This window comes from Coregonus clupeaformis, unplaced genomic scaffold (genome assembly GCF_020615455.1).
Source record: "Coregonus clupeaformis isolate EN_2021a unplaced genomic scaffold, ASM2061545v1 scaf0238, whole genome shotgun sequence".
Taxonomy (NCBI): Eukaryota; Metazoa; Chordata; class Actinopteri; order Salmoniformes; family Salmonidae; genus Coregonus; species Coregonus clupeaformis.
The window spans coordinates 1-57316 of NW_025533693.1; the positions used below are offsets into that span (position 1 = coordinate 1).

The 57316-nt window shown below is 41.0% G+C and overlaps 2 protein-coding genes and 1 pseudogene across 2 annotated transcripts; 2 read left to right on the plus strand and 1 right to left on the minus strand.

The window, feature by feature from the left end:
- Positions 1-20494: 20494 nt before the first annotated feature.
- Positions 20495-24237, plus strand: LOC123484225 (annotated as a pseudogene).
- A 4609-nt stretch (positions 24238-28846) lies between these two features.
- On the plus strand, positions 28847-52022 carry LOC121557685 (low choriolytic enzyme-like). The gene is made up of 10 exons (XM_041871188.2): positions 28847-28882; positions 28991-29081; positions 45662-45668; positions 45783-45857; positions 45942-46088; positions 46193-46310; positions 47027-47205; positions 51265-51346; positions 51527-51651; positions 51863-52022. Coding segments are annotated over exons 2-10 (813 nt in total). The 5' UTR covers positions 28847-28882; positions 28991-29003; the 3' UTR covers positions 51865-52022.
- A 264-nt stretch (positions 52023-52286) lies between these two features.
- On the minus strand, positions 52287-53951 carry LOC121557680 (FAS-associated death domain protein-like). The gene is made up of 2 exons (XM_041871184.2): positions 53618-53951; positions 52287-53148 (listed from the first exon to the last, which is right to left on the minus strand). Exons 1-2 carry the CDS (start codon positions 53910-53912, stop codon positions 52859-52861), a joined length of 585 nt encoding a protein of 194 aa, XP_041727118.1. The 5' UTR covers positions 53913-53951; the 3' UTR covers positions 52287-52858.
- Between the last annotated feature and the right edge of the window lie 3365 nt (positions 53952-57316).

Below are 57316 nucleotides of genomic sequence, written 5' to 3' on the forward strand. Positions count from 1 at the left end.
GCCACAGAGCTGGAGGGAGGACCAGGCCGGCCGGGAGGATAGAGGGGACACAGAAGTCAAAGGATGCAGGAAGGGAGAGGAGGGTTGAGGAGGCAGAATCAGGAGAGTGGAGGGAGAAGAAGTTAGGCAGAAGGAAGAGATGATAGGATGGAAGAGGAGAGAGTAGTGGGAGAGAGAGAAAGAGCGAAGGTTGCGGCGGCGCGTTACCATCTGTGTTGGGGCAGGTGAGTAGTGTTGGAGGCGAGAGAGAAAAGGATACAAAGTAATTAATTAGGAGACATGGAGGGGTGCAGTGAGATTAGTAGAAGAGCAACATCTAGTAAAGATGAAGTCAAAGCGTGTACCTGCCTTGTGAGTGGGGGGATGGTGGGAGGTGAGGTCAGAGGAGAGGTGGAAAGGAGGCAGAGAGAAATGGAGTCAAATGCTGGGCGTAGGAGGTTGGAAATCCCCAAGACTGTGAAGGGTGAGCCATCCTCAGGAAAGGAACTTATCAAGGCGTCAAGCTCATTATGAACTCTCCAGGGAACCTGGAGGCGATAGATGACAAGGATATTAAGCAAATGGGCTAAGTGACTGTGACAGCGTGGAATTCAAATGAGGAGATAGACAGATCGAGTTAGGGAAAAATTTAGAATGACCACTTGGGAGAGATGAGGGTTCCTGTGCCAACCAACCCTCTGACCAGATGCTCTCGGGAGTGTGCAAGAACACATGGTCAGACGAGGAGAGGCAGTAGGGGAGCAGTGTTTTCAGTGGTAATCCATGTTTCCGTCCAGTGCCAGGAAGTCAAGGGACTGGAGGGTGGCATAGAGCTGGGATGAAGTCAGCCCTTGTTGGCGTAGAGCAGGCAGTTCAGAGGCTGCCTGAGACCTGGAGACTCCAGGTGTGTGGTGCGTGCCCAGGGACCACCAGGTTAGAGGCAGCAGCCCGCACGCGGTGTGAGGCGTTTGTGTAGCCTGTGCGGAGGAGAGAACAGGGATGAAACAGAAGCATAGATTGACAGGCTGCAGCAGATGGCTACAATAGCTGGGGAGATCGGGATAGAATAAGCTAAACATCAAGGAAAGGAGAGGCAGGCCTCCTCACCAAAAAATATATATATATAACTCTCCCAACCTCAGAAACTATAATTTATTTCACTGAACCACCCGAGTAAAACTCTCCCAACTTCCCACTTTAGAAATTAAAATTATTGTAAACTACAGCAGACTATTATCAGTAGCTGTAATTAAGTACAACAGCTACCAACCACCTAACAATTAATGCCTCGGATGGAGTTAGAAAAACAGCTAGATGGTAGCAGCTAGGCTGGCTCAATCAGAGTACTCATGACATGAAATAACATTAGGAAACAATTAACCATAGTTGCAAAAGTTACAGTAGCTTTTCGCTGGCTAGCTAGCTTTGTTGAAGGTCAAGTAGTGATAGGCTAGCCTCATTAACTCTTCGCCGGAGTCCGCGAATACAGTCCTTACCTACAATAGTACCTACAATAACCTTCAATAACTACCTGAGTAAGCTACCTATAATACCAAACCACAATACAACCTACAATCTAAATACATGGTTTAAGCTTGTCTTTATACTAAAGAAGCCAAGCTTACCTTTATACTTGTATTAGCGATTAAACGTTCAGGTAGCTAGCACAAAGATATTGTATTTAGCTACAGCCTGTTAGTAGTGTTGGCTGGCTAGTATTAGCTACTATGTTGGCTTTGTTTGAAAAAGCGGCGTCGCTGCGAACGAATGTAGCTGGCTAAAAGGATATTGTTTTTAGTTGCAGCCGTTGCTAATAGCAACTAGCCAGCTAATCCAGGAGGTGAGTTGGCTAGCTGGCTTCGTGCTACATCCGGCACCGCCGAATACAAAAGTAACCTACAATAACTACTGGCAGCTACCCACAACAGCCCATTTACTACCTATACTACTTAATAATACACAGCCCAGTACTACCTATAGTACCTAACTACAATCTAAATACACATAGTTTTAAGCCTTACTGAAACAAAGCCCAAGCTATGTATAAAGCCAAACAGCAGCAGACTGCAATCAGTAGCGAAATTAAGTACAGCAGCTACCAGCCACCCCTAGTTAATGATAATGAGGTTAGGAAAACAGCTGAAGGTGGCAGCTTGCTTCTGGCTCAATTAAAGGTATACCAAGCGTGAAATAACATTGCAGGAAACAGCTAACCACAGTTGCTAAAGTTCCCGGTAGCTACCGTAGCTAGCTAGCTTTGTTAGTCCAAGTAATTACATTAGGCTAGCCTGGAAATTTATGGCAGTCCGCGAATACAGTCCTTACCTACAATAATTACCTACAATAACCAGCCCCAATAACTACCTGAGTAAACTACCTATAATACCTAACTACAATACCTACCTACAATCTAAATACATGGTTTTAGCTTCTCAACACCATATAAAAACCCAAGCTTACCTCCTGCTAGAGAGAAAACACAACCTCTCCCGTCAGCATCCGTGAAATAACTCCACACAAACAGAAAATCCTTTGTCTCACGGGATAAAGGAAATTTTATTTTGCATTTTGGAAGTCTGAAACAACGACGCAGGGAGTGACAGTACATTCAAGGATATTTAGCCTATTTTTATTTTCCGTAACACTTTTTGACAAAGATCCATTTGTAAAGGAGTTTATAATGACGTTATTAAGGATTGTTTAATCATTTTTATAGGCAGTATAGACCATTCATAAACGGTTATATCGCATTACGGTCAAAATAGTGCAATAACTAGTGAGTTTTTGCCAAATAGTGAGCCAATGTTACCTCAATTATTAACCATTTATAAAATGTACTTACAAATGCTTATAAGATTAAACCTTATGTATCATCATGCGGCACTTATTTTCAATAGATTTGCACAGTTGAATAATAGCTATTTTCTCACTTTTTGGAATTGTGATGTATTGGTGCTCTGTCCCAGGAAGAGAAGAGGTTGGTTTTAATGATGTGTCTTGACCCACCTTTGAAACCACTGTGAAAGTAGTATCCAGGATATTATTCAATCATCATTCCTAGTATATTACCCCTTACCCAGATTATATCAACACACATAATACCTTTGGTTGGTTAGGCTTAGTGGAGGAGCTATCATCTCACAACGTTAGATGTTTTGGTCTTCATACCCCACCATTCATTGACTGAATATATTTTAACAAAGTGTTGAATCATCTCTCATGTATGTAGTGATGATTACCCAACACTGCCTATAAATACAGTATGTCTAAGCTCTGAGGAGAACTCTCAAATCATTTATAAATGATTTACCCACATGTATACAGTAACTGCTAAAGTATACCTTATTTAAGTGACAGACCAACAAACATTTATAACTGAGTGATCAACATTTTATAACTGCTAAAAATATAACATATTTTAAAGTGACAGACCTATGAACATTTATAACTGGAGTTATCAACATTTTATAGCTGCTAAAGTATACCTTATTTTAGTGGCAATTCATTGAAGCCATTAATGTTACACAGCGGGGTCGCAGTTCCGGAGGCGACCCACTAGAGTGTCATCATCCAGCAACCTTAGGCACCTCCTCACTCACAGTCAGGGACAATGTCCCATCCTATTGAAATTGTCACCTGTGTCTATCTATTCACCTGCGTTGTTATGCCCTCCTTCCCTGTGTTCCCTTGCTCAGTTTTCTCTGCTAGTTTCTTGATATACAAGCTGAATGCAGATCAGTGTCTGATCACGAGGCCCCAGTACAGGTACATGAGAAGTATTCTCCTGTTTCATTATTGTTTTCAGTCATAGTTAGTAGTTCGTATTTTTTGCTGTCAGACTGTTTTGGGGGACCAATTTTCTCCACCTTTATTTTTCATGATAAGTCCGTAATTTTGTATCCTGGCTTTTGGGACCACAAGGAAAGATCCTTGTTTCACCATCTTTGCCTACTGCCTATCTGTCTATCCTGCACCGCACTAAGGTCACACCTCACACCAACCCTTACCACATTCAACAAAATGGGTTACCAACATTTATAACTGCTGAAAATATATCTTTGAAATTGGAAACCTACTAGCCATTTTATTAATGAGTTAGGCCTACCAATGTATTATAACTTCAAAATATACCTTAAAAGAGAAGTAGAAGGAAACTTCTGGCAATTTATGAAACAGAGTTGCAAATGTATTTATAGCAGCTTATAATCTCCTCAAACATGCAATCACACAGAAATAACAAAATGTAATTTAATAGAAGGATACATTGGGATTTTTTGTTGATTGCAGTGTCTCAAAATCTTTAGCCTATCATTGGTATAGTGAGTAGCCTAGCTACATCAGATAAACAGGGGTTGTATTTTCTCCCCCTTTTTAACATTACAAGTCAGAATAGAAATTGACAACAGATGAACTATTTAAAGAGGAGGAAAACTGTTAAATGCTGTGCATTCTTTAGTCTCGATATTTTTACATCATCATTCAGCATTTGTCTGAATCTAAGGCCTGTAGAATCTCCGAAAATACATGGTTACTCATAGACACTCTAGCTTACATAACTCTACTATCCTCATTATCATGATTTATACAATTTAGGCTTAGCTTATTATGTTATCTACTGCTAGCTAATAATAATAATAGCTAGCTAGTGTTTAACATTACTTGCTAACACTAATAATAGCTACCACAGATTAAAAGGGTTAGCTAGTTATCTAATTTTTGCTAATGCACTAGCTAGTAAGTTAGTGTTAAAGTTGGAACACTAGTATACTGTGAGTGCTGGTAGTTAACCAACATGTTGGTTATTTTTCGTTTTATAAACAACTAATTGGCTGACATAGGTTACATTTTTCTTTCTATGAAGCTTCATCTGGTTTAGAATAAATCAGATGGCCTTCCCTGAACTATGCGATGTAGTAGGGAGTTGTAGTTTCCAGTAGTAATGCCAGAGAGACAGTGTTTGGAGGATATACAGTGGGGAGAGCAAGTGTTTGAAATTTGCTGCCCGATTTTGCAGAGTTTCCTACTTACAAAGCATGTAGAGGTCTGTAAATTTTATCATAGGTACACTTCAACAGGAGACCCAGATCTAAAGCAAATCCAGAAAATCACATTGTATGAATTTTAAGTAATTCATTTGCATGTTATTGCATGACATAGTAGTGATACATCAGAAGAAAACAGAACTTAATATTTGGTACAGAAACCTTTGTTTGCAATTTCCAGAGATCATATGTTTCCTGTAGGTCTTGACCAGGTTTTCACCTGCAGCAGGGATTTTGGCCTCCTCCATACAGACCTTCTCCAGATCCAACCCCAGGTTTTCAGGGCTGTTGCTGGGCAATACCGGACTTTCAGCTCCTCCAAGATTTTCTATTGGGTTCAGGTCTGGAGACTGGCTAAGCCCTCCAGGACCTTGAGATGCTTCTTACGGAGCCATTCCTTAGTTACCCTGGCCTTGTGTTTAGACGTTGTCATGCTGGAAGACCAGCCACGACCCTGCACAATGCTCTTACTGAGGAAGGGAGGTTGTTGGCCAAGATCCTCGCGATACGCTGGCAACCCCATCCACCCTCCCTCAATGCGGTGCAATCCCACTGCTCCCTTTGCATGACATCCCCAAAGAATGATGTTTCCACCTCCATGCTTCACGGTTGGGATGGTGTTCTTGAGATTGTACTCATCATGCTCCTCCAAACATGGCCAGTGGAGTTTAGACCAAAAGCTCTATTTTTGTCTCATCAGACCACATTACCTTCTCCCATTCCTCCCTGGATCATCCAGATGGTCACTGGCAAACCTGAGCTGATGATGCTAGACCATAATTCATTGAATCGCCCACTAAACTTGTCACAGTGGTCTTACGTGAGCAGACACGAGACTGAGAGAAGAAAGAACATGTGATCGAGAGGGATAGAAAGGAGTTTCTTCCTGAGCCTGAAAATGCCTGATCTAAGTGATTGATAGTTGGTATTCAGCAGTCATATAAGTATGCCTTATTGACTTTGAAAAACTACTAAAATTGTGATTTTGTCAGACAGCATAGGCAGCAGCTCTATAGAGATGCGATGACTTGGAATGAAATAATAAAGTAATCAAATAAAACAAGTAAAGTAATAAATGTCAATAAATGATTGTTAATAAGTGATAAGCAGTAATGGGCAGTCACTACCATCACGGGACTTGTATTAATTGTTTTATTCAGTGTTGTTACAGCATTCAACCCACATAATGCATAGTGCAATTAATGTCTAAAAAAAGAATAAAAACCAGAATCGAAAACCCTGACTCAAAAAGCACTCATTGTTCAGCACTAGTGTGCTGACAAATGATGCAAGCTAGCTAATTTACAGTGCCTTGCAAAAGTATTCATCCCCCTTGGCGTTTTTCCTATTTTGTTGCATTACAACCTGTAATTGAAATTGATTTTTATTTGGATTTCATGTAATGGACATACACAATATAGTCCAAATTGGTGAAGTGAAATGAAAAAAAATATTTTTTTCAAAAATTTCAAAAAAATAAATAACGGAAAAGTGGTGCGTGCATATGTATTCAAACTCTTTGCTATGAAGCCCCTAAATAAGATCTGGTGCAACTAATTACCTTCAGAATTCACATAATTAGTTAAATAAAGTCCACCTGTGTGCAATCTAAGTGTCACATGATCTCAGTATATATACACCTGTTCTGAAAGGCCCCAGAGTCTGCAACACCACTAAGCAAGGGGCACCACCAAGCAAGCGACACCATGAAGACCAAGGAGCTCTCCAAACAGGTCAGGGACAAAGTTGTGAGAAGTACAGATCAGGTTTAGGTTATAAAAAAATATCCAAACTTTTGAACATCCCACGGAGCACCATTAAATCCATTATCAAAAAATGGAAAGAATATGGCACCACAACAAACCTGCCAAGAGAGGGCCGCCCACCAAAACTCACGGACCAGGCAAGGAGGGCATTAATCAGAGAGGCAACAAAGAGACCAAAGATAACCCTGAAGGAGCTGCAAAGCTCCACAGCGGAGATTGGAGTATCTGTCCATAGGACCACTTTAAGCCGTATTGTCAAAGTTGCGTCAATTCAAATCTGGTATTAGGAACAAAAGAGGTCAATACACGTCTTCTAATTAGACTAGTATTTTAATTAATGCAAAACCTTCAATGGTAAATATGATGTTCGTATATACGGGCTCTCTGAAATACCACGCAGGGCAGACAGAGAACTAATCCATTGTTTCAGATTGTTCTTCAAATACTCGGACAGTTTTCAGTTCCCGCTCTCTGCTGGGCCTATCAGGGTAGAGACTGAGCGTGGTTTAAACTTACTCAGCCAATCCGTTGGCGCACCGGCTAGTCCCAGGCTCTTGGCGCATCCCTGTTGCCAGGCATAAGTTCTTATCATAACAACCTGTCATGGTGAGAAGAGCCAGCTCCCCTAGACACCATTCCTACATCCAAGGATGGTTCACAGACAACAAAGAGGCAGTGTTCGTATCTGTAAGAAATACAAGTCTTATCTGTCCTTCCCCCTAACGTTCCTTACATGAATCACAGCCTGTTATGTGAAACAATTCTGGCGGTCAGTGCGTACAAACCTATGCTTATCATTAATGCATTCCTTCTAAGCTATTCATCACATACAGATCCAATTATTAGAAAATAGAACCCCACAATCCCCCTTTTCACACCCACTGGGTGTGAACCCAAAATAAGAAAACACAGGGTGTCAGTCCATCTACACCCAACTTGCAAATTGTTGGTTACCAGTCACCAAGGAACTTCAAACCATCACATAAGGAAAGACAAACATTCACAATGGTTAACTTGATTAATAAAGCATAAAACACAGGATTAATAGAACACAAAACATAAGATTATTAAAACATAAAACACAAACAGGAAGTACATTTGGCCCCCTTTAGACACCCTCTAGAGTGTCACTCACCAAGCCTGGTAGGTCATATCCTTCATTCCCTAGGGTCGGAGTCCGGGATTGGGCCGTATCTCACCATCTGTTGGGAAACCACCTTCTCACCTCCTTTTCTCACCAACCCTCAGACACAGGAAATAAGACAACATCCACAAAGAACAAGTATACCCATAGAAGCTATAACTTCACCCAGAATAGTTACAACAATAGTTTTCCATTTACCAAATATGTTATCTAACCAACCGTTTATGGAGCTATCAATACCAGAGTTCTCAGCCAGTTCGTTCATCGGCGTGGTGAGTCCCTGAAGCTCTTTGGTCACGGACCCGTCCGGTGCTATGTTGTTTGAGGATGAAAGTACAGCACATATATCAAACAGAACACACAAACTCCGCCCCGCTCAGCCAAAGCATATCTAAAGCTATTCTATTCTGCCATGTCATTAGGCTAGTTGCCGCTAAGTCTGCTCAGCTAATCCCTTTATTGCATCACGAGTGTGGTTTATAAATCTTTGCTGGTTATAATAAATATAATTTATCAATCTACGATTTTATTAATTGTTGACCACCAAAAAGACTTGATTCAAACCCAGCTGCCATCTGATTCCTAGCTTTGAATTTGTTCTGGAACCCCTTGAGGCACTCCTATCCCATCAAATATAATCCTTTCATCAAAGGATCCCGGGAGGAGGTCCCACTTTCTACGTGAACCAACTCACCAGTCTCTGACACGTTTGATTGTTTGCATATGTAGGTGAGTTCACAATCAGTTATCACCACACAACCATCAGATGTCAGCACGGGCCTGGTTTTGGTTCCTAAAATCCTCTGGCTGCAACAAAGAGGGAGATTAGTCATTGTCCACGATCGTCATACACAGAGGACCAAGGCGCAGCGTGGAATGCGGAACATACTTTTAATTTGAATGATCACACGAACAAAAAAACAAACGAACACGAAACGTGAAGTCATTGGTTACAATACAAACCATATGGAACAAGATCCCACAAACACTGTGGCAAAAACACAGGCTACCTAAGTATGGTTCCCAATCAGGACAACAAGCAACAGCTGATTCACGTTGCCCCTCTGATTGAGAACAACCCACACCGCCAACATAGAACCAAATAAACTAGATAAACACCCTAGCACACAAAACACATAGAAACCACACACCCTGGCTCAACATAACAGAGTCCCAGAGCCAGGGCGTGACAGTCATGGTCTCTTTAGTTGTGATATTCTCTGTGTGGGAGCAGGAGCTAAGATGCCCTACCCTGTATCCTATCTTACTAGTCCTAGAAAAACAATTAGAATCCCCTGAGACTTCAAACGGAGGCAACCCAGGTCGGATGACTTTGTTATCGGGGGATACAGATAGTGCAAGTTACTACAATACTCTTTCACCACATTCCCAGGTGGCTTGCATGGAGGATAAACCCGACAGAGAGTCAAAGCCTGTCAAGGGGAACGGAGTAGATGTTAACCTTGGTTTGGCTGTCCCACAGGCATAACAGTCCTCTTTAGACATAGTTCTTGCCAGATACTAAATCCATTCCAACCACAGGTCAAGATTTCTACACCCTGTCTCCACTGTCCTACTTTCTTCAGGTCTATAGTTTGCTACTATCTTTACACAGCCGATCTCACACTCCCTTAGAGAGGTTTACTCTATAGGGTGCCCCAGTTGAAGAGGATATCTCACTTGTTCAGGTCTGTAACCTGTTTTAGCGTACTTCAGACCTCCAGACAGTACCTACCCAGGGTCTCACTGCCATTTCTGGTAATTCCCTACTTTCGCTGCCAATACTACAGCCCTAAACTGTGTATGGAGATTGACATACCCCCCCCGCTCGGTATGAGCAACTACATAGTCCCAGGATGTGCACATGGTGACATACATATGGTGAGCCTTTCCTAAAGTCCCTAGTACTTCCCCTTTCCCTATGTCTAGCTGTCTCCTATGCCTTCGTAGACTGTGCTCAGGTATTATTTTATCAACTTGTGTTAGGTTAACTACTACTTCTGGCCGATCAGGAGGGTTTGAGTGTGCTAGAATATGGCCCCCATAATCAGACAGCCACCTACCGTCACGGAGACCTGTGAATCCCCACCTCGCCCTGAGAACAGTCAGACGCCAGAGGCTAACCCATTGCTTTACCTTCTATCGAACTCCACAGGGATGATCAGACAGGGTAAAGGGGAATTCTTTGTTAAGGAGCCAACCCCCGAGCCCTAGTGGTGATCGGTTCTTTCTCCTAACTCTGTGTTTGTTCATCAGGTGTAACTGGGGTTTACCTTTGCATGTTGTGTGACATGCACCCAGGTGGATCTAATAGGACTTGATAGGGCCTTCCCAACAGGCCTGCTTCCAGTTTTTCTTCTTTTAGGGACTGGATGCTCACCCAGTCTCCTGGTGAGATAGAGTGGTCACCTTCTCCTTTAACGTTCACCTGTGGGGCACAAAACCTCTGACATACGGGTGTGGTTAATTAAACTATCTTCACACATACATGTTCAGCTCAATTTCTATTGTTGTTGTTGTTTTTTTAAAGTATTTTGTCCTCTCCCTTCATATATATTTATTATTTAATCCTATAACTCCTTTTGACACATGATTTGCCCATATGCCAATATTACCACCTACCCCTAAACAATCACTTAGGTAATTCATTATCCAATTGCCATCCCCCACTCTCTCTTCTGTTATTTTATGGTTTAAATCATATATATTATTACCAAATTATAATCTTCTTCACACTTTTCACAGTACTATAACTTACCCTCAACTTAGTAAAATAAACTATCTTAAAGTCCCTCCTCTCATGCCTTTAGAATTTACTAGTGTGGAGTGATTAATTAACACCAGAAGGTTAAAACAGAGTTCAGAGGCAATTGAAATTATTCAACGAACTGTTCCATCTCATAGTATACCAAACATTACCATTATTCTAAATATTAATTCGAAATATTTCATAAATGTTAGTTATCCCAAGTGTTCATTAAGTCCTCATGACATTCATTCTCATAAGAAATCATATATACCCCAAACTCAGCCAAAACCTACAAAAAAAAAACTCCATAAAATTCACTGTGTGTGCTCCTCTAAGACCTATCACCCTTGACCTGCTGAAAACCCCCCCAAAATTGAAACAACAAGGCTTTATAAACATCATACTAGGTGTGTTGTTTTTTGTTTGAAAAACCCAATTTGAAAAACAACAACCACAAATAGCCAGGCCTCACTTAATTTGGTAGCTCACTTTTATGACCTAAATACTGCCTAACTGAGATGAGCTAATCTCTTTCTCCTGGTTATAATCTAAAGATGGTAGTACACACAAAACATGATACAGATATCCCCAGTCTTAACCCATCAATAATTGTTTGTATCAATCTAATAACTAGTTCATTAAACCACTCAAAATTCCTCGAGTATACAATGATTATTTAATTGATTACCCTAACTCTGCTACATGTGATCTCATCTCAAATGATCCATTATCAATTATTTGTTCAACCCCCTAGGAAAATCTCTCTCCCTTCTATCTGGGAGTTCTACCTCTACCAGCTATTTCTCCTAGTGGCCATTAAATACTCTGCTCCCGTATGTTCTTTTTTTCTTACTCTATCCTGTCTACTATTCCGCTCATGATGGATTGCATATCTCTTGACCTCGCTACACCGAAGTAGTTCCCCATCCCACTAAAGTCCTCTTAATATTCCTGCTTATTTCTGGTCTCATTCCACTAAGAAGATGCTATTTTTTTTAGCTGCTGATGGTACGGAGTATCATTTCCCTGCCCCTGGGGGAGGCTCAGGTATTTCACTATTTGCGTTAAATACATTTCTCAGTCTCTCTAAGTATTGGCTGATGGTCTCACTGTCTTCCTGTTTACATTCATGTACTTTGGAGAAGTCAGCATGTCGATGGTAATGTTCCCTTAAATTATTACACAACTCAGTTATTTTCTCAACATATTGCCCATCATTTGCCCATGGTAGGACTGCTCCATTGGCATCCCCTAAACTGTGTATCTCCTCTCTACTCTCCCTGAGTTCTGTAATTTCCTTCTGTAAAACTGCTTGTTGTCTCATCTTCTCCTGCCTCTCTCTGCTTTTCAGCTCTTTCTGTTTCTCCTGCTCTTGCTGTGTCTCTAAAAAAAAATGTTCCTCCTTCTTTTTTTTTTCCTCCTCAAACTGTGTACTTATAACCAATGTTTTTTCAATCCATCATCCTAATAGTAAAAACGATATCCCATTGTTCACATAACGAAACTAAATTATTTTTTAGAATCCACCATTTATTTTCATCCACCACTGGTGTTACTCAACCTATACAATAAAGTAATAACCATTTGAATTCATCAAAGTACTTCCTCTCAGTAAAGTCTCCCGACCTCCACTTTTTCCCGCCAACCAGAGCCACAAATCATTCTCCTTTGTCCTCAACTCAACCCTCACAGCTCTATCGCTACTTTAGTTCGCCATCCAATTTCTTCAACCGTTCTCTCTGATTCGGCCCTAATCAATAAAACAAACACTTGATATCATTGATAAGCATACATTTAAGGATGATATTCCATAATGTCATTCGTACTTGTAACATATTTTCATAGACCTATCTAGAATACTACTAAAGCTATCTTATGCAACTTTTAATACACGTAAAAACTCTCTCTCTCTCCACCCATTCCCTATTGAATAAGTGAGTTTTTAACCCCCAACCACGCTCCAAATCTTCCATTTAGCATTAACCAAATACTAAGTAGTATCCGGTTACCATTCAGCCCAGCCGTTGAATTCCCTCATACACACATATTTCACCTTATGCCATTCAAATGCCCAACAAAACATAAGTTCAATGGAACCCTCTATTGGCTCTACTACTATTTATACATTACTTCTATAACCACTTTAGTTATGGTCCGATTACCCATTAAACCTTATCACATGATCAAACAACGCCACAACCTTAAACTCATATGGGGCAGCAGGCAGCTTAGTGACCAATAGCGCCACGCCAACAACCAAGAGGTCGCCGGTTCCAATCCCCGAGCCGACCATGCGAAAAATCTGCCGATGTGCCCTCGAGCAAGTCACTCAACCCCAATCGCTCCTGCAAGTCGCTCTGGACAAGAGCGTCCGCCAAATTACCGCAAATGTAAATATTTTCTACTTTCTCACCCATGATGTACGTCTACGTTCGGGTGAGCAAGCCCATACGTATATATCGTTATACATTTATAGGTACCTCTCAAACAATCACCCCGTGGTGTTCCCAGATAACTCCCAGTCTATCATGGCTCCAAAAGCCACACTTTCGCTGTCTCCAGCCCCTCCCCTCGCAACTCTCTCTTTCCGTGTCCAGTGGGAAGAGGCTCTTTTGAGGAGCTAGTGTTTCCAATATTCTGCCGTTATTTAAGGTACTTTAGTCTATTTATTTAAATCAAATCATTCCCACCTAATTAGTTAAAGTTGGTGCACGTTTATATTTAAACGATAAACAAATTATTTCAGTCTAATTGTTTAACCAGTATTTTGCAGGGTCAAACATCAAACGTTACATCAAATAATCAACCAAAAAGCCTCAACCCAAGCACCTAAAACCAGTATTATGCTATGTCTAACACCAAAGCACAGTTCAATCATATCAGCTCAAACGTTTCAGTTCAGTCACACAATTCATCACTTTAGCTTTATGTTCCTAATTGTTATTAACCGGTTATGTGGTTTAAACCACAAACCCAACAGTTATCCCCAAATTATACAGTTTGGACAGCCACAGACGTATTTGATTCCCAATTAGTTTTCTATCAAGGTATATAGGTTTATCATTCACACTCTCATGCATACGACAACACTCGCACTGTCTAACTTTTTTAAGTAGTACCTCCTATGGGTGTCTTTTTGTTAACGTTTGCACAATTTAAACTTTATTTCCTAATTGTAATTCTCATTATTTACTGTTTTAAAATATTCTTTGTATTCACAGCCAAAAATGGTACACAGTTAAACGTAGTATACAGTTATCACACAGCAAAAATAGTACACAGTTATCGCACTCACTCACAATATACAGTCATAATCCTATCACACAGTCAAATATGTCACACAGTCATAAATGACACACTTACACTCCACACACAATCTATTTGGGCACACAGCCTCTTCTATTTGGGCACACAGCCTCCTCTACTATCTTCAAAATACTCTGCTGAACCTAGCCGTACCCTCGAAGTTACGGACCTAGCCAGTCGCTAGTATTTATCTAAAATTTCCCGAACCCAGCCATATCCTTGAAGTTATGGACCTTGCTGGTGTAATTCTTCGAACCTAGTCGTACTGACGTAGTTACGAACCTTGCCGATAGCAATTACTTAAATCAATTATTCCCTGTATCTCCGAACCTTAGCCGTATTGTCGCAATTACGGACCTTGCCGATAGATGTCAGTATTGTCTCCTGAACCTAGCCGTACCTCACAGTTACGGACCTTGCCGGTAGCACAAATACTCTCTGGTACCATGGTTTAACATCACATTCACCAAAGGTTTGCATGTCACAATATTGTGCTTATCTACTCATAATAGTTTCATAATTTAGTTCACTTACATCAAACAGGTGTTTCACAAAATTCATTTGGATAAAGCCAATGTGCAGAACTTTAGTTATATAACAATAGGTGTCTGCTTACCTTTTTTTTTAGTAGTCCGGACTCTTTGTGAAACACACCGTCCAATGACAGAGATGACCAAATGGGCCGGACAATACCTAGCAAAGTCCCTTTACCAGATCACGTCGGAAGTCACCAATTGTCAAAGTTGCGTCAATTCAAATCTGGTATTAGGAACAAAAAGAGGTCAATACACGTCTTCTAATTAGACTAGTATTTTAATTAATGCAAAACCTTCAATGGTAAATATGATGTTCGTATACGGGCTCCCTGAAATACGCAGGGCAGACAGAGAACTAATCCATTGTTTCAGATTGTTCTTCAAATACTCGGACAGTTTTCAGTTCCCGCTCTCTGCTGGGCCTATCAGGGTAAGAGAATGAGCGTGGTTTAAACTTACTCAGCCAATCCGTTGGCGCACCTTTCGGCTAGTCCCAGGCCCTTGGCGCATCCCTGTTGCCAGGCATAAGTTCTTATCATAACAACCTGTCATGGTGAGAAGAGCCAGCTCCCTAGACACCATTCCTACGTCCCAAGGATGAGTTCACAGGACAACAAAGAGGCAGTGTTCGTATCTGTAAGAAATACAAGTCTTATCTGTCCTTCCCCCTAACGTTCCTTACATGAATCACAGCCTGTTATGTGAAACAATTCATATCAGTACAGTACAAACCTATGCTTATCATTAATGCATTCCTTCTAAGCTATTCATCACATACAGATCCAATTATTAGAAAATAGAACCCCACAGTATACTCCACAGAGCTGGGCTTTACGGAAGAGTGGCCAGAAAAAAGCCATTGCTTAAAGAAAAAAATAAGCAACCATGTTTGGTGTTCGCCAAAAGGCATGTGGGAGACTCCCCAAACATATGGAAGAAGGTACTCTGGTCAGATAAGACTAAAATTGAGCTTTCTGGCCATCAAGGAAAACGCAATGTCTGGCGCAAACCCAATACCTCTCATCACCCCGAGAACACCATCCCCACAGTGAAGCACGGTGTGGCAGCATCATGCTGTGGGGATGTTTTTCATCGGCAGGGACTGGGAAACTGGTCAGAATTGAAGGAATGACGGATGGTGCTAAATACAGGGAAATTCTTAAAAGGAAACCTGTTTAAGTCTTCCAGAGATTTGAAACTGGGATGGAGGTTCACCTTCTAGCAGGACAATGACCCTAAGTATACTGCTAAAGCAACAGTCGAGTGGTTTAAGGGGAAACATTTAAATGTCTTGGAATGGCCTAGTCAAAGCCCAGACCTCAATCCAATTGAGAATCTGTGGTATGACTTAAAGATTGCTGTACACCAGCGGAACCCATCCAACTTGAAGGAGCTGGAGCAGTTTTGCCTGGAAGAATGGGCAAAAATCCCAGTGGCTAGATGTGCCAAGCTTATAGAGACATACCCCAAGAGACTTGCAGCTATAATTGCTGCAAAAGGAGGCTCTACAAAGGGGGGTGAATAGTTATGCACACAAGTTTTCTGTTTTTTTGTCTTATTTCTTGTTTGTTTCACAATAAAAACATATTTTGCATCTTCAAAGTGGTAGGCATGTTGTGTAAATCAAATGATACAAACCCCCCAAAAATCCATTTTAATTCCAGGTTGTAAGGCAACCAAATTGGAAAAATGCCAAGGGCGGTGAATACTTTCGCAAGCCACTGTACCAGCTACCTATCTAGACAGTACCTGAGTTCAAAGGTTAGATAACTAGCTAGCTAGTGTGCTAATCCAAAAAGCTAGCTAAAGAAATTGCATGGATATTCTGTCATGTTGATGTTAGCTAGTGAAGCTACATAGCCAGCAAACATGATCTACTTAGCTAGCTAACTATATCATGCCAAAGATGATCTCATGCTAAATCGTCTAGCAGAATTTCTATATTCAAAAATACATTTTAGGTTTTACATACAGTTGAAGTCGGAAGTTTACATACACCTTAGCCAAATACATTTAAACTCAGTTTTTCACAATTCCTGACATTTAATCCTAGTAAAAATTCCCTGTCTTAGGTCAGTTAGGATCACCACTTTATTTTAAGAATGTGAAATGTCAGAATAATAGTAGAGATAATTATTTATTTAAGCTTTTATTTCTTTAATCACATTCCCAGTGGGATTAGTATTTGGTAGCATTGCCTTTAAATTGTTTAACTTGGGTCAAAGTTTCGGGTAGCCTTCCACAAGCTTCCCACGATAAGTTGGGTGAATTTTGGTCCATTCCTCCTGATAGAGCTGATGTAACTGAGTCAGCTTTGTAGGCCTCCTTGCTCGCACACGCTTTTTCAGTTCTGCCCACACATTTTGAGGTCAGCGCTTTGTGATGGCCACTCCAATACCTTGACTTTGTTGTCCTTAAGCCATTTTGTCACAACTTTGGAAGTATGCTTGGGGTCATTGTCCATTTGGAAGACCCATTTGCGACCAAGCTGTAACTTCCTGACTGATGTCTTGAGATGTTGCTTCAATATATCCACATAATTTTCCTTCCTCATGATGCCATCTATTTTGTGAAGTGCACCAGTCCCTCCTGCAGCAAAGCACCCCCACAGCATGATGCTGCCACCCCCGTGCTTCACAGTTGGGATGGTGTTCTTCGGCTTGCAACAACCCCCTTTTTCCACCAAACATAACGATGGTCATTATGGCCAAACAGTTATATTTTTGTTTCATCAGACTAGAAGACATTTCTCCAAAATGTATGATCTTTGTCCCCATGTGCAGTTGCAAACCGTAGTCTGGCTTTTTTATGGTGGTTTTGGAGCAGTAGCTTCTTCCTTGCTGAGCGGCCTTTCAGCTTACGTCGATACAGGACTCGTCTTATTGTGGATATAGATACTTTTGTACCTGTTTCCTCCGGCATCTTCACAAGGTCCTTTGCTGTTGTTCTGGGATTGATTCGCACTTTTCGCACCAAAGTACGCTCATCTCTAGGAGACAGAACGTGTCTCCTTCCTGAGCGGTATGACGGCTCCCTGGTCCCATGGTGTTTATACTTTTGTACTATTGTTTGTACAGATGAACGTGGTACCTTCAGGCATTTGGAAATTGCTCACAAGGATGAACAAGACTTGTGGAGGTCAAAATTTTTTTTTCTGAGGTCTTGGCTGATTTCTTTTATTTCCCATGATGTCAAGCAAAGAGGCACTGCGTTTGAAGGTAGGCCTTAAAATACATCCACAGGTACACCTCCAATTGACTCAAATTATGTCAATTAGCCTATCAGAAGCTTCTAAAGCCATGACATAATTTTCTGGAATTTTCCAAGCTGTTTAAAGGCACAGTCAACTTAGTGTATGTAAACTTCTGACCCACTGAAATTGTGATACAGTGAATTATAAGTGAAATAATCTGTCTGTAAACAATTGTTGGAAAAATTACTTGTGTCATGCACAAAGTAGATGTCCTAACCGACTTGCCAAAACTATAGTTTGTTAAGAAGAAATGTGTGGAGTGGTTGAAAAACAAGTTTAAATGACTCCAACCTAAGTGTATGTAAACTTCAGACTTCAACTGTAATGCTAGCTAGCTTACGTTTCCCAGCTAGCTAGGTAGTTTCTTTCGCACAATCTAATCTCAGACTGTATGCAGTGTTGCCAACTCCTCAGTAAGGGAAGTAGCTATTGGCTGTCCTAAAAGTCGCTAGATGTCGCTAAATGACGTCATCACCTAATTTGCATAATTGGCCATGTGCATGTAATTGTGATGGACGCTGTAGGAGAGAGGAATAACTTTGTGGGAGAGACAAAAAGTGAGTAAAAAACACCCTAAATATGTTTAGAACTACAAATGAACTTTCTTCTGTCGATTCTTTAAAAAAAATTTTTTTACATTTACATCCCTCCCTGAATGTAAGCCAGGGCGGGATCAGCCATTATCTATTGTTGAACTGTGCAACCATTAAAAAATAAGGTTGCATGATGATACATAAGGGTTCAATATTATACGCATTTGTAGATGCATTTATAAATGGTTAATAACTGGAGGTAAATAGTGGCTCACTATCTGGCAGGCACTGACTGCCTATCGCACTATTTTGACCATTAATTAATGGTTTATAATGCATTTACAAATGATTTTAGATAACCCGTTAATAACGGAATTACAAACCCTTATAAACCCTGTACAAATGGAACCTTATTGTAAAGTGTTACCATTTTCTATCACTACTTAAGTCTATTTCTGAAAAACCTCTGATAATTGTGTTGGTTCATAATCTTATCCAGTCTGTTCTTGTTGCACACATTCAAATGACTAAACCAGGCCACCATAGAGAAATAATGAGTATATAAACACAACAGTAAGGAGAAACAGCTACTTTCACAGCAGCAGATATAACATCAGAAGATTTCACAATGTGTTATTGTGGTCCCGTGTGGCTCAGTTGGTTTTACTAGCACTTGCAACACCATGGTTGTGGGTTGGATTCCCACAGGGGACCAGTGCAAATGAAAATGTATGCACTCACTACTGTAACTCACTTTAGCGTCTGCTAAATTACTCAAATGTAAAAATGTTATTTGAGGGGCCTTTTGAAAATGTGTATTTCATTTTTAAATCCATCAATACATTTTAACACTTGTAACACACCTGTCACACCTCAATGTATAGCTACTATTTCTGAATATGAAAAAAATGCAATGAATGAAAGCAGAAAGAAAATCTAACTTTAAATAAGAGGCTTCATTAATTGAATTACTTATATGCATCCTGAAAAGGTAGAATGACACACAGAGAAGGGCACACCTGTTTGGAAATCCTCAAGGTCAAACATATTTAGCCATGATATGATGTCATGGTACAAAATGTTTACATGCACACCTCACACATGTCATGTTTCACACACGTTTCAAGGATTTCCTGCAGAATTCCCACCTGATGTGCAGCAACCTCGACTGTATGGGAGATCATATGGAATGATAGTGACAATGTAGCCTATTTATTTCTCATAGTGGTTGTGAAAGGGTTCCATAATAGCGAATCCCACAACCACAGACAGAAAATCCTTTATTATACAGGATAAAGGAAATGTAACATTGTTCTGTTACTTTTGCATTTTGGAAGTCTGAAACAATGACATGAGGGGAGGAGGTTACAATCATTGTAGAGGGAGAGACCAGTACAGTCAAGGATGGTAGCCTATTTGTTTTCCTACTACTTAAGTCTATTTCTGAAAAAACCTCTGATAATTGGGTTGGTTGCCCCACTATGACCCCAACATTTAACGTTTTAGTCATTTAGCAGACGCTCTTATCCAGAGCAAAACCTTTATAATCTTATCCAGTGTGTTCTTGCACACATTCAAACGACTAAATCAGTTCACCGTAGAGAAAAATAAAGTTAACAACAATAAGGATATAGCAAGCTACTTCTAGCCCCATCCATAGGCCTACAGTATAAGACCTATTATGAATTAGACAACATTTGATTACTCTATGTGCACAAGAGTAATGTGATATCTACAGTATATTGAATGAGAGAACACACTGACACATAATGGAGTGTATGGGCTGCCAACAAAGATTTCACTGCAGCAGATATTACATCAGAAGATTTCATAGTGTGTAATTTGAGGGGTCTTTTGGAGATTGCCAACATGTTGTGTATTTAAAAATAAGTTGATTTCTGTTCAATGAGAAAATGACGAAAAAGATCCATCAACAATGTTTTACGTTTTTATACACCTCAAAGTATAACTACTATTTCTGAATATGAGAAAAGCAATGAATGAAATTAGAAAAGGAGAATGGCACACAGAGAAGCAAACACCTGCTTTGAAATCCTCAAGGTCGAACATAAGAACACAAAAAGTTTACATGCACACCTCACACATGTCATGTTTCACACCCGTTTCAAGGATTTCCTGCAGAATTCCCACCTAATGTCCTGCACTGTCAGCATATTTTTGTGCTCACATTTCCTTATTTGGGGATCCGTTATATCTACGTGTATATGCCTGAGGAAAGAATATAAAAAACGACCCTAACTACTGCCATTTCACCCATTCCTTCTCGGAGCTCTGAGGTAAGGACTGTGCTCAATATTTTTTTATTTATTATTATTTTTAGTCATTTTAGCAGACGCTCTTATCCAGAGCGACTTACAGTTAGTGAGTGCATACATTATTATTTTTATTTTCATACTGGCCCCTCGTGGGAATCGAACCCATAACCCTGGCGTTGCAAACGCCATGCTCTACCAACTGAGCTACATCCCTGCCGGCCATTCCCTCCCCTACCCTGGACGACGCTATTCATACTGTATATGTGTGAGCTTCAATGACTAACACTATGGCTGGTTTTAATGCTGGTTTTCCCTATGTGGTTGTATTATCCTACAGTCCTTTTGCTGCCATGTTTGTGTTCAAGTTCACTGTGGGTCTCCTGGCCCTGATGCTGGTGTCCTCTGCCTGGGCTGAGGAACTGACTGAGGTGAGTGACACAGGATACGGAGCTACCATGCCATAAGATCGCTGCTTTGCTAAACTCAATCAAACAGTTAATGCATATTCAAAGTAACACTGGGACCTACCGGGACCCCAGTAACAGTGGGACCTTAAAAATACTTCACACAATAAATACAGTGAGCTCCAAAAGTATTGGGACAGTGACATGTTTTGTTGTTTTAGCTCTGTACTCCAGCACTTTGGATTTGAAATGATACAGTGACTGAGGTTAACGTGCAGACTGTCAGCTTTAATTTTAGGGTATTTTCATCCATATTGGGTGAACCGTTTAGAAATTACAGCAATTTTTGTACATAGTCCCCCCATTTTAGGGGAACAAATGTGTATTATGTGTATTAAAGTAGTAAAAAGTTAAGTATTTGGTCCCATATTCCTTGTATGCAATGACTACATCAAGTTTGTGACTCTAAAAATGTGTTGGATGCATTTGCTGTTTGTTTTGGTTGTGTTTCAGATTATTTTGTGCCCAATAGAAATTAATGGTAAATAATTTATTGTGTCATTTTGGAGACACTTTTATTGTAAATAAGAATAGAATATGTTTCTAAACACTTATACATTAATATGGATGCTACCATGATTACTGATAATCCTGAATGAATCGTGAATAATTATGAGTGAGAAAGTTACAGACGCACAAATATCATACCCCCCAAAAAAATGCTAGACTCCCGTTATTGTAATGGTGAGAAGTTAGTATGTCTAATTAGCATGTCATGGGGGTATAATATTTGTGATATGGATGAAAATACCCTCAAATATAAGATGACAGTCTGCACTTTAACCTCATAGTGATTGTATAATTTCAAATCCAAAATGCTGGAGTACAGAGCCAAAATAACAACAAATGTCCCAATACTTTTGGAGCTCAATGTATATTCATGTATTTTGTTCTTCATGAGTTCATATACTCTATATTAATTTTATATGCATTCTCTTTGTCATTGTTTGTATTTCACGTTGTCATCCAAAGTTTGAAGGTGAGAAAAAACTGTTTTGGCACTATCTCACATTACCAAGCATATAAATAATAAAAACAATGTTGTGTCATGATTTAGCAGACTTAATGGATCTAATGTTCTGTCTTACAGAGAATGTTGTGGAAGAAGACACCTCTGCTGAGCTCTCTGTTGGTGAGCTGCTGACCAGAGCCAACAGGGACCTCAGTAAGTTGGTTCATTGCTCAAGGAATAAAGAGCGTGCAGATTAATTATTTGGGACTAGCCCCCAGAGTAACCTGTTCTCCATGTTCTTTACTCAAGCCCCCGAGGCCGATGAGCCTACTCTGATGGGTGACATTGCCATGCCCTCTGAGAAGAACGCTGACCCCTGCACCGGCCGCGGGTGTATGTGGCAAAAGTACAGTGATGGAAGAATCTGGGTGCCCTATGTCATTGCCAACCACTTCTGTAAGTCTTCACTTTTTGTGTACATTTAATTTCATATGTTGAGATATTGTACAAGCGATACAATAATTTCATGACAATAATTTCACTATCTCTTGTTGTTAATTTGATCTCTACAACAGCATCTCGTGAGATAGCCATCATCCAGCGTGGTCTTGACTCATTCGCCGAAACTACCTGCATCCGCTTCTTCCAGCGCCAGAATGAGAGGGACTATCTCAGCATTGAGTCTCGTAGCGGGTGAGCCTGCATTTAAATAACATCATTAAACAATTAGAATATCAAATCAATACATATGTAATTTAATTTCCCTTTGAGGATCATAATCCAAACCTGCACTGTCAGGTGATCCCCACCACCTTTATCTCTTATGAACCCATTATCCTGAGGTTTCCTAAAACACTTACAATGAATTAGATGATTAGGGTAGGCCCTATTTCTGGCCTTGGATTGGTGCACACCTTCACCCTCCTCTGCTCTTCTTCCCAGGTGCTACTCTTATGTTGGCCGGTCAGGGTAATGCCCAGACTGTGTCTCTGGCCCGTCAGGGCTGCCTGTACCACAGCACCGTCCAGCATGAGCTCCTCCACGCCCTGGGCTTTAACCATGAGCAGACCCGCAGCGACCGTGACAACCACATCCATGTCTACTGGGAGAACATCATTGATGGTTTGATACCATGCATTTATTCTGTTTCCCTTTAACTAACTTCACTTTACATGATAAGAGAGTGCCTCTATCTCTAACTGCTAATTCTAACAAAAGACAATGGATTTGTTCAGTTGTATTTTTTGGGGGCTGCATAATACTTGTCAGCAAACCTGCTTTTTGTTTTTCAAGCTGTAGTGTAATCTATAGATCTATAGTTGTTCATTTCTGTTATCTATTGTTGTTCATTTCTATTTAGTATTGTTACTGATCATTGATCTTGCTCATAAAGTAGGGTGCGACACAGCCTATCAGCTCTATGAACATTTTGTCTTTAATCTGTTTATCCCAGACATGAAGTACAACTTCGACAAGATCGCCACCCTGAACCAAGGAACTCCCTATGACTACAACTCTGTCATGCAGTATGAGAGGTCAGCTATGTGATGTCTTTCTGATAATTACAAATATTTCTGGAATGGACCCCTACTATACATACATTTCCATCCATTCCTCAGTGCACTTTCATTCAGGCCAAGATATACTGTGGCTTCAGCAGTGACATTGTTGAGTAGGCCTAAATTGTGTTGGATTGTGATTTGTGTGGTTACAGGTATGCCTTCTCCAAGAACAACCGCCCCACCATGGAGCCCATCCCCAACAACAACGTGTCTTTCGGCGAGGCCACCCAGATGAGCAAGAATGACATCGACAGGCTGAACAGGCTGTATGGCTGCTGTGAGTACTGCCACACTGAACAATTTACAGTACTTGGGTTTGGATGGTTAAAATCTAGGCCAAGGCTGCGCGACCGGAGCAAACCTCCTCGTTCCGCCCCCCTGGATGCCTCTTCCCCAGAGCTAATATAGCTGTAATATATCTAAAGCTTAATAACTGTGAGAACTGTGACATTGAGGGTGGGAGAATATATCACAATGGACATAGCTTTATGTGTAGGATTAAATAATCACACATTTTCTCTCCCCAATAGAAACAGTTGGATACCTGTGGTCTCACTTCCGATGGACTCAAGATCATTCCGCTGAAGGAGTAGAGTGACCTCTAGTGGTAGAACTATTAGAATGTAATTTGCCTCAAAACATCAAGACTGCAACCTCCAATAATCACAATAAATATATGATCAACTGAAATCAAAAAGCTTAATCTGTGTTGATCCTTCCATTTCAAAACAGTTCTCCAAATATGTCTCCATACAACATGCTTTACTCAACATAAGTATTCTAATGCTTTGAACAAGTATTACAGCAACTATGGAACATCTTCACAGTAACCAGAAACAGCAACATTTGTGGCTGTGTTGAATTGTTTTATAACCAATACAATCAAGTATTTTGTGTTTACTTCAAACACGAAATAATTAGAAAAGTATTATAACCAGTTAGAGGAAAACAAAAAAAATTGACTTCTCCCTCACAAAATTTAACTCATCTCAACAGAGAATACATCAATATAAAATTTGAATGCACATTATCATCTATAAAAGTGTACAATATCCATAGTTTATCCAAGTTTTCTGTCATTCCCTTATAGTACATAGTATGAATTTAGACAGTGAAGTTATTACGTTTAATTTGGCTCTATACTCCAGCATTTTGTTTTATATAAGGCGACAGTACAGAATGTCAACTTTTATTTGAGGGTATTTTTATTCATATCTGTTTTACTGTTTAGAAATGAAAGCACTTTATGTATATAATCCCCCCATTTTAAGGTGTCATAAGTATTTGGACAAAATCCCTTATAGCGTATTCAATTTAGTCAAAAGTTGAGTATTTGGGCCAATATTCCTAGCATGCAATGACTACATCAAGCTTGTGACTCTACAAACTTGTTGTATCGTTTGCAGTTTGTTTGGGTTGTGTTTCTTAAATGTTGTCTGGTTAATCTTCGGACTTGTCACTCAACATACAGTCTAGGGGTTCAATTCAATACGTATTGCAGAAGTTGCAGGTTATAACGGGATTGAAATGTAAAAGTAATGCAGTCTCCGCGAACTCGGGAACATTGACTTTAGATTTATACTGCGCTGCAGCGCAGATCTTCAGTGCTACGGACTGAATCGAGCTCTGGGTGATCTAGGAATAGGAACTCCAAGGCCGTCCTCCATACACTGTTAGGCTCTGTTAGCCGTGCACCACCCGGCCTTCCCACAGTTCATGTAGGAGGGTTGCTTTTTCCTCCCTTACATTGCCAACACACATCTTCTTGTGACAAACCCATCCTATTGTAACCTAATGAGAGTAAAATCAAATTTATGAAAAACTTTCAACTGAATACCTTTTCCATTGGCTTCTCTGACATTTTATCCAATATTTGAAATAATATACAACCATATCTTCGTATCTATCTCACATTGTAAATCCCTTTGCCATACAATTCTCAAATTTTCATGTGTCATTATTAACCTTTAAAAGCATTTTGTAACATAAGCGGCCAGGGGTAAATCTGCTTTGTTCACAGCACTGTTTTTGCAGAAGTAAGGGGCGTATGCGTTTGAGGAGTGTGATGCCTCTGTAATTGCTGCACACTCCCAGGAGCCAGTCTTTGGGGATTGTCATGGTCTGCCAGATGGAGTTGATAAGGCTGTGCAGCCATTGGACTACGGCGGGCCCCACTTTCACTAGGAGCTCAGCGGGGATGTTGTCTGCACCTGCTGCTCAGCCTAGCTTCAGTTTCCCTAGGGCCTCCTCAACCTCTTTTTTAGGAAGGTGGCTCTGACTTGGTGGTGGAGTCTTCCACTGTGGGGCAAGCTCATCTAGTAGTGGAGGGGAGGTGGAGCAGGGCGGTTGAGGAGTGTGGAGAAGTGTTTACTCCAGTGCTCGAGTTGCTGTTCCGGGGGCCCCAGCTCAGACCCATCGAGTGCCTTCACTGATGCCATGGGGGTGTAGTCTTCCCAGTGAGAACCCGGAGGGTTTTGTAAAGAGCTCAATGGTTGCTTGCCTTAGAGGCAGAAATAACTGAAAATATCTCTACAGTTTTGAGCAGCAGTTGGATTGATGACATGGGTTTTTTAATCGGCAATAGAATGTCATCAGCATATAAGGAAAGCACCAAACTCATTGTGAGAGCAATGAATGAATAGCGGAGACCAGGGTTGGTTATCACACTTTTTACTCTTGTTTCTCAGCACCAGTATATCTTACAAGAATCTTTTCAATATTAGGAGAAAGACCAAGGTCTTGGGTTGAAATGGGGACCCTTTTTATCCTCATATCTTATTCCAACATGGAGTTATAAGCCATCAAACACACTCCGTCCACCTGTGACAACCAGCCCCATTGCCTTTTGTAACATGAAATGAAGCAACATAGCATACAGTCTTAGAAATAGCCTTTCTTTGACAGAACGATATACCTAACAAAATTCTGCATTTTATGCCTTGATAATAACATATGACATTTATAGTACATTTGTGTGTGTATGCGTGTGTTTGCACATGTATGTGTGCATGTGTGGGTGTGTGACAGAAAAAATATATGTGTGTGAGAGGGAGGCAACGAAAGGGAGCTTGGGATTTATTGTTTACTGGCAGTGGCAATGTCCCCGAACAATATGGTTACAATGGGTTGTATTGTGACAAGGGTATATTCATGTAAAAGGCCCCATGAGCAGTAACATAGGAGCACAGCAAATTTGGTGTCAAATGAAACTAAGTCTAGGCTAAATTTTTGAGAAATTAAGGCATACTGTATATACATTTTTCAAGGAATAAGCAAAGGCTTTGATTTCTGGTCTTAGAAAACACTAGAGTATAGTTCAGTACAGTACAGTACAGTAAAGTACAGCACAGTACAGTTCTGTTACCATAATTATATTGATTGTGAGTTGATTGTGACAACCAACCCCACATTCCATGTTAATTTTGATGCTTGTTAGTTACCAAGTAGATCGACCTAGGAACTTTCCTCTTTTTAACAAACATATTTGCTCATTGATACTCCCAAAATGCATACATTTACAAAGAAAGTAACAAGATTTGTTTTTTATTTTTACCTATGAAAAACACATTAATTCCCCTCACCTTAATGTTTTGTCATGCTGACATTAATTGACCAGTTGGATGAGTTCTTTCAAAGAATTCACACATTTTACCATTAGAATTATTACACAGCGCTATTTAGTTTGGGAGTAATTAGCACTATGACAACCAACCCCTGAGAAAACCAACCCAGGTCTAGCCTAATCCATTGAGTAAACAACAAAATAGAGGCCTAAGAAAATATGAAGATTGTTTGTCACACTTTCACTGTCCACCATTGGCTTTAAGTTTTTTAAAGTTCTGTCTGTATCAGATCAGCAGTGTAGTTCTGATCACAGGAGAAAAGGGCCTTTATCAAAGTGTCTGTTTTGGTCTCAGTTTTGTGCATTCTCTGCCATTCCTTCAAAAGCTCCACCACTTGCTCCTCCAGGTCATTAGGGTGCTTCTGTGAGATATGGTCCAGTTTGGCCTCTGGCAAGCAAGTTTACGGCCATATGCTCGCCACTTCCTTTAAGGTTGTCAGTGATTACTTTGGTTGCAATGTTGCAAAGTTTTTCTGGAAAAAAGAGAGAAGGTACCAGCGATGTAAATGTACTGTATATCACCACCACAAAAATATATTTCAGAGGCAGCCTTGATGAATGAATAAAGTTGTTCCATCTTTGTTTTCTCTTTTATTCGACAGCTGCTTTATTTACACTGGCAAACATTTCCTGTAAGGGAGATCATATGGAATGATAGTGACAATGTAGCCTATTTATTTCTCATAGTGGTTGTGAAAGGGTTCCATAATAGCAAATCCCACACCCACAGACAGAAAATCCTTTATTATACAGGATAAAGGAAATGTAACATTGTTCTGTTACTTTTGCATTTTGGAAGTCTGAAACAATGACATGAGGGGAGGAGGTTACAATCATTGTAGAGGGAGAGACCAGTACAGTCAAGGATGGTAGCCTATTTGTTTTTCCTACTACTTAAGTCTATTTCTGAAAAACATCTGATAATTGGGTTGGTTGCCCCACTATGACCTTGCTGGAAACATTTAACGTTTTAGTCATTTAGCAGACGCTCTTATCCAGAGCAAAACCTTTATAATCTTATCCAGTGTGTTCTTGCACACATTCAAACGACTAAATCAGTTCACCGTAGAGAAAAATAAAGTTAACAACAATAAGGATATAGCAAGCTACTTCTAGCCCCATCCATAGGCCTACAGTATAAGACCTATTATGAATTAGACAACATTTGATTACTCTATGTGCACAAGAGTAATGTGATATCTACAGTATATTGAATGAGAGAACACACTGACATCAGAAGATTTCATAGTGTGTTATTTGAGGGGTCTTTTGGAGATTGCCAACATGTGTATTTAACAATAAGTTGATTTCTGTTCAATGAGAAAATGATGAAAAAGATCAATCAACAATGTTTTTATACACCTCAAAGTATAACTACTATTTCTGAACATGGGAAAAGCAATGAATGAAATTAGAAAAGGAGAATGGCACACAGAGAAGGGAACACCTGCTTTGAAATCCTCAAGGTCGAACATAAGAACACAAAAAGTTTACATGCACACCTCACACATGTCATGTTTCACACCCGTTTCAAGGATTTCCTGCAGAATTCCCACCTAATGTCCTGAACTGTCAGCATATTTTTGTGCTCATATTTCCTTATTTGGGGATCCGTTATATCTACGTGTATGCCTGAGGCCAAAATATAAAAACGACCTAACTACTGCCATTTCACCCATTCCTTCTCGGAGCTCTGAGGTAATAGCACTGTGCTCAATATTCATACTGTATGTGTGTGAGCTTCAATGACTAACACCATGGCTGGTTTTAATGATTTTCCCCTATGTGGTTGTATTTATCCTACAGTCCTTTTGCTGCCATGTTTGTGTTCAAGTTCACTGTGGGTCTCCTGGCCCTGATGCTGGTGTCCTCTGCCTGGGCTGAGGAACTGACTGAGGTGAGTGACACAGGATACGGAGCTACCATGCCATAATATTGACTGTATTTGAAATACGTACAGAATTTCAATTACCTTTGAGTATTTTGTAATTTATATTCCATTTGCCTGAACTACAATCCAAAGTCTTTTATAACAAAATACTTTCGAGAGCTGTAATTTGTATTTTGAAAATACAAAATAGTTTTCTATAAATTTATTTTTATTTTTATAGTGGTTCACAATTTTGTGGCCTCCTTTCAGAAGTCTGATCCCCACAAACCGGGAACATTCACAGAACATTAGCTAAGATTCCCATTAAGTTCTATTTAGGGTTTTATCTACACTGTAAAACCTTTCCCTGTAAATGTACAGCATTATACTGCCACCACAGTTGCCAGCTTAATACTGTAATTTTGCTTTACAGCAATATTTTTTACGGTACTATTTTCCTTACTGTAAAGACATTTTACAGCATCCTTGCTGTACATTTACAGGGATGCTGTAATGTTTTACAGTAAGGAAAATAGTACTGTAAAGCAAAATTACAGTATTAAGCTGGCAACTCTGGTGCCAGGATAATGCTGTACATTTACAGTGAAATTCTACCTGAAATCTAAATGTAAGAAAAGCAATACATTTGCACATATTTTTATTTTTTTCAAATTGGTAACATTAAAAACGAATTAACAACAGAATTGACAATAGAAGTAACAAGAAGTTAACACATATGTAACCAAATAAGAGAATCATTACAACAATAATGTAAAAACTTTATTGTGTGCCTGTGTGTGTGGGCTGTGGGGGAGAGAGAGACAAAGAGAGAGAGGGAGACAGAGTTAATATTGGGATTGGGTACAATCCTAGATCTTCCGATTCAGAGCTCCGAGCTCCAACATGCAGGACTAAGTGAAATAAAACAATGAAATAGTAATAAGAAAAATAGAAATAGTACTATATACATAGTAACAACTGTAGTGATTAATAAATACATGACCATTGGGGTGGACATTGACCATAGAGGGGGAGCAGCAGTCAGACTAAATGACCATTGACCAAAGTAAAAATATATATAATATTGTATACATACTGTATTAACAACTGCAGCATTGATGAATGTCATTGGGGTGGGTGCAGAGTAAAAGTCTGTTGAGGGGGTGGGAATGTCCATAGGGGGAGCAGCCGGTAAAGTAAGTAACCTTGGGGGGGCATTCCTGCGACACCTGGTGTTGTAGATGTCCTGGAGGGCAGGCTGTGTGCGCCCAATGGTGCGTTCGGCTGTGTGTATCACGGCTGTGTGTATCACCCTCTGAAGCGCCTTGTTTGGGGTAAGAGGCGGTGAAACAGACAACAGGACAGTTTGGGCTGGACAGCATCCAGGAGAGAGAAGTCAGCGCAGCATCAGGTGTTCCTCATGGGGCTCAGTAACAAACCTCCTCAATTCTGATTTGTCAGCTCTTCTCTCCCCTAGGACAAGCATAGAAAGAAATAGGGAAAAAGTATTTGATCCCCTGCTGATTTTGTAACGCTTTGCTCACTGACAAAGACATGATCAGTCTATAATTTTAATGGTAGGTTTATTTGAACAGTGAGAGACAGAATAACAACAAGAAAATCCAGAAAAACGCATGTCAAAATTTTTATTAATTGATTTGCATTTTAATGAGGGAAATAAGTATTTGACCCCTCTGCAAAACATGACTTAGTACTTGGTGGCAAAACCCTTGTTGGCAATCACAGAGGTCAGATGTTTCTTGTAGTTGACCACAAGGTTTGCACACATCTCAGGAGGGATTAAGGTTTCGAGGCTGATGTTTGGCAACTCAAACCTTCAGCTCCCTCCACAGATTTTCTATGGGATTAAGGTCTGGAGACTGGCTAGGCCACTCCAGGACCTTAATGTGCTTCTTCTTGAGCCACTCCTTTGTTGCCTTGGCCGTGTGTTTTGGGTCATTGTCATGCTGGAATACCCATCCACGTCCCATTTCCAATGCCCTGGCTGAAGGAAGGAGGTTCTCATCCAAGATTTGGGGCCCCGTGTAGCTCAGTTGGTAGAGCATTGCGTTTGCAACGCCAAGGTTGTGGGTTCGTTTCCCACGGGGGACCAGTATGAAAATGTATGCACTCACTAACTGTAAGTCGCTCTGCATAAGAGCGTCTGCTAAATGACTAAAATGTAAATTTGACGGTACATGTCCATTGTCCCTTTGATGCTGTGAAGTTGTCCTGTTCCCTTAGCAGAAAAACACCCCCAAAGCATAATGTTTCCACCTCCATGTTTGACGGTGGGGATGGTGTTCTTGGGGTCATAGGCAACATTCCTCCTCCTCCAAACACGTTGAGTTGATGCCAAAGAGCTCGATTTTGGTCTCATCTGACCACAACACTTTTACCCAGTTCTCCTATGAATCATTCAGATGTTCATTGGCAAACTTGACAGGCCTGTATATGTGCTTTCTTGAGCAGGGGGACCTTACGGGCGCTGCAGGATTTCAGTCCTTCACGGCGTAGTGTGTTACCAATTGTTTTCTTGGTGACTATGGTCCCAGCTGCCTTGAGATCATTGACAAGATCCGCCCCGTGTAGTTCTGGGCTGATTCTCACCGTTCTCATGATCATTGCAACTCCACGAGGTGAGATCTTTCATGGAGCCCCAGGCCGAGGGAGATTGACAGTTATTTTGTGTTTCTTCCATTTGCGAATAATCGCACCAACTTCTGCTTGGCGATGGTCTTGTAGCCCATTCCAGCCTTGTGTAGGGTCTACAGTCTTGTCCCTGACATCCTTGGAGAGCTCTTTGGTCTTGGCCATGGTGGAGAGTTTGGAATCTGATTGATTGATTGCTTTCTGTGGACAGGTGTCTTTTATACAGGTAACAAACTGAGATTAGGAGCACTCCCTTTAAGAGTGTGCTCCTAATCTCAGCTCGTTACCTGTATAAAAGACACCTGGGAGCCAGAAATCTTTCTGATTGAGAGGGGGTCAAATACTTATTTCCCTCAATAAAATGCAAATACATTTCTAACATTTTTGACATACGTTTTTCTGGAATTTTTTGTTGTTATTCTGTCTCTCACTGTTCAAATAAACCTACCATTAAAATTATAGACTGATCATTTATTTGTCAGTGGGCAAACGTACAACATCAGGAGGGGATCAAATACTTTTTTCCCTCACTGTAGATATTCCTCTTGTCCAGATGGGATAGGGCAGTGTGCAGTGTGATGGCAATTGCATCGTCTGTGGATCTATTGGGGCGGTAAGCAAATTGAAGTGGGTCTAGGGTGACAGGTAAAGTAGAGGTGATATGATCCTTGACTAGTCTCTCAAAGCACTTCATGATGACAGAGGTGAGTGCTACAGGGCGATAGTCATTTATAATATAAAAAATAATATGCCATTTAGCAGACGCTTTTATCCAAAGCGACTTACAGTCATGCGTGCATACATTTTTGTGTATGGGTGGTCCCGGGGATCAAACCCACTACCTTGGCGTTACAAGCGCCGTGCTCTACCAGCTGAGCTACAGAGGACCACAGTTACCTTTGCTTTCTTGGGTACAGGAACAATGGTGGCCCTCTTGAAGCATGTGGGAACAGCAGACTGGGAAGGGGAGAGATTGAATATGTCCATGAACACACCAGCCAGCTGGTCTGCGCTTGCTCTGAGGATGCGGCTAGGGATGCCGTCTGGGCCGTTAGCCTTGCGGGGGTTAACATGCTTAAATGTCTTAATCACATCGGCCATGGAGAAGGAGAGGCCACAGTCCTTGGTAGAGGGCCTCGTCAGTGGCACTGGGTTATCCTCAAAGCGGGCGAAGAAGGTGTTTAGCTTGTCTGGAAGCGAGACTTCGGTGTCGGCGATGTGGCTGGTTTTCTTTTTGTAGTCCGTGATTGTCTGTAGACCCAGCCACATACGTCTTGTGTCTGAGCCGTTGAATTGCGACTCCACTTTGTCTCTATACTGATGTTTTGCCAGTTTAATTTCCTTGCGGAGTGAGTAGCTACACTGTTTGTATTCTGCCATATTCCCAGTCACCTTGCCATGGTTGAATGCGGTGGTTCGCGCTTTCAGATTTGCGCGAATGCTGCCGTCTATCCACGGTTTCTGGTTAGGGTAGGTTTTAATAGTCACAGTGGGCACAACATCACCTATACACTTCCTGATAAACTCAGTCACTGTTTCAGTCTATATGTCTAAATTATTTTCGGAAGCTACCCGGAACATATCCCAGTCTGCGTGATCAAAACAATCTTGAAGTGTGGATTCCGATTGGTCAGACCAGCGTTGAATAGTCCTTAGCATAGGTACTTCCTGTTTGAGTTTCTGCCTATAGGAAGGGAGAAGCAAAATGGAGTCGTGGTCAGATTTGCCGAAAGGAGGGCGGGGAAGGTCCTTATAACCATCCCGGAAGTTTGAATAGCAATGGTCGAGGATTTTAGCAGCGCGAGTACAACAGTCGATATGTTGATAGAACTTCGGCAGCCTAGTCCTCAAATTTGCTTTGTTAAAATCCCCGGCTACAATAAATGCAGCCTCAGGATATGTGGTTTCCAGTTTGCATAAGGTCCAGTGAAGTTCTTTGAGGGCCGTCGTGGTATCGGCTTGAGGTGGGATATACACGGCCGTGACTATAACCAAATAAAATTATCTTGGGAGATAATACGGTCAACATTTGCTTGTGAGATATTCTAGGTCGGGTGAACAGAAGGACTCGAGTTCCTCTATGTTACTACAATTACACCACAAGTCGTTAATCATGAAACACACACCTCCGCCCTTCTGCTTCCCGGAGAGATATTTATTCCTGTCTGCGCGATGAACTGAGAACCCATCTGGCTGGACCGATTCCGACAGAATATCCCAAGAGAGTCATGTTTCCGTGAAACAGAGTATGTTACAGGCCTTTATGTCTCTCTGGAAAGAAATCCTTGACCGTAGTTCGTCGACTTTGTTAACCAAAGATTGAACATTAGTGAGTAGAATACTTGGAAGCGGTGGGTGGTGTACGCGCCTCCTAAGTCGGACCAGCAGGCCACTCCGAGTGCCTCTCCTCTGCCGGCAATGTTTTGTGTCAGCCGCTGGAGTCAGTTCAGTTGCCCTGGGGAGAGCAAACAAAGGATCTGCTTCGGGAAAGCCGTATTCCTGGTCGTAATGCTGGTGAGTTACCGCCGCTCTGATATCCAATAGTTTTTCCTGGCTGTATGTAATGATGCAAAACACTTTCTGAGCTAATAATGTAAAAAATAATACATAAAAAAACTAAATACTGCTAAGAGCTAGTCGCAAGGCCGCCATCTTCATCGGCGCCAGGATGTCCAGTCCATTGGATAATTTGTCAAGTTTCACTTATTTTTTAGGTAGTCTGTGTTCCAAAAATATATTACCATTTTATAAATGGTAAAATTGTGTGATATGATTGCATTTTAGAACCCCGATCCCCCCGCCCCCCAAGATGAATTGTTTTGACCACTAACATTTTAGACAAATTAATTTGCATGGCCCGGTGCCCTGGGTGTGCAGGGTTTGCTCATTTTCAACCATTCCATTGATCCTAAGATAAATCTCCACCTAACCTGGGCATCGGGCCATTCAAAATGAACCCGCCCATTGCTTCAATACACGCTGCAAAACATTCAATAGGCTATTCACATTACCAGAGCTTATATTCTTTCTAGTTATATGGTGGATTCGTGGCTGCAATTTAGATATTGCATTGATATACAGTGAGGGAAAAAAGTATTTGATCCCCTGCGGATTTTGTACATTTGCCCACTGACAAAGAAATAATCAGTCTATAATTTTAATGGTAGGTTTATTTGAACAGTGAGAGACAGAATAACAACAAAAAAATCCAGAAAAACACATGTCAAAAATGTTATAAATAGATTTGCATTTTAATGAGGGAAATAAGTATTTGACCCCTTCTCAATCAGAAAGATTTCTGGCTCCCAGGTGTCTTTTATACAGGTAACGAGCTGAGATTAGGAGCACACTCTTAAAGGGAGTGCTCCTAATCTCAGCTTGTTACCTGTATAAAAGACACCTGTCCACAGAAGCAATCAATCAATCAGATTATAAACTCTCCACCATGGCCAAGACCAAAGAGCTCTCCAAGGATGTCAGGGACAAGATTGTAGACCTACACAAGGCTGGAATGGGCTACAAAACCATCGCCAAGCAGCTTGGTGAGAAGGTGACAACAGTTGGTGCGATTATTCGCAAATGGAAGAAACACAAAAGCACTGTCAATCTCCCTCGGCCTGGGGCTCCATGCAAGATCTCACCTCGTGGAGTTGCAATGATCATGAGAACGGTGAGGAATCAGCCCAGAACTACACAGGAGGATCTTGTCAATGATCTCAAGGCAGCTGGGACCATAGTCACCAAGAAAACAATTGGTAACACACTACGCCGTGAAGGACTGAAAAGGTCCCCCTGCTCAAGAGAGCACATATACAGGCCCGTCTGAAGTTTGCCAATGAACATCTGAATGATTCATAGGAGAACTGGGTAAAAGTGTTGTTGTCAGATGAGACCAAAATCGAGCTCTTTGGCATCAACTCAACTTGCCGTGTTTGGAGGAGGAGGAATGCTGCCTATGACCCCAAGAACACCATCCCCACTGTCAAACATGGAGGTGGAAACATTATGCTTTGGGGGTGTTTTTCTGCTAAGGGGACAGGACAACTTCACCGCATCAAAGGGACGATGGACAGGGCCATGTACCGTCAAATCTTGGTTGAGAACCTCCTTCCCTCAGCCAGGGCATTGAAAATGGGTCGTGGATGGGTATTCCAGCATGACAATGACCCAAAACACATGGCCAAGGCAACAAAGGAGTGGCTCAAGAAGAAGCACATTAAAGTCCTGGAGTGGCCTAGCCAGTCTCCAGACCTTAATCCCATAGAAAATCTGTGGAGGGAGCTGAAGGTTTGAGTTGCCAAACGTCAGCCTCGAAACCTTAATGACTTGGAGAAGATCTGCAAAGAGGAGTGGAACTGTGAGAGCCAGAAATCTTGCTTGTTTGTCGGTGACCAAATACTTATTTTCCACCATAATTTGCAAATAAATTCATTAAAAATCCTACAATGTGATTTTCTGGATTTTTTTTCTCAATTTGTCTGTCATAGTTGACGTGTACCTATGATGAAAATTACAGGCCTCTCTCATCTTTTTAAGTGGGAGAACCTGCACAATTGGTGGCTGACTAAATACTTTTTTTCCCCACTGTACCTAGCTAGCTTACTGAAATGATAACAGAGAGAACAAAGAATATATAGCTTTTTGATAATGTCCGTGTGCATGTCCAAATATTAATGACATCTGGAATCCGACACGGTTTTACTGGAATTATCAAAACGCAAGAGTTAGAGAAACGTCAACCCTCAACATGTCAACAGCTCGTACAGGCACAGCTTAGATGAGACTCATCTCTTGACAGGTAGGCTGGTAGTCTTTATCTGAAATAATTATTTTCACCTGACTAACAATACAGCCTGTCTTAACTAAAATGGTGCTCACATAACTTTCAATAGCTGGCTAAGGTTAGCATGCTACCAAGTTACACTGACAGCTGTCAGTCAGTACCCTATTTGTTGTTATTTCTCTGCTACACATGAAAATCACCACAAGGTTCCCACTCCCAATACCTGAATATGTATTAGCAGCCTCTGTCAATCTTCGAGGTGGAACCCTAAACAAGAATTTCCTCTCTAGGACAGGAATGACTCCAAATAGGTGTGGCAACCTTCTAACTCAGAAATGGTGTCCTGTGTCCTGATTGACCATATTAGACTGAAAATACCCTGCACTACTACAGCTATCTCCTGGTGGCACAAAGGGTTAATGATCTGGCTGCAAAGCTCAATGTTGCAGGTTCAAACCCACATAAGGCTAAGAAGGAAACATGGTGTTCTTAATTGACCATAAATGCTATTCAAATGTCCTATGAATGAAACGTAAATACCATGTGTCTCTATATCACCTAAGACACAGTCCTCAAATGTGAATAGCCATTCAATCTGGAGAGAAACATAATGGGGATGTTTTGCAATCTGCTTTAAGGAACTACAAATTTGCATGCTGAGAATGTTGTGGTAAAACTTAAATGTTACATTTTCTAAATGTTCTTGAAATGTCTGAGGACCTCCAAGAGAAGGTAAAATATACAGTGCATTCGGAAAGTATTCAGACCCCTTCACTTTTTCAACATTTTGTTACGTTAAAGCCTTATTCTAAAATTGATTAAATAAATGTTTATCCTCATAAAAAACAGGTTTAATTTTTTTTTTTTTTGTGCAAATGTATTACAAATTAAAAACAGAAATACCTTATATACATAAGTATTCAAACCCTTTACTCAGTACTTTGTTGAAGCACCTTTGACAACGATTACAGCCTTGAGTGTTCTTGGGTATGACCTGTATTTGGGGAGTTTCTCCCATTCTTCTCTGCAGATCCTCTCAAGCTCTGTCATGTTGGATGGGGTGTGTCGCTGCACAGCTATTTTCAGGTCTCTCCAGAGATATTTGATCGGGTTCATGTCCGGGCTCTGGCTGGGCCACTCAAGGACATTCAGAGACATGTCCCGAAGCCCATCCCGCGTTGTCTTGGCTGTGTGCTTAGGGTCGTTGTCCTGTTGGAAGGTGAACCTTCGCCCCAGTCTGAGATCCTTATCGCTCTGGAGCAGGTTTTCATCAAGGATCTCTCTGTACTTTGCTCCAGTCATCTTTCCCCGATCCTGACTAGTCTTCCGGTGTCTGCCGCTGAAAAACATCCCCACAGTATGATGCTGCCACTAACGGGTTGTCATGTGCCTTTTACTGAGGAGTGGCTTCCGTTTGGCACTTTACCATAAAGGCCTGATTGGTGGAATGCTGCAGAGATGGTTGTAATTCTGGAAAGGTCTCCCATCTCCACAGAGGAACTCTGGAGCTCTGTCAGAGTGACCATCAGGTTCTTCAATGCTGCAGTAATGTTTTGGTACCTTCCCAGATCTGTGTCTCAACACAATCCCTGTCTGTCTCGGAGCTCTATGGACAATTTATTTGGCATGGCTTGGTTTTTGCTCTGATATGCACTGTCAACTTTGGGACCTTATTTAGACAGGTGTGTGCCTTTCCAAATCATGTCCAATCAATTTAATTTACCACAGGTGGACTCCAATCAAGTTGTAGAAACCTCTCAAGGATGATCAATGGAAACACCTGAGCTCAATTCTGGAGTCTCTAGCAGAGGGTCTGAATACTTATGTACATAAGGTATTTCTGTTTAAATTTTTATACATTTGCAGAAATTTCTAAAAACCTGTTTTCACTTTGACATTAGGGGGTATTGTGTGTAGATTGATGAGGAAAACATGTAATTTAATCCATTTTAGAATAAGGTAGTAACATAACAAAGGGGTCTGAATTATTTCCGAAATGCACTGTTTATCAACATCAATGGAATATTATGTTAACCTCTTCACATGTGAGTTCCAAATATCTCTAACGGTCGCCCCAGCGTGAGTTTTTTTATGCACGTGATTTCAGAATGTACTCACTGTTCCAAAATGAGATTGTTACGCAACAAGACAGTTAACCCGCGCTGCCCTCAAACCAAGACACGCTGCCTGCTAATTATCTATGGGCTATGTTTCCAGTTATCAATTTCAAATGATTTTCGAACAAGTTTTATTTTCTAACAACAGTTTGAATTGAGGTGTGTTCCACCTCCTCATTAATTCACATAGAAGTAGCCCATTTCACTGTTGTGGACAATTTATGTTTCAGGCTTTACTGAGCCAGACAAACTTCTCTCTTCGAGGAGAGGCCAAGCACTTCCCCAGTGTTTACGCAGATCAAGTATGCAGACATTTGCGCAGTCTTGCACAAACTATTTCCCCCTGGCATATTTTCTGGCTGGCGCCGCATTGCCTTCATTGTTGTTTTCCTTACAAATAATAACTTTGGACATGTGAGCGTTCCTATCAAAGTTAGTGCCTTATTTTCTGTATATTGTGTTGTCATTTTTACTGTAGCAGTTTTATTCACATGTTTTCAAGTACTGGTGACAAATCATGCATTCCGATCATTGCATAGATTGTAATAGACACCTATGATGTGTGTAAAATACTTTTTTGAAGGTTGTACTGATTATGTTGAGCTAATGCTAAGCTATTTGCCAGCTATGTGTGGTGCCATGTTTGTCGACATTATACAATGCATTCTGTGTGTCTACTAAACGTCCGTCAGACCAAAGGTGCATACTGCAAACAGTGCAACTCATCTTGTCTCCTCTTCTTATCTTTGGTTGACGGAAAAAAAGAAACATGGTGGCGCACACAAACTACCTATTGTTGGATTACTTTTGATTTTTAGAAAGTGTTTTACTAAAAAATGACAATCAATGGTGAGCTCATCCGTGATGTGATGAATTGTAACTAGAAATTGCTATTAGCTAATTCATATTGTGGTTTCTGTCAGCCGAGAGTTAGCTAAATCTTTCCTCAGTTAGCACTAGGACTAATGTAGCCTACATTTTCCGGTTTGGACGATTGTGTTATGCTATCGCTACTTCTGTGAATGTCTGAACATTGCATCCAAAAATAAACTGGTCACATTCAGGACATAACTTTGTAAGGACTGTGTTTGTGCAAACATTTTCTGTGAAAAAACTGTGGCCAGCTCAAACACTGACTGTTGCATCAATTCTAACTGGACATTCTAAATAAGTATTCTAATCACACCGGCTTGAGCGTACGCTGCAGGGACCACTGTAGAATGATCACACCCATTTGTTTGTACGTGTCAAAGGGTTTAAACTTAAAACAAATATGCTATGAACGTCATAAAAACAGATTTATTTGGAAAATTGTGGAACATTGTGGGAATGTCATTGACCACAGCTCAGCGTTCAACACCATATTGCCGTCCAAGCTCATCACTAAGCTAAGGACCCTGGGATTAAACACCTCCCTCTGCAACTGGACCCTGGACTTCCTGATGGGCTGCCCCCAGGCGGTGAGGCTAGGCAACAACACATCCGCCACGCTGACCCTCGAAACGGGGGCCCCTCAGGGGTGCGTGCTTAGTCCCCTCCTATACTCCCTGTTCACCCATGACTGCCGGGCCGCACACGACTCCAACACCATCATTAAGTTTGCAGACGATGTGACGGTGGTAGGCCTGATCACCGACGATGATGAGACGGCCTACAGAGAGGATGTCAGAGACCTGGCAGTGTGGTGCCAGGACAACAACCTCTTCCTCAACGTCAGCAATACAAGACAAAGGAGCTGATCGTGGACTTCCAGGAAACGGAGGGCTGAGCATGCCCCCATCCAATCAACAGGGCTGTAGTGGAGCAGGTTGAGAGCTTCGTCAAGTTCCTCGGTGTCCACATCACTAATGAATTATCATGGTCCACACACACCAACACAGTCGTGAAGAGGGCACGACAACGCTTCTTCCCCCTCAGGAGGCTGAAAAGATTTGGCAAGGGCCCTCAGATCCTCAAAAAGTTATACAGCTGCACCATTGAGAGCAGCTCCCGAGTGGCTCAATCGCAGTGCTAACTGTGCCACTAGAGATCCTGGTTCGAATCCAGGCTCTGTCGTAGCCGGCCGCGACCGGGAGACCCATGGGGCGGCGCACAATTGGCCCAGCGTCGTCGGCACGGGAGGGAATGGCCGGCAGGGGATGTAGCTCAGTTGGTAGAGCATGGCGTTTGCAACGCCACAGTATGAAAAAAATATACAAAATACAAAAAGAATGTATGCACTCACTAACTGTAAGTCGCTCTGGATAAGAGCGTCTGCTAAAATGACTAAAATGTAAAAAAATATATAAAATAATCTTGACTGGCTGCATCACTGCTTGGTATGTTAACTGCTTGGCAGCTGACCACAAGCGCTACAGAGGGTAGTGCGTACGGCCCAGTACATCACTGGGCCTGAGCTCTCTGCCATCCAGGAACTCTATACCAGGCGGTGTCAGAAAAAGGTCCTAAACATGGTTAAAGATGCCAAACTACTGCATAATATAATATACCATTTAGCAGACGCTTTTATCCAAAGCGACTTACAGTCATGCGTGCATACATTTTTGTGTATGGGTGGTCCCGGGGATCGAACCCACTACCTTGGCGTTACAAGCGCCGTGCTCTACCAGCTGAGCTACAGAGGACCGATAGCTTGCATGGCAAATGGTACCAATAAACCAAGTCTGGAACCAACAGGACCCTGAACAGCTTCTACTCCCAAGCCATAAGACTGCTGAATAGTTAGTCCGATAGCTATTATTTAACTATCTGCATTTACCCTTTTTGCACGAACTCTTTGACATATTTTCACATACGCTGCTGTTGCTGTTTATTATCTATCCTATTGCCTAGTCACTTTATCCCTACCTACAGTGGGGGAAAAAGTATTTAAGTCAGCCACCAATTGTGCAAGTTCTCCCACTTAAAAAGATTGCCAACAAAGGGTATATAACAAAGTATTGAGAAACTTTTGTTATTGACCAAATACTTATTTTCCACCATAATTTGCAAATACATTCATTAAAAATCCTACAATGTGATTTTCTGGAGAAGAAAATTCTCATTTTGTCTGTCATAGTTGACGTGTACCTATGATGAAAATTACAGGCCTCTCTCATCTTTTTAAGTGGGAGAACATGCACAATTGGTGGCTGACTAAATACTTTTTTCCCCACTGTATATATGCACATGTACATATCTACAGTGGCTTGGAAAATATTTCACCACCCTTGGCATTTTTCCTATTTTGTTGCCTTACAACCTGGAATTTAAATTGTTTACACAACATGCCTACCACTTTGAAGATGCAAAATATTTTTTATTGTGAAACAAACAAGAAATAAGACAAAACTGAACTTGAGCGTGCATAACTATTCACCCAGTCTCTTGGGGTATGTCTCTATAAGCTTGGCACATCTAGCCACTTGGATTTTTGCCCATTCTTCAAGGCAAAACTGCTCCAGCTCCTTCAAGTTGGATGGGTTCTGCTGGTGTACAGCAATCTTTAAGTCATACCACAGATTCTCAATTGGATTGAGGTCTGGGCTTTGACTAGGCCATTCCAAGACATTTAAATGTTTCCCCTTAAACCACTCAAGTGTTGCTTCAAGAATTTCCCTGTATTTAGCACCATCCATCATTCCTTCAATTCTGACCAGTTTCCCAGTCCCTGCCGGTGTAAAACATCCCCACAGCATGATGCTGCACCACCATGCTTCACTGGGGGGGATGGTGTTCTCAGGGTGATGAGAGGTGTTGGGTTTGCGCCAAACATAGCGTTTTCCTTGATGGCCAAAAAGCTCAATTTCAGTCTCATCTGACCAGAGTACCTTCTTCCATATGCTTGGGTAGTCTCCCAAATGCCTATTGGCGAACACCAAACGCTTATTTTTTGGTGTATGAGTTGATATATAAAACAACGCAAGATTCAAGACTGCTTGAGTGGCAGCTCTCGGGGAACAGCGGGGGGGATCTTGGAGGGTTGGTGGCCTGACAGTTTGGGCCAGTGACTGATAGGTCGCTGGTTCGGGTCCCCGTTTTTGACCTTGTGGGAGATCTATTGACATGCCCTTGAGCAGGGCATTGACCCTGGTTGCTTCTGTGGGTCGCTCTGGATAGGAGTCTGTTAGATGACTGAATTACATTTACGTCATTTAGCAGACACTCTTATAGTTAGTGAGTGCATACATTATTATAATACTTTTTTTGTAATTTATTTCATACTGGCCCCCCGTGGGAATCAAACCCACAACCCTGGCGTTGCAAACAGCCATTCCCTCCCATACCCTGGGCCAATTGCGCGCCGCCCCATGGGTCTCCCGGTCGCAGCCGGCTACGACAGAGCCTGGATTCGAACCAGGATCTCTAGTGGCACAGCTAGCACTGCGATGCAGTGCCTTAGACCACTGCGCCACTCGGGAGACGTGTGAATGTAATGTAAATGTTGAGCGGCTTCACTGCAAGTAGATTGTATGTTTTAATATTCAATAATACAAAATTAAATAGTAAATTAAATAAAAAAACATACCAACTTTCCCACAGTAAAGTTTTTGAAATGCCATTATGCAGAATTTTTATTGTAGGTATGGGCACTCTCGAATGTCTTAATTTTAGGTTACCCCAAATTTCTCTGTTTCCTATTTCTATCATGTAAAATATTAGCCACTATCAATATTGACCGTCAGTAGGCCTAACCACACATATTCAACTGCCAATTTACTGTTAGTTCCCTTCAGGCATGATGTCTAATTAAATCGTTTTGGAGTGGAGTGTAGACCAAGCCGTAACAGTTTGAACCCTACGCATGGTGCAATACTTGGCCTTGTCATCACACAGTTCCATGGTTAGTGCAGGCAATAGATGAGGGATAAATGCCATTTAGCAGACAATGGGGGGAATTCCAGCGCAGGAGACAGAGGACCACTATATCCTACTAGTGTACACTATTCTCCCTATTATAATTATATGTACACTAATCTTCTAACCAGGGGTTGGAACCGGTTCAGGGAACAGAACAGAAAACTGTAACAGAACGACATTTTCAGAGGAACAGAATCATAACCAGGAATGAAAGTGATCTATACTGTTGCAGAACAGGACCGTTATTTTAAAAGCATGGGAACCGGTTAATAGCGTTATTTTATATTCCAGTCCCACAAAAAATGCAACAAAGCACCTATACAAAGCCCTCACTCAGTCACTCATAAACTTATTCCAGTGTCTGCCTGCCAGCTGAAAATCTTTGCTATCCCTCCCCCTCCGAAGTATAGGCTACTGTAGCCTACTGACGTTACAAACGTGATTCAGATATTTGAGAGGTTTTTAATTAGAGAAGAATGGATTTACTTTTTCAATGCTAGTTAAGGAAACTATAGTTATCATGTTTCACATTGGATTTATTAACTACAAAAAAGTAAGACCTTTTTATTTTAATTCTGGTCCCGCTCTGCACACACAACCTTGTTAGCGCTGGTCCAACGTTAAGCCAACTCTCGGAAGTTCAAAGATATTCAAAGTTTCTTCATAGAAGCAGCTCCTCCGTAGGTATAATTATGTGGGCCAAATTCAGATAATGCTTGTCATAACAAGATGCCCAGCACTTCAAGCCAAGCCAAGCCTCCTCCTCCACCCTCTTGCTCTCTCCCCACCTGCAAAATTTCAGTTGCATCTCACGCCCTACACTTGTCTGTCCAATGCATGTAAACAACTATAGCTTGCACGCTACAGCAAGCTCCTCTAGCCACACTGATTGGTGAAGAAACAGAAAATAATTATATAAATCGTTCCATTTTTGGGGTTCAAACGGGTTCATAACTTTATTTTGCTGGTCAGAATGCGTAAAGTTTGAATATTCTTGCAACATCCTAGACAACTCCCATAACTTAATTAAATGTTCTAAGAACCTTTAAACCAGGTGTTTTGTCAACATTCTTACAACATTATAGGAATGTCCTGTGCAATCTAACTTAAACATTGTATGAATGTCATCACAACTGAGTATATTTTGTAATGTACCCACATTGTTCCCACAACCAAATTAAATGTTCAGGAAATCTTTAAAGAACTCAGAAAGGCTGTTCTGTCAACATGCTTGCAACATCAAAGGACTGTTTTGTGCACCCTGATATAAACATTATCTGAATGTCAGCACAACTGCACAGTTTTAGTGTTTTGGGAACCTATCTCTTGTCATATCCCCATAATGTTCCCACAACCTAAAGAAACATTTTGGGAACCTTTAAATAACAGACTAAATGTGTTCTGGGAACGTTCTTGCTACATCAAATTGATGTTTTTTTAAAATAAACATTGTAGAATTATCCACACAACTGGACAGTCTTTATTGGGAACATATATTTTGTGATGTTTCCACAATCTTCTCACCAGACTGTTCCCACAACCTAATAAAACATTCTGGGAAACTTTAAAGAACAGACTAAATGTGTTCTAGGAACGTTCACGCAACATCATGTTATACAAACATTCTATAATCATCAGCACAACTGGACAGTTTTTGTGTTATGAGAACATTTGCCGAGACCTAACAAATGTTCTGGGAACTTTCACAGAACCAGTTTTGGTTTGCTGGGATGGCACTATATTGTGTGATAAGAGAGTCTGTTAAATGGCCAACATTTTTATGTAAATGTAGAAATGAACACTTGCAAAGCATGCCTATTATTATTCTAATGAGCTTTGCCCTGAAACAAGGCCAATAAAGATTTTACATTTACATTTGGGTCATTTAGCAGACGCTCTTATGCAGAGCGACTTACAGGTAGTGCATTCAACTAAGATAGATAAAAAACTCAATCACAGTCATAGCAAGTAAAGCATTTCTGTAACAATTACTGACAACGTTGTTAACAGGGCTACTTGCTAAAATACATGTATTTTAATTGAATGCAATACTTTGCAAACGTATGTTGTCATTTATTTTGATATGTTGGTCTTTAGGGTATTTTGTAATTTTTGCACAATAAATATATTAATGTAATGTGTTCATATACTTTACATTCATTTCATATGTATTCTACTTTGTCATTGTCTGTCTTATGTCACGTTGTCCCCCGAAGTCTAAAGGTGAGAAGAAAAAAACTATTTTGGCATTATCACACATTTCCCACCATATGAAAAATATGAACAATGTCATGTCATGATTTTGCAGATTTAATAGATCCAATGTTCTTCTTACAGAGAATGTTGCTGAGGAAGACACTTCTGCTGAGCTCTCTGTTGGTGAGCTGCTGGCCAGAGCCAACAGCGATCTCAGTAAGTTGGCACTATGTTCAATGCTCAAGGATTAAAGAGCATTTTATGACTAGAGTAACCTGTTCTACGTGTTCTATTCTCAAGCCCCCGAAGCTGATGAGCCTACTCTGATGGGAGACATTGCCATGCCCTCTGAGAAGAACGCTGACCCCTGCACCGGCCGCGGGTGTATGTGGCAAAAGTACAGTGATGGAAGAATCTGGGTGCCCTATGTCATTGCCAACCACTTCTGTAAGTGTTCACTTTCGTGTACATTTAATTTCATATGTTGAGATATTGTACAAGCGATACAATAATTTGACTATCTCTTGTTCTTAATTTGATCTCCACAACAGCATCTCGCGAAGTAGCCATCATTCAGCGTGGTCTTGACTCCTTTGCCGAAACTACCTGCATCCGCTTCTTCCAGCGCCAGAATGAGAGGGACTATCTCAGCATTGAGAATCGCAGCGGGTGAGCCTGAATATAAATAACATAATTAAACAATTAGAATATTACATCAACACATAGTTTATTGAATTTCCCATTGAGGATCATCCATACAATAATTGTTTTTGCAAACCTGCCCGCTTCCTTTATCCTTCATGATTTACCTTTATCTTTCATTAGCCTGAAGTTTTCTGAACCTTATGCTGCGTTCGTAACAAAGTGGGAAGTGGAGACGACAAAACATTATTTATAAACAGCCATCTATTAATATGGTTTTTGAACACTATAATTAGTTTACAAGCATGATAGCTGTACTTTTAGTTTATGGTTTACACAAGTTGTTGGCCATTAGCCAATCAGCGTTTCTCAACGAGTTCAAAGCCTGTAAATGCATCCAACTGGTATTCATGACTTCACAACTGGTAAATTACCACCTCCCACTTGGTTATGAACACAGCATTACTGAACTGACTACATACATCATTAGGATATTTTCTGCCATTGGATTTAATGTTCCGCCTTGATCCTCCGCTGCCCTATATCCTCAGCTCTAGTATTTCAATAACATCATTAAACAATTATGTCACATCAACACATAGTTAATTGAATTTCCCTTTGAGGATCATAATCCATTATCCTGAGGTTTCCTAAAACACTTACAATGAATTAGATGATTAGGGTAGGCCCTATTTCTGGCCTTGGATTGGTGCACCTTGACCCTCCTCTGCTCTTCTTCCCAGGTGCTACTCTTATGTTGGCCGTCAGGGTAATGCCCAGACTGTGTCTCTGGCCCGTCAGGGCTGCCTGTACCACAGCACCGTCCAGCATGAGCTCCTCCACGCCCTGGGCTTTAACCATGAGCAGACCCGCAGCGACCGTGACAACCACATCCGTGTCGCCTGGGAGAACATCATTGATGGTTTGATACCTTTATCCTGTTTCCCTTTCACTGACATTAATTTCTAATGATAAGAAATGGAGTGCCTCTATCTCACTGATAATTCTAACAATAGACACTGGGTTTTTAAATGTGTGACTTCTTTGGGGTTGCATATAACTTGTCAGCACGCCTGCTTTTACTTTTTGTTTGTCCAGCTGTAACGTTAGTGTAATCTATAGACTCCACACTTGAGGCCTATAGATCAGTAGTTCCCAACCTTTTTTCTTTGGAGCCCCCCCCTACTTGTATCTAAGAAAAGCTGAGCCCCCCAAAAAAAATATAATAAAGTGATTCATTCCAAATCTTTATTGGCAAAAATGTACATCAATTATAGTTTTTATTTCCTTTTCTCTTTGGTTTGCCCTGGTTATCTTTGTGTATAATCAACTGTAGGCCTATACACACACATTGTTACCAAAATAATAATAATGATTCATTATCAGCGTAATAAGTGATTAACAGCACCTATATAGCTCTGTCCTAGATCTCCCTCAGACCAATCCTATATAGCTCTGTCCTAGATCTCCCTCAGACCAATCCTATAGCGCTGTCCTAGATCTCCTCAGACCAATCCTATATAGCTCTGTCCTAGATCTCCTCAGACCAATCCTTATAGCTCTGTCCTAGATCTCCCTCAGACCAATCCTATATAGCTCTGTCCTAGATCTCCCTCAGACCAATCTATATAGCTCTGTCCTAGATCTCCCTCAGACCAATCCTATATAGCGCTGTCCTAGATCTCCCTCAGACCAATCCTATATAGCGCTGTCCTAGATCTCCTCAGACCAATCCTATATAGCTCTGTCCTAGATCTCCCTCAGACCAATCCTATATAGCTCTGTCCTAGATCTCCCTCAGACCAATCCTATATAGCGCTGTCCTAGATCTCCCTCAGACCAATCCTATATAGCTCTGTCCTAGATCTCCCTCAGACCAATCCTATATAGCTCTGTCCTAGATCTCCCTCAGACCAATTAACTGAAACGGGGCAGTTTGTTGCATACACACATGCACATCATGTGAACACTGGTTTTGACACAGCTATAATGTATGTGTTATAAAAATAACAATAAGTAACAATAACAAACAGTACGTTACAATCAATAACTTGTTCCTTCCTTAAAAAACGAATGGCCACCTTGGGCCTGCATACCTCTGACCAGGGATGGGATGTCAGGTGTGATGCTAGTGACAGCCAGCCTAAAGTCCTGGTGGACATCGAGCCTGTTAAGGGCATTTGTTTTTATTGTTACAAGCGCGCTGAAGGCCGTCACAGACAGGTATGTAGTGCTGAATGGTAGAATAACCCTTGTAGCTGCGTGTTTGGCCAGTCTGGGTGCAACAGCGTGTCCTTTGACAATCCAAAACATTTTGTATCCGTTCTCGTGGAAATATTTATTTGACATAGAATCGGCTTGAAGGACAGCAAGCTCATCTTCACAGCCGAGGTATTCCACATCCTCGAGACTGCAAATATAAGGCTCCATCACCCACGATTCCTTTGATAAGTATTCGTCAACATCGGCAAAACGGGATTTAATTTCCTCCCGAAGCATGTTCATGTTCCTGGTAAACTCAGTGCGTAAAGACGCAGGCACAGTGCCACCAGACTGTTTCATCAGCAGTGGAGACTGTTGTAGCTCCCCTTTTGACATTTTTCCAACTCTGTACTCCAGTTTCCGCACAAAAGCTCGGGAGAGTCTTTGCACTGCATGACGTTTGATTCAGGACCCTGCATCCGCTTGTTTGTCTCATTGTAGAGAGTGAATGTATCCGCTAGGTATGCCTTTTTGATCTAAAACGCATCAGTCAGCTGTTCGCACAGTCGTCGATTGTGATCTTGCAAGAATTCCTTAATTTTTTCATGCAGTACCATAAAACGCACAAGCACTTGTCCACGTGACAACCAGCGTACCTCTGTGTGTAACAGCAGTGTTTGATGCGCTTCATCCTCACACAGCTGGGCAAACAGTCTCTTGTTAGTAGGGCGAGCCTTAATAAAGTTGACAACTTTAACAACAGTTGCCAGGGTGTTACTAAGGTCTTCCGAAAGTGTTTTACTGGCCAATGCTTGGCGATGTAGCATGCAGTGGAAAATTGCGCACCCCGTGGCTTTTTCCTTCAATCGGCTGTTAAATCCCTTGTTTTTGCCCATCAACGCTGCAGCCCCATCAGTGCAGCATGCAACAATATTCTCGTTGGTCAGATTGTTGGACGAGAGATATGAGTCCATAGCTATAAAAATATATTGGCCTGTTGTTGTTGTGGCTAGATTGGTAGACATAAGAATGTCTTGTTTCAAGTCATCACCATCAATATTTTGCACGGATTCGACTGACACTGTTGTTGTTTCATCCAACTGAAGGGAACATTCCTAAGCTTCTCGTGCAGCTGGTTTTAACAATCTCCAGCCATTTTATAAATTCTGTCTTTGACAGTGTTGTCAGAGAGTGGGACGGTTCTCACTGTATCCACCACCTGTGGGCCACACAGCCTCTCTACAATGTTCTTTTATTCATAAAATAGTGATGCTCTGACTGCAGGAAAAACAAGCTGCTAGCTGAAACGGATTGAGTGCGGGTCATTGATGTGCACACTTTTTTTCCGGGGAATTACCGCTTTTACGTTTCTCTGTCATTATTGTTATTTTTTAGATTGGCCTTGGCATTGCAAACATATGATTTTTAATAACATTTAAAAATGTATTAATTTTACAATTAAATTATAGTGGAAAATTTTATGCATGTTTGACCCCAAAGCAAATGAGATCACGCGCCCCCCCCCCCTCCCCCCCGTGAATTCTGGCGCCCCCCTAAGGTGGGCGCGGACCCCAGGTTGGGAACCACTGCTGTTTTTGTATGGAGGTCAATGAGAGAGTGGCAAATTTGGTTAACTAAAAATGGATTGGCTTATTTGATCAAATATAAGTTTTGTAATGCTTAGGTTGTTACTAGTGTAATGATATAAATAGGACACATGACATCCCGGCAACTTTGAGAAAAAACCCTTTATATCAGAGTTGTCCCTGTTGTCACACTTGTATCTGCCGTCTCATTGGCTAGAATGGCAGCCTGGTCTCATACACTAGACATAACATAGTAAATGTAAATCCGGGACACTCACATTAGTATGATATGTTATGTTTGGTATGGTTACATAAGACAGAAGGTTACTTAAGGCAAAAAGAAAGGAGGGTGTATAACGCGAATGTCTAGCAACCCAAAGGTTGCGTGTTTGAATCTCATCACGAACAACTTTAGCATTTTAGCTAATTAGCACCTTTTCAACTACTTACTTATTTTTAGCTAATTTGCAACTACTTAGCATGTTAGCTAACCCTTCCCCTAACCTTAACCCTTTCAGCTAACCCTTTTCTTAACCTTAACCCTTTAATCTAACTCCTAAACTTAACCGTAACCCCTAGCCTAGCTAGAGTGGCCAATGGAGTAGCCTATCTGGTCAATATAATGGATAATCTGTGGGGAGGCGTGCCCTGCTGAAATCGAACCATAATCTGCATCTCTTTTCCATCTCTTTTCCATAAAATATATGTTTGAATTGTCAAACTAGTTTTCATTGGGAATGCAGATCTTGGGGTCTATTCAATCTGTATAGATGAAGCACTATAGATTGCATGATAGAAATGTCAAGGTCATTTCCGATTGAGCCGACATATGCAGCGTTTACCATGAATCCAGTCTCCGCTAACACAGGAATATTGCCTTTACATTTCAATTATGCTGTAATGCTGAACTTCCGCAATATGGACTGAATAAAGCCCAAAACGTTTGTACCAAAAGCAATCACATTTGCATGTTAAAACACAGAATCCTACATTACTCCACATGCTTAACATACTTCACTTTTGATTTGCGCCCAATTCGCTGTTGGCCAGAGCGGAGGCAGCCCGTTTCCAAAATGAATGCAATCACTTTGCACCCGGGCCATCTTAATCGAATCCCCTTACTGACCTTGCTCATGAAGTAGATTGAAACACAGCCTATCAACTCTGTGAACATTTTGTCTTATGTTTTCCAGAGTATAAGTACGCATTCGACAAGATCGCCACCCTGAACCAGGGTACTTCCTATGACTACAACTCTGTCATGCAGTACCACAGGTCAGCTATGATGTCTTTATAATCATTACAAATATTTCTGGAGTGGACCCTTATTGTATTGTAAGTGCTATTACTCCATCCATTCCTCAGTGAGCTTTCATTCAGGCCAAGCTATACTTCATTAGTGACATTGTTGAGTAGACCTGAATATTGATGTATTGTGATTTGGTGTGGTTACAGGTACGCCTTCTCCAAGAACAACCGCCCCACCATGGTGCCTTTCCCAGACAGTAACGTGTCTTTCGGCGAAGCCACTCAGATGAGCAAGAACGACATCGACAGGCTGAACAGGCTGTATGGCTGCTGTGAGTACTGCCACACTGAACAATTTACAGTACTTGGGTTTGGATGATTCAATCTAGGCCAAGGCTGCTCTTCCCAAGAGCTAATATAGCTGTAATATATCTAGAGCTTAATAACTGTGAGAACTGTGACATTGAGGGTGGGAGAATATATCACAATGGACATAGCTTTATGTGTAGGATTAAATAATCACACATTTTCTCTCCCCAATAGAAACAGTTGGATACCTGTGGTCTCACTTCCGATGGACTCAAGATCATTCCGCTGAAGGAGTAGAGTGACCTCTAGTGGTAGAACTATTAGAATGTAATTTGCCTCAAAACATCAAGGCTGCAACCTCTAATAATCACAATAAATATATGATCAACTGAAATCAAAAGCTTAATCTGTGTCCATACAACATGCTTTACCCAACATAAGTATTCTAATGCTTTGAACAAGTATTACAGCAATTTTAATTTAAAAAAAATGTTTTGTCATTTAGCAGACGCTCTTATCCAGAGCGATTTACAGTTAGTGAGTGCATATATTATTTTTATTTTTCATACTGGCCCCCCGTGGGAATCGAACCCACAACCCTGGCGTTGCAAACGCCATGCTCTACCAACTGAGCTACATCCCTGCCGGCCATTCCCTCCCCTACCCTGGATGACGCTGGGCCAATTGTGCGCCGCCCCACAGGTCTCCCGGTCACGGCCAGCTACGACAGAGCCTCTATGGAACATCTTGACAGTAACCCCAAACAAACATTTGTGGGTTTTGTTGAATTTGGAATGGCATGACTACAATCATAAACAAATCCTTTTTGTGTTTACTTCAACATTAAATCATTAGAAATGTATTTTTACCAGCTTGAGGGAAACAGACTTATTTTGAACAAAGTTTAACTAATCTCAACAGTGGATACATCAATATCAAATTTGAATGCACATTATCTATACAATTTTATAATATCCATAGTTCAATAAAGTTTCTCCCAAATTCCTTTACAGTACGTAGTAGGAATGTATGTACCCAGAGTGCACTGGGCTACTCTCCATAAAATTATACTGGTCCATGAGTATACTGGTATACCAATATTGCCAACAAAGTGTGGTGATTTACTGAATCTTATAAAAGCACCAAACTCATTGTGAAAGCAATGAATAAATAATCCATTGAGTAAACAACAAAATAACAAAGGCCTAAGAAAAGATGATCGTCACACTTTCACTGTCCACCATTGGCTTTAAGTTTTTCAAGTTCTGTCTGTATCAGATCAGCAGTGTAGTTCTGATCACAGGAACGAAGGGCCTTTATCAAAGTGTCTGTTTTGGCCTCAGCTTTGTGCATTTTCCGCCATTCCTTCAAAAGCTCCACCACTTGCTCCTCCAGGTCATTAGGGTGCTTCTGTGAGATATGGTCCAGTTTGGCCTCTGGCAGGCCAAGTTTACGGCCATATGCTCGCCACTTCCTTCCAAGGTTGTCAATGATCACTTTCGTTGCAATGTCAAGTTTTGCTGGGAAAAGAGAAGATGGAATGTAAATAAGTCCCCTACAAAAGTCATATTTCCAACACACTGCACTATATACAGTAGGCTATACATTCTGTGAGGCATACAGTTGGATTTCATGTTTTATATTTTCCCTCAGAGGAAATATTATATTTACATTGGCAAATATTTACTGTATGGGAGATCATGTCAGAAAGATAGCAATCATGTCAGGAAGATAGTGACAATGTAGCCTAATATCTTTCATAGCAGTTGTGACAGGGTTCCCCAAATAACATGAAGCGATGATCTCTGATACATTCTTACATACATTCAACAAAACATAGGGCACTTCCCTCTGTAGAATGACTAAGCAACACCTCCCCTTTAACTGTTGAAACAGGCGTCACAGCCCCCCCCCCAAAAATGGCCTATACTATGGTATGTCAACATTTTGCCATCAATATTCAGGAGTGGGGATAACCACTTAATTTACCTTGCTCATCGTTAGGAAGATAATTCGGTGACCCAGCATACTGACTTTCACAGTTGGTAATTTTGTCCGCAAGATCTATGCGACCAATGTCTGTCAAAAGCGAAACTAGAAATACTGTGTTCTCAGGTCCAAGTTTATTTCTTTCCATTAGGACCGTGAAAAGTTGAAAGCCACTGGTAATCTTCTCGAGACGATTTTTTCCTATTTCTTTGAGACAAAGGAACTTCATTTTCTCCAATTGATCAACAACAAGTTCACCTGAAATCTTCAGCAAAACGCTGTTAAACGCGCTCATCTTGGCTGTAGTGTACCAAGGAACTACCAACACATACGCGACAGCTCTTCTTCTTTGGGATTTGGTTGGCGGATCGCATCCAACTTTTAAGGTGCATATACCGCCACCTACTGTACTGGAGTATGAGGCCAGGCACGGCCAAACTACATTAAATTATCTTCGTTAGTCCTATTCCTCTAAGAAAGTGAAATAGATCCCTAGACACCACTTCCCTCCTCTTTCCTCCCCCCACTACACCACCCAAACCCCATCCTGCTTCTCTAACCCTTTAACACAATCTCTCCCTATCTACTTCATACAATTCACAAAATAATCAACACATGCTCCACCGTTTCCTCCACTAAACACTCATCACACAGACCTGTTTCATGTCTCCAGATCATCCACAATGTGGCATTCAAACCTGTATGCCCAAACCATAGTCTACTCCACACAACTTCCTCTCTCCTACATCCCATACTCCCCACCTCTTCCTTTACTGACCGATGCATGCAATAAAATTGCCTCCCCTTAGTAATAGCATCCCACTATCTTTGCCAAGGATCGAGCCCTTTTACCCGGATCAAGGACTTGACTTCCCTTGACTTCCCTGCGGCCCAGCGGGACTATCTCTCTCTTCACAGCACTCTTAGCCACCACATCGGCCTTCTCATTACCCTCGACACCCACATGGGTGGGAACCCAACAAAAGATGACCACCACTCCCATCCTCTCCAATCCCATTAACAGCACCATCATCTCCCCTATTCGACTTGCCCGTCTTCACACTACTCAACACTGCAGTCGAATCAGAGCAGATTACCACTGCGAGGTTTCACCTCCTCCACCCATCTCAAACCTATAAACATGGCAATCATCTATGCCCTATACACTGACACAATCAGTTAACCGCTGACATACTCCAACATTAAAATCTGGGATATACACCCCAGCCACTGACTGGATCCTTTGAAACATTTGTATATGTCCTTAAAAATGAATAAAACAGATTATTTATATATCTCTCCACAGACCTTCTCGCGTCCTCACCCCATTCTCTCCTAGTCTCAGTCATGTCTACATCTACACTACCGTTCGAAAGTTTGGGGTCACTTAGAAATATCCTTGTTTTCAAAAGAAAAGCAATTTTTTGTTCCATTAAAATAACATCAAATTGATCAGAAATACAGTGTAGACATTGTTAATGTTGTAAATGGCTATTGTAGCTGGAAACGGCTGATTTGTAATGGAATATCTACATAGGCGTACAGAGGCCCATTATCAGCAACCATCAGTCCTGTGTTCCAATGGCACGTTGTGTTTGCTAATCCAAGTTTAACATTTTAAAAGGCTAATTGATCATTAGAAAACCCTTTTGCAATTATGTTAGCACAGCTGAAAACTGTTGTGGTGATTAAAGAAGCAATAAAACTGGCCTTCTTGTTGAGTATCTAGAGCATCAGCAATTGTGGGTTCGATTACAGGCTCAAAATAGCCAGAAACAAATAACTTTCTTCTGAAACTCGTCAGTCTATTCTTGTTCTGAGAAATGAAGGCTATTCCATGCGAGAAATTGCCAAGAAACTGAAGATCTTGTACAACGCTGTGTACTATTCCCTTCACAGAACAGCACAAACTGGATCTAAACAGAATAGAAAGAGGAGTGGGAGGCCCCGGTGCACAACTGCGCAAGAGGACAAATACATTAGAGTGTCTAGTTTGAGAAACAGACGCCTCACAGGTCCTCAACTGGCAGCTTCATTAAATAGTACCCGCAAAACACCAGTCTCAACGTCAACAGTGAAGAGGCGACTCCGGGATGCTAACCTTCTAGGCAGAGTTGCAAAGAAAAAGCCATATCTCAGACTGGTCAATAAAAATAAAAGATTAAGATGGGCAGTCTGAGATATGGCTTTTACTTTTCTTCTGTTTCTCAAACTAGACACTTTAATGTATTTGTCCTCTTGCTCCTCCCACTCCTCTTTCTATTCTGGTTAGAGCCAGTTTGAACTGTTCTGTGAAGGGAGTAGTACACAGCGTTGATGAGATCTTCAGTTTCTTGGCAATTTCTCGCATGGAATAGCCTTCATTTCTCAGAACAAGAATAGACTGACGAGTTTCAGAATAACGTAATTTGTTTCTGGCCATTTTGAGCCTGTAATCGAACCCACAATTGCTGAGCTTCAGATACTCAACTAGTCTCAAGAAGGCAGTTTTATTGCTTCTTTAATCAGCACAACAGTTTTCAGCTGTGCTAACATAATTGCAAAAGGGTTTTCTAATGATCAATTAGCCTTTTAAAATGATAAACTTGGATTAGCAAACACAACATGCCATTGGAACACAGGACTGATGGTTTCTGATAATGGGCCTCTGTACGCCTATGTAGATATTCCATTAAAAATCAGCAGTTTCCAGCTACAATAGCACACACACACACACACACACACGACAGCTCTTGCCAATGTTTCGCTTTTGATTAACACTGGGGGCGCTTTTGTTCCATGTTCAGGGAGAAAACAATGTATTGTATTGCTAACAGTAGACATCAATTCTATAAAGAACACATGACACACATACATATACACTTCTCATGACTTGTATTATTTTATTGTAATTCAAATATCCAAAAATCTTTACTTTAGGCTGACAAGAGACCTCTAGTGGAAATATAATCCCTGTAGTACTATCCTAATCAAATATAGTTGTAATGTTGCTGTACAATTCAGGTAAATATTTAAACACCAAGTTTTTCTCTACTGCTCTAGTTAATCTATATCAAGATGAATATCAAGGATTGAAATATCCAAAGGATCAGTTGGGAATAAGATGCCACTAGATCAAAAGCAAGGTATTGTGGTTGCCATTCAGCATAGGCCTATAAGTCATACAGTGAACATACAATATTAAGTCGATTAGTAGTTGGAAAAAACAAACAAGTACATGTCCTTGCATCAGAAATTAAAATATGAGGTGATGCAATATTCTGCAGTGTCCTAACAAATACATTTTAGACTATGTTAATGGACATCAGAGTTCTTTCTATAAGCAAAATGAAAGACATCTCATATAATCAGTATCAAAGTACAAACACCTGGGTATGCATCCAGGAGTAATGTAATATTCCAAACATATTATATTGCGAGAGGTCGATGTTGATACACACAAAATAGAAGTTTAAGACAGTTAAATATCCTACATATCATTGAAAATATAAAATATCATAATTGTTAATTGTGAATAATGTAATACATTCCAACAGTCTGGGGGCAGGTTCCATGTCATTCCATTGAAGTGAAGTATCTACATTTTTTTTCTGTTTGAACAGAAGTCTTATGTCACAAAAAAGGGACTAAATCAAAAGGTCTGTCACATTCCTAAACACAGACACATAATTACAGATGCTACTGTATAAAAAACAGTTG

Excerpts from the sequence above, each read along its gene's own strand:
- LOC121557685 (XM_041871188.2), top strand. The coding sequence starts at position 29,004 with ATGTTTGTGTTCAAGTTCACTGTGGGTCTCCTGGCCCTGATGCTGGTG. Across the intron at positions 45,858-45,941 it reads CAGAGCCAACAGCGATCTCA|CCCCCGAAGCTGATGAGCCT; the intron begins GTAAGTTGGCAC and ends TCTATTCTCAAG. Across the intron at positions 47,206-51,264 it reads CTGGGAGAACATCATTGATG|AGTATAAGTACGCATTCGAC; the intron begins GTTTGATACCTT and ends TATGTTTTCCAG.
- LOC121557680 (XM_041871184.2), bottom strand. The coding sequence starts at position 53,912 with ATGAGCGCGTTTAACAGCGTTTTGCTGAAGATTTCAGGTGAACTTGTT. Across the intron at positions 53,149-53,617 it reads TCTTCCTAACGATGAGCAAG|CAAAACTTGACATTGCAACG; the intron begins GTAAATTAAGTG and ends CTCTTTTCCCAG.